Source organism: Cavia porcellus, unplaced genomic scaffold (assembly GCF_034190915.1).
Source record: "Cavia porcellus strain 051 isolate PalLab524CR breed Dunkin Hartley unplaced genomic scaffold, mCavPor4.1 scaffold_28, whole genome shotgun sequence".
Taxonomy (NCBI): domain Eukaryota; kingdom Metazoa; phylum Chordata; class Mammalia; order Rodentia; family Caviidae; genus Cavia; species Cavia porcellus.
The window spans coordinates 49,946,350-50,018,438 of NW_026947511.1; the positions used below are offsets into that span (position 1 = coordinate 49,946,350).

Here is a 72,089-nt window from a genome sequence, read left to right on the forward strand (position 1 = left end):
AGCAATTTTTAATTTTAGTTTTTAAATTTTAATTTAGTTTTATTTTTTATTTCTCTTCACTCTGTTGGTAACTTTTTTTTCACTTTAAAGAGGATAAAACTGAAAAAAAAAACAATCAAAAGAAACCAGTATTAAAGACATAGGACTTCAAACATTATGAAATCAACAATAGTTACCATAATGCTTTTTGGTGTCTTCAAATTATTTGCAGATAACTTCGGATAAAGTAAAAATCAAACAGAAGAAAATATAATAGAAACAACAACAACAACAAAAAACAATGAATGCAATAAAGGATTTCAAATCTAGCATATAGTAAATCCAAAATTGGTACCATAATCTATCTTGCTATTTTTGAAATAGCTGTCCCTGCCATCAGATTTGACATTATCAAACAAAACAAAAGAAAATAAAACTATACCCAACAAAACAGTGGAAACGATGTAGGACTTCCAAAACAAGACCATAGGGAATCAATAATGGCTGCAATCCTCAGAAGGGGATGTCCCAGATGTCACACTGTGTATGTAATGCTATCCTTTGAACCCATAATAGAGTACTGGCCCTAGACCTACAATGCTAGTGAAACATCAAAGCACCACAGGTACCCAGTTGCATTTCACTTCCATAGTTATTCTTACACCCTGTGTTTCTCCAGATAACTCTGTTGTTTATGTTGGGTGTGGCTGTGGTTGGTTTGTACATCTTGTCAGCTCTTGTGCTGGAAAGGGGTGACATCTGTCTGTTGCAGTCCAGTGGCAGCCCATACATGGAGCTGGTTCCCATACTTGGCTTGCTTGCTGGTGTGGTACCACATCTTTTTTATCCATTCTGTAGTTGATGAGCATTTGGGTTTTTTCCCATGATTAAACTATTACAAATTTTGCCGCTAATAAACATGGGTGAATGCACATCATGGTGCCATGACGTTTTCATTTTTTCTGGGAAAACACCCAGCAGGGGATTAAATGGGACTTTCGATCCTAGTTTTATTTGTGGGGGTGGTACTGGGGATCAAACTCATGACCTTGTGCTTGCCAGGCAGGCGCTTATGCTACTAAGCTGAGTCCCTCCAACCCTTGTTTTTTGAGGAATCTCCATACTGATATCCAAAGTGGCTGTACCAGTCACACTCCCACCAACAATGGAGAAGTGTTCCTTTCTCCTCATAGTCCTGCCAACATTTGATAACAGTTGATTTCTTGATGGCAGCCATTCTATCTGGAGTGAGATGGAATCTCAGTGTTATTTTAATTTCTATTTCTTGAATGACCAGTGGTGAATTTTTTCCATATATTTATTTTCCGTTTCCATTTCTTCATCTGAGAATTATGTAGCCATCTCATATATCCATTTTGGATTGGATCTTTGAATTTGGGGACCTGATACTTTCAGTTATTTATATGTTCTAGATAAAAGTCCTTTGTGGGGCAGCTAAGCCTTGAACTTCTAAGACTCTAAGAGGGAAAAAAAATAAAACTTTGTGTATAAGGTGTCTTATCTGTGGCATTCTGTTGTAGTGAAACAAAATGAGTAAAGCGACTTGAATTGCTAGGGAATTTCACACTAGATCATGGTGAATGAACCTTGTAATATGCTGTTGAATTTGGCTTGCTAATAGTTTCTTGGAGGATTTTCCATATACATCATGGATATTGGTTGACAATTAAATTTTCATGCAAAACCCATGTCTTATTTTTAAATATCAGCACATTGCTGTCTTCATAAAAGGAAATAAAAATGTTTCATTTTCTTCAATATTTTTGGAAGGTTTTGAAAAGTATTGACATTTGTTTTTTAAATGTTTGGGAGGGTTCACCAGTGAAGCTATTGGATCCTAGGCTTGATTGGATGAGATACTGTATCTTTCAGTGTTTTACTAGAGAAACAGCTGTAAAACAGGGTATACACATATATATGGATTTACAAATTTGGCTTACAGTGACTACCCAGAGTTTGATGAGGAAGACTCAGCAGGTCTGCGTATACATCAGAGAGCAAAAGACTTAGTCCAAGATCTGGAACTCATTGAAGTGTCCCATGCAAGTCTGTCAGGAACCTAACAGGTCTTCAGTGGAAGGCTAAAAACTCAATGCCAGAACTCTAAGGGTCAGCTGAAGTTGAAGCCAGGAGATAATTTCTAAGGGAAAGGCAAAATTGAGGTTCTCTGAAGAAACTGAAGCAGATTCATCCTCTTTCACCATCAAGATAAGGAGTCACCCAAGGGTACTTCTTCCACACCCCAGGTTGTGGAAATGCTGATTCAGTTTAGGAAAGCTTAACTTCTCAAGTTGACACAAACTATCAACCATCACAAGGGTTACAAATTCTTTTGTAATTTTTTAAAATGTTTATTTTAAAGAATAAAATCAAGCAAAATAAAACCAAACAAAGCCAAACAGAACAAACCAGTGTGAGTAACATAGGACTTCAAAAAAAAAAAAAAACATGAAGTCAACAATGAAAATGGTAAAGGAACTCAAAACAAGATAATAGGGAATTAGCAAATACTGCCCTCTTCAGAAGGACATCCCCTATAGATGCTTAATTGCCTAATGTCATCCTCTGAATAGATGATCAGATGATAGGCTTTAGACCTGAAAAGTCAGTGAAACACTAAACACTACAACCGTTAAATTGTACTTTAGTGGAGGAGTTATGAAGATGGCTTGGAAAGCAGCAGAATACAGAGGCTCCCTGAGACAGACAACTCAGGTGCCAAGATGAAACATCATGGAGAGGTCAAGACAGAGGGAGATGGATCCTCTTGACCCAAGAAGAAACTAAAGGGAAAAGAGGTGGTCAAATTCACAGTCCTGGGGCTACTATTGGAGCTGCTGTAACTTGCTGGGGCCACCTGAACTTCTGCAACTATGACTCGCTGGAGCCATGGTCACCACTGAAGTGGGAGGTTTGCAAGCCCAATGGAGAATGGAGCTGCCAAGGGAACTACATTGACCTGTGTTGAGTGCTAGAAACAAGACTCTTCCATGGAAAAAGGGCAACTACTGGATGACGTAGAAATTGGGCATGACAGGCAGAAACAAAGAATATCAGTGACTTCAGTCGGTTGTTCCCTTCCCAGACTAGATTGGTGGGATCTGCTTGGGCTGGGTCATGCCCTTGTTTAGGACACAAGAATTCATTCCAAACCAATTCTGTATGTGGGGCACATGCTAATGCAGTAAAGGCTTCTGAAGGTTTACTGACCTGGAGAGAAGGGACGAGTATACACCCTGTTTGCACCACAATAACCAACAGCTAACTGGAGAGGGAGAAATCCTTTAGCCAGTGTGCTTTAGAAGAACCATAACCAACAAACAAACAGATGGGACCACCTCAATACACCTATATGGAAGAAACCAAAAACATGACAAGAGAAAGAAATAAGAAAAAGCCCCCAGCTCCCAGCCCTGAGAACATTGATCCAACAGAGTTAAATACAAAAGAGGTTCAGGGCAGCAAACATACAATATCAGACCCAGCATCATGGGACATTAAGAGATATCTTTGACATCTCATAGATGAATTCAAAAGTAAAATGTTTAATCAAGTAAACCAAGATATAAATAGATTAATAATAGAAATGCTAAGCACCTATAAAGAAGATAAGGACAGAGAATGGAGGAACACAAATAAAGGAGAGAAACATTTGATGAAGAATATAAAGAAAACCTAGAATATATAAAGCAGATTCCAAGAGATGACCGGGAAATTAAAGACCCAATCAAAAGCTGGCAAAACTGCTTCAAAGAAACTAATTATACATTATCAAAACTTGAAGACAGATTTGCAATGTGTGATGATGAGAAGTACGATGTCTTAAAAATAATAAGGAAGCAGGAAATAACAATACAAAGGTTAGAAGACAAGAAGAGGATCTATAACATAAGAATAAAGAATGTGAATGAAGAAGTAGGAGTAAAAGCAAAGGAAATACAAAGGCTATTCACAGAAATAATTAAGGAAAACAACCCAAGCATAGGAAAAGGAAATGATATTCAGATGTAGGAGGCATAAAAAAATTCCAGCCACCTAAAACCAAAACAGAGCTACACCCAGACATATAATAATCAAGATCCCAGAAATTGAACACAAGAACAGAATATTAAAAGCTGTCAGAGAAAAGAAACCCATCAGAATCATGACAGACTTCTCAATACAAACCATCAAATTAAGAAGAGTTTGGAGTGAAGTACTCCAAGCCCTGAAGGAAAGAATCCTCCAGCTCAGATTGATGTACTCTCTAAAACTGTCTCTAAAAATTAATGGAGAAATAAGATGCTTCCAAGACAAAGAGGAACTTGGGGTATTCGCATCCACCAATCCAACCCTACTGAGAATATCAGAGGACTTTCTAGAGAGAGAAAAATAGTACCAAGATTTCAGAAACAGTGACTGAGAGGCCCCAATGAATGGGCAGAGAGTGGAATGAAACAGAAAAGCATATAACTAATGGCAGAAAAAGAGCATAGCAGAAATGAGGCAGAAAAGGTTAGCTATAGTCTCTAATATAGATGGCCTTGATACACTAAAAAAAAAAACACAGACACAGGCAGAGTAGGTCAGCAGGTAGGGTCCACCTTTCTCATCTTGTTCAGATCAGTTCTATACTATGTTGTTTCATGTGAATTCTCTGTATGTGAAGATATGGTCAACTATTTGGAAGAAAAGAGACAATATGATAGATAGTGAAGGTCTCTGATTATCTTGCTTTGAAATTTATGTCTCTTACATTGTTTACTTATGTTTTGTTTTGTTCTGTGCTATTCTGTTCCATTTTACCCTCTTTTAAATAAAATTTAAAAATAAAAATAAGTTGTACTTTACCTCAATAACTATCATTGCAGCCTGTGTTTCTCCAAATCAATTGGTCACTTGTAGCAGAGGAGAGAGGAGATTTGGCTCTTTCTCTTTCCCAGCCCACATTCTGGAATGGTCTAGCATATTCATCCATGTTAGGCTCCATGTGATCTAATTCTTTATATCAGGCCTTACAACCTAACCAGGATAGCTGCTCCATAATTGAGGTATAGCTGCTCCATAATTCAGTCACCTTCCAGAAACCCTGGCTATAAAATCATGATGGGGATCATTCTCATTTTAAATCAGAATACTTCAATTCTGGCCTTAAAAATTCATGATCATGTCTTTGAAAAGGGTGATTTGATTTAAACTATAAAGTATAGAGAATTATAAACTATAAGATAGACAAAACTATTACTAGTGATAGACAGCAGGTGTATAGTCAGCCCTCTTAAGTAATGTTGAGATTGACCCAGAATGACATGAGCAAATATTTTGAGTTGATTTAGGCATGCATCGTGACTGGAATAGTGTTCCTTCAAGATTACTGCACCCAATGTTTTGAGCTGTACAGTTAAAAGTAATCCCATTCTTTGGACATACAGATATACCTTCATGAATATGAGCCTTAAAGAAAAATAAGATGTGTTGATTCCAAGTACTCACCCAGGTGAATCCTGGCCTCAGATAGAGTATATGCTGTAATGCTTAGGAAAAGTATTAATGGATATGATTAAATCAATAAAAAAGAAAAACTACAAATAGCCTGATAATATTAAGGGCCAGTGAATATGTGCAGATATTGAAATGTATTTGTAGTTGGAATGTACAATGGTATAGCTCTTCTGGAAGAGTAGGGCAGTTTCTATTAATATTGAGTCTACACTTACAATACGATCAAGTGTCTTAGTTCCTTTCGTATGCTGAGATCCAGTACCCAAGAAAAGGTAGGGCTACGGGTACAGCTTAGTGGCACAAGCACCTGCCTGGCAAGCACAAGGTGCTGACTTTGATTCCCAGTGAAAAGGAGAAAGAGCGAGAGAGAGAGAGAGAGAGAGAGAGAGAGAGAGAGAGAGAGAAGAAAAGGTTTATTTTACTTCACAGTTTGCACATATTTGTTGGCTCCAAGGCAGCCCAGATAGCTGTTGGGGCATGGGAAAGAAGAAAGTCTGTGACAGAAGCAGGGAGGAACAAGTGGAGGAGACACATCCTTTCAGGTAGGATGCATAATGAATCACCTCTTCCCACCAGGCTTCACTTCCCAACATCAATCCCAGCTGCAAACTCCTCAGGGAAGAATCTAGTGATAAGTGGCATATACTGATGATCCAGCAATTGCCCAATATCCAGCCCTATGGGTGTATCAATTGGTGGAGTGATATCTAGTTATAAATCATAACACAAAGTTTTTATATACCATAGAAAAGTGAAAACTGATGTTCATAGAAAATTGTTTACCTGAATACTGGTAGCAGTTCTATTTAGAACCACTCCAAACTGAAACAGCAACAGTGTTCATCATGAAGGAATAAACAAATAATTGTAAATCTGTTTTGTGGAACTCTGCTCAGGGAACAACTAAATTCTTCTATCTGCATTAACATGGATTAGGATGTGCAGCCTTACACAGAAGGAGAGCAACCATTTTTAAAATATTACATATTATGTGAAAACTAATAGGACATCCTGCAAAATGCAAAAGTGCAGAATAATAAAGTTGGTCAGTTTTATCCATGATAGGTGTGTGGGAGAATCTGATCACAAAGGAACAGCATGAGAAATTCTATTTGTGTAATGGAAACATCATGTATCTTGTGCACAGTGGATATATAAATCAAAATACTCATTAAAGCTCATACTGATGTTAAGTGAACCAAAGTTATTACATATATTAAGAAAATGCCCTCCAAAACAAGTGGTGATGAAAACTCGGGGCAGAATAACTATGTCAGAGAATAAAGAAGGGCATGATGATATAAAAGTATATTACAGGTGTAATTCCCATGCAAGAATCTGAGGCATGATATTCACACATTTGTTTTCTCCTGAATGTGATACTATTTTGGAAAACTTGGAGCACTTTGATAATTTTTTTTTTATTTGAAACGCTGTAATTTTATTTTATGTGTGTCATTACATAATGAGAACAGACAACCCAAAGTACACAATATGAATTAATCCATTTTATTCCTAGTTCTGTAAAATATTTGGGACACTGGTCCTGGATAGGCAATGCACATTTCACTGAGTAACTCTATAATGAGGATCAGATTACAATGAGTGTGTGGATTTACATGCACACACATATATTTGTATTAATCAGAGCAGAAGAAACAATTTCCTTACACTGCAACATAATCTTTTATAACAATTTATGAGGGGTGGAAGAAACCCCTTCCTTTGTCTGGAGGACTGAATATCTCTGCAAGCAGGGAGGGATCGCAGGTTCCTGAGGCACCTCGGCCTGTGGTGAGTGCTCAGCCCACTCTGCCCAAATCTCAGACTGTTCCGGACCCCCCAGGCTTCTGGGTGCAGTGAAGTGGAGCAGCGGGTTAGAGGCCACTACATCCGCCTCCCCATCCCGGCTACACTTGGAGGTCTGCTGAGCTCCCGACGGGTGGGCGGGCCTACACTATCCCCCGAGCCCAGACGCACCTAGCCATCAGTGTGCAGAGGAGGAGCTGGGAGGATCTGGAGTGCCTGCAGAAGCCCCTTCCTTTGTCTGGAGGACTGTGGACATCTCTGCAAGCAGGGAGGGATCACAGGCTCCTGAGGCACCGCGGCCTGTGGTGAGTACCCTAACCCGGCTGCGATTGAAGAGCTGTGGAGCTTCCAAGGGGCAGGTGGGCGCACAGTGTCCCTGAGGCCCAGCTTGTCTGGAACTGCGGAGTTCTGAACAAGCAGAGAAGGGCCATTGGTTCTGCAGGTCCAATGGCTTGGGGTAGCATGGTGCCAGAGTCTCAGTAGCGGCAAACATAGAAGGGGATTTTCAACAGATCCTGAGGAAGCTTTCAAATAACACTTGAAACACAGAAATATAGGAAAATGACAAAATGAAAGACCAAATTACAACCTCAAACCTCCAGCCCATCTCAGGAAACCCTAGGAGGAATGTATTTAGAAGAAAATATATCCCATCCACTCATATATCAGACACAATAGCTACTAAAGTTGACAAGCAACTCCAGGAAGCTTTAAAGAAATTCAAACTCGAAATAATTTCCCAGATAAAAGAAGAAATGATAAAAGAAATGAAAGAGATTCTAAATATATCTAAAGAAAACACAGATAAAAAATTGGAGGAACTAAACAAAAAGATAGAATTCCTCGAAGAGCAAGATAAGAAGCAAACAGAATACATAATGCAGATGCACAGAGATATACAGGAAAAAAAAACTCCACTGAAAGTTGTAAAAAACCGCCTTAATGAAAGTGAAGATAGAATTTCAGACCTTGAAGACAGGATTGCAGCTAGTGAACAGGAAAGGAAAGATCTTTTAAAAATAACAAGGAATCAGGAAACAACAATTCAACAACTGCAAGACGATGCAAAGAAGAATAACATAAGAATGATAGGGATTAAGGAAAAAAAAGGAGACAACATAAAGGATATCAAGAGGATATTTAGAGAAGTAATAGCTGAAAATTTCCCAAGCATGAGATCAGAAACTGACATCAGGATCAGTGAAGCATATAGAACTCCAAATAGTCATAACCAAAATAAAACTACACCCACACATATAATAATCACCATCCCAGAAATCCAACACAAGAATAGATTATTAAAAGCTGTCAGAGAGAAAAGACAGATCACTTATAAAGGAAAACCTATCAGAATCACAGCAGACTTCTCATCACAAACAATAAAGTCAAGAAGAGCATGGAGTGAAGTATTCCAGATCCTAAAGCAAAATGATTTCCAACCTAGACTGATATATCCTGCAAAACTATCATTCAGAATAGATGGTGAAATACGATACTTCCATGACAAAGAACAGCTGAAGAACTTCATGAACACCAAACCAACCCTGCAAAAAATATTGAAAGACAGTTTAGATACACAAAGGAAAAAACCACTAAGCAAAGCAAATAATTAAACAGAACAGAAAGATAAAGATGCAACAGCAGAGAGATAAGATTCCTACAATTAACCAGCATTTAACAGTAATAACCATTAATGTAAATGGTCTCAATGCACTAATCAGAAGAAACAGAGTAGCAGAATGGATCAAGAAACAAAATCCAACCATATGCTGTTTAGAGGAAACCCATCTAACCCAGAAGGATACTCACAGACTGAAAGTCAAAGGATGGAAAACAATTCTTCACGCAGCAGGAATCTAAAAATAAAGGGAGGAGTAGCCATTCTGTTTGCAGACAACGTGAACTTTAAACCAACAATGACCATAAAGGACAAAGAAGGTCACTACATACTCGTAAGGGGAAAACTCCAAGAGGAAGAGATAACTATCTTAAATATATACACACCAAACTCCAGAGCGCCCAGTTATATAAAACAATTATTAACAGAAATGAAAACTCAAATTATCAGTAACACAATTGTAACAGAAGACCTTAATACGCCATTGACACCAAGGGACAGATCAACCAGACAGAAAATGAGCAAAGAAATAACAGAACTGAATCACACCTGTGAACAAATGGGTTTGATAGACATATACAGAATGTTCCACACAACAACATCAGAATACACATTCTTCTCAGCAGTACATGGATCATTTTCTAAAATATACCATATATTAGCTCACAGAACATATTTAAACAAGTGCAAAAGAGCTGAAATCATCCCTTGCATGTTATTGGATCATAGGGCTCTGAAATTAGAAATTAATGATAAAAGATACTGCAAAAATCCCACAAACACATGGAAACTGAATAACACACTCTTGAGTAATCAGTGGGTCACAGAAGAAATTAAAGAAGAAATTAAACAATACCTTAAAAAATGAAAATGCAGATACAACTTACCGGAATCTGTGGGATGCAATGAAAGCCGTCCTGAGAGGAAAATTTATTGCACTGAGTTCCCACATCAGGAAAACAGAACAAATACAAATAAATAACTTGATGCTACACCTCAAACAGCTAGAAAAAGAAGAGCAAGTCAAGCCCAAAGCCAAAATAAGAGAGGAAATTGTAAAAAATCAGAGCAGAAATCAATGCAATAGAGACTAAGAAAACAATCCAAAGAATCAACTAATCAAAGAGTTGGTTCTTTGAAAGAATAAATAAAATCGATAAGCCCCTAGCCAACCTTATTTTAAAAAGGGAAGAAAAAGCTCAAATTCATGCAATAAGAAATGAAAAAGGAGAAATCACTACAGACCCAATAGAAATACAGAAGATCATCAACACCTATTTCGAAAACCTCTACTCTCAAAAGTTTGATAACACAGAAGAAATAGACAGATTCTTAGAAGCATATGAAGTGCCAAAGCTAGATCAAGAGGATGGAAAACTGTTGAATAACCCAATCTCTGTTACTGAAATTGAAAATCTAATTAAGTCCTTACCCACCAAGAAGAGCCCAGGCCCAGATGGATTCACTGCGGAATTCTACAAGAAATACAAAGAAGACCTAATGCCAACACTCCTCAAACTATTCAATGAAATTGAAAGGGAAGCAACCCTTCCTAAGTCATTCCTGGAAGCAAATATTACTCGAGTACCAAAACCTGAGAAAGACCCAACTAAAAAAGAGAACTATAGACCGATCTCCCTAATGAACACAGATGCAAAAATCCTCAATAAAATATTGGCAAATAGGATGCAGCAAATCATCAAGAAGATTATACACCATGACCAAGTGGGATTCATCCCAGGAATGCAAGGATGGTTCAACATACGCAAATCAATAAATGTAATCCACCATATCAATAAAGCCAAAAGTAAGAATCACATGATCATTTCTATAGATGCAGAAAAAGCCTTCGATAAGCTCCAACATTTTTTCATGATAAAAACTTTACAGAAAATTGGAATATATGGTCTTTACCTCAATATAATAAAGGCCATTTATGACAAACCAACAGCCAGCATCATACTAAATGGCCAAAAATTGAAAGCCTTTACTTTAAAATTGGGCACAAGACAAGGATGTCCTTTATCACCACTCCTATTTAATATAGTACTGGAAGTACTAGCCAGAGCAATTAGGCAAGAAAGAGAAATAAAAGGAGTAAAGATAGGAAAAGAAGAAGTTAAGTTATCATCGTTTGCAGATGACATGATACTCTACATAGAAGACCCCCTAAACTCCATTGAAAGACTCTTAGATACAATAAATCAATTCAGTAATGTGGCTGGATACAAAATCAATACTCAGAAATCAATAGCATTCCTATACACAAACAACAAAATCACAGAGAGGGAAATAAAAGAAACTGGACTATTCACATTAGCAAGCAAAAAAATGAAATATTTCGGAATTACTCTTATGAAAGAAGTGAAAGACTTATACAGTGAAAACCATAATACACTGAAAAAGGAAATTGAAGATGATCTCAGAAAATGGAAAGACATCCCTTGCTCATGGATAGGAAGAACAAACATTGTGCAGATGGCCATTCTCCCAAAACTGTTATACAGATTCAATGCAATCCCAATAGAAATACCATCAACATACCTTATAGATCTAGAGAAATCACTCCTAAATTTCATCTGGAACCAGAAGAGACCTAGAATCGCAAAGGCAATTCTAAGCAGCAAATACAAAGCAGGAGGCATCACAATCCCTGACTTGAAATTATACTACAAAGCAACAGTAATAAGTTTCTGCAAAGTGAGTCTCACATCAATTTGCTGTTGTATTTATTTCTCTTTGGTGAGGACCCTGAAGGCACAGGGACAAGAAGAGGGATACACAATTCATGGCTGTGATGATACACTAATCATACGCACTAGTGAGGTTTTATAAACAAAAAAAATGGGTAAGATGTGTTGGAAACAGAAATTGCATGTGTACAGAAATTTAAATTGTCTACATTCTTAGTGGAAAGTGAAGTAGTGTTATTTTTCTGTCAGTCTCTTTCCTATCGTTTACCTTTCTTTTGCTCTTTGTGTATACATTGAGTTTCGCATGTAGGAGAAATCATGTGACATTTTAGTTGAATTATGTCAATTACCATTTCAGTCTCAGGATGCACCTATGATTTTATGGGAGACTCAAAATAGTGGATTTTTATATAGGAAAATTTTTAGTGAAATCTATATGCTCCAAAACTTCCATTCCCAGTGTAGACTCCTTCAAATGACAAAACAAGCCTCAAGCAGGTATTTGTAAAGCTATGTCCATGAAAACAGTATTTACAGTAGCCCAAAATGAGAAGAGTCCCTAAGTCCATAAATAAATCCTTTAAAACAGTTGCACATACTCAACCAGTAGAGTGTTAGTCACAAAGAAAAATAGAGTACTGACACATACTACAACGTGTCAAATGTGGAAATTTCTATACATGTGAAAGGAGGCAGCCACAAAATGTCACATACCCTGTAGTGTTCTAGATGTGAGATAAGCAGAGTAGATGAATCCATATTGAAAAAGCAGAATAGTGACTGTTAAAGGCTTAGTTGAGTTTGGGGAGGGGAACTGACTGCTCATGGCGCCCTCAGTGCACCGCCTGCTGCTCTGTGAACTACAAGCAGCTGAGAGTGGCACTGCACTGAAGTGTACAGGAATTCACTGAATATGTGCTGTAGCAGTGCTATCTCAGCTCACCGTGGCTTTTACTTCAATTACAGCAACTAATCAGTACAAGCAAGCTTGAAGTGAAATAAGGCAGTGTCAACTCAGACAGCCAAGAACTGGCCTTGCTTAAATTCCATAATTTGTAGGCAGGTGATGGTGAAATATCTACTGACTGAATTCTAAAATATCTTCTATTTTGCTGAACAAGTAGGTACAGAAAAACTTGGCAGTTGAAAAAGCAAACAGAAAAATTTTGAAAACAGATTAAATGAAAGAAAAATGCAAACTAAGTAGTAGAAGTGTGCTAGAGGCAATGTTTTATTTATTCTAAACCTTAAAGATGAAAATACTCTTTACAACTTTGTTACAGCTAAAAATATGGCTCTATGGGTAATATCCTTGTGAGAACAGCTCACGATTAGAAACTCACCAATTTCGTTCTAGGTTCACTTGCAAAACACATGAAGAATATTGCTGAAATTAGAGAAGCAATTTAAAATGCAATCAAAAATGATCAAACAATAGATGTGGGGAAAAGTGAATTAACTTTTAGAGAAGAACAGAAAGATAGAATATTTAAAGGATCTTTTATTAGAATAGACAAAAATTACAAACTGATACTTCTATAAATTAGTAATGAAAAGTAGAAAGATAAAAAGTAGACATACATAAGTTTTGGAAGATTTTATTTTATACATAAAATGATATTAAGACTCACCAGTCTTTCTTCTGACTTAATCTGAGAAAATAAAAACAAACAAATATCACAGTCAAACACAAACAAAATGATTCTAAGTTCATTGATATTTTTGAATTCTCCTCTGTACCAGGCTTTATGAGAGTTCTTTAAAGGGCATCATGTTTACAATATACCATGCTTAGAAACTAAATTAGTAAGAACATGTGGAAGAGTGTCACTAGGTCATAGGAAGGACACATGCCTTGTTTAACGGTTTCTTGTTCCCTAGTTAAAAATTTATGCAAATGGAGTCTGACATCAACTTTAAATATTATTTATTTGTTTTAGCTGGGACCTTGAAGGAACAGTGACGACATTGATAAGTCTGTGGGAGCAGAGTGTGAACCAGACACATCCACTAATATTTCTGTTTCTTCCATTTTTGGTAGATGAAACTTGTCATCAGCTACTATTGTCAAACGATGATTTTATATATCAAAAGATTATTTCTCTATAGCATCTGTGTAACTCCCAGGCTGTTTGAAAAACAGCCTTTCATCTTCCATTATGAGCGTCTCAGTCAAAAGCTGAGTTGGGGATGCATTAATATTTAGACATAAGTTCCCTTCAAGAGAATTTACACCCTCAGTCTCTGGTTGTGGCTTGATAAACATTGAGCTTCACTGTAGGATCATAAGCTATACTGATAGACATTGTATTGATGCACATCTAAGTAGCAGCCAGTGAAAGATTTTAAGAGAAGGTCAATCATTACAAAGAAGTAGTAGTGAGCTGTGTTTTGTGTGCTATACAGTTTCTTGAGTAGTAAGGTTACTCACAAGTGAAGTCTTGTGAAAAAACTCATGTCAATGTCTGTGATAGGCCCCATCACTAAACTCCATGGCACAGACCAACTCGCCAAAGGCTTTTACACAGATGAGTGCAGAACCTGCCATGGGTTTCTATGGGAGAATTTATTTCCTCTTTCCTGTTGTGGTCCTCAAGTGTTTCTCTGCTATGTAATAATACCTCATTCATTTATTGTCTCCTCTTATTTTTCAGTTACCTTGTCTGCTTATGTCCACTCACTCTCATTCTCTTTCTTTGTTGTCATCTTCAAAACGAAATTCTCACATTATCAGATAAATTTAAAAGGAGTAAAAATTAAAATTCTGTTTTCTAGTTGTTTTAATTAATGTACTCCAATGATTTCTAAATATTTCAGTTCATTTTTTCATAGTTTATTTAAATATATACTAGTGGAGAGAATAGAAGTTGTGTATATTTTTTAATTTTGCAGAGAAATGTTTTTACTAGCTCAAAAGTACTTTGGGTAAAGGAACATTATTTCATTACCATGTTGAGATATACAAGTAGTTAAAGTCCTTTGAAAATGGCTTCATTTCTCAGTAAAATTCCTGGCTAGAAAAAAAAAACTCTCCATTGTATAAATGAGCCTCTAGTTCATATTTTTAGTATTTCCCTACATTGAAAGTATTTAGTCAATATGAAGCCATAGTAGATCAAATATCTTACTGAAGAAGCTTCGGAGTATAAGCACCTGCATATTGTACAATGTGATATTTCTTGATGCCCTTTGATTTTGGATGTTTAGAAATGAAAATGAGGCAAAAGCAGTAAAAGACAAATTGATAAATGAAATATAATAAAAATTAATAAGTATGTAAATGACAATGTACACTTTCTGCTTAATGGCAATAAAATAATTCATTTTAAAAACAAAAGAGGGACAGAAAATGGATGCTTCTGCTAAAAAGAAGCAAAAATGGAGACAGGCCCATGGAAATGTGACTGGTGTCTCTTGCAACCTTGAAGATGCAAATAGAAGCACTAATACAGCATCTCGCAGGCACTGAGGAGGTTCCGATGGACAAATACACACATGTAGAAGTCTTATAAGTACTGTAAACAAGTTCATATTTTGTTCTTCCTTACTGTGAATGTTAAACAGTGCTATTTTCCTTTTTTTCTAATTGTCTATCTTTCATTTTGAACTGTTTATACATAGTAAGATAATTATATGAGAGAAATCATATGATATATAAGCTTCTGAGTCAAATTTACTTCACTTGACAGTTTGTTCTTAAGGTGCATCTCTTTTTCTTCAAATGACTCAAAAATAGAGCCATTTCAACAGGATACATTTCAGCACATATTCAAAAAGCAACACAGTGACCCAGCAATTCTATCCCCAGTCATATGCTCATTCAAATGTGAAAGCAGATGCTCAAACATGCACTTGTGTCAGGCCCACTGAAGCAGTATCCCCAGCAATCACAAGCTGGCAAAACCTCAGTGTCGATCATGAGGTGGATGGTTGAAGAGTCTCACATACTCAAGCTGAGTGGTACTCAAGTTCAGACACCCCAGTTAAGGGTACTCTGTCTTTAAAAGATAGGAAGCTTTGGTATATGTTACTACCTAGTGAATCTTGGCAATTATTTAAACATGAAACAAGGAGCACTCAAATGTTCATGGACTGTAACTATGTTAGGAGGAAAACAGAGTGGATAAATTCATGGAGACAGGGTTCGAGCAGTGACCATCAAAGGTTGATTGCTGTGGTAACCAGAAGTGCCTTCTCAGGGGGCCTGGAGTTTAGGGACTCATGATGACTCTCTGAGAAGTAGGCAAAGATCAATGTTGCACAGCACTGTGAATATGCTACTGTTACTGAGTTGTACAATTAAGAATATGTATGTTAGTTTTGGATAAATTTTACCTCAATAAAGGTAACTAATTAATAGAAGCTATTTTCAAATGAAATAAATAGCTCTTACATGAAAGCAAGGACTGACCTTGTTTAAATTTCTTAATTTATATGTTTGTCAAGACAGAACACCAATCTAACTTTTGTTTAAAATACATTACTTTTTTTGAGCAATCAATTTGAAACAAATTTGGCAGTTGAAAAACAGACAGGAAATATTTTGAATTTATACAAAATTGAAGCAAAATTCAAGCTGTATAGTTTCATTAGAGGTAATGTCTGATTTATTCACTAAACAAGGAAGAGTAAGATACCCTTTGTGTCTTTGTCATTGCCTAACATTTGGTTCTATTTAGTGATATCTTCACTCAAAGTGGATCAAGAGTTGAAACTCACCATTTTCTGTTTTCTCTGCAAATGAGTGAGAGAAAATATTGATGAAATAAGTGAAGTAATTATAAATGCAATCAGATTGGATCAAATATTAATTGCCTTAGAAGCTAACTCAGCTAAATGATTGGGAAAAACAGAGAGTAATAAATGGTTAAAGAATTTTCAATGTAATAAGTAATAAAATCAGAGATATTGATACAAAGGAACCAAGAAGAATGAAGAAGTATGAAAGTATGCATAAATTATAATGAGAAGCTCATATTGGGTTCATAAAATGTGATTAAGCTTTATTTTATTATCACTACATTTTCCTGAAAAATAAAATCATACAAGAATCAAAATGAAAGAAAAGCAAAGCAAAAATAATCTGAATGCACTGATATTTTTTAGGGGCTCCTCTACTCCAAGATATGTGAAAATGCTCTTTAAGATGGGTCATATTTATAATTTATGGTGCTTAAAAAATTAATTATTAATCATAGTTGGAAGAGCAACATGAGATTACAGGAAGGACCCACTCATTGTTTTTGAAATTGCTTTCTCCAGTTAAAATTTTATGTAAAGTGAGCCTGATATCAATTTGCCATTTTAGATATTTGTTTTTAGGTAGATGCCATGGAGAATCTCTGACATTTTTGTTCTGTCTGTGGGACAGAGTGTGAGTGAGACAGATATGCTAATATTTCTGGTTCCTATGGGTGTATTAGAAGAATCATTTCATGATTAAATACTACTACAAATTATCATGTTATGCAATAAAATATTTTATTTTATCCATTTCCTTTGTGACTCAGAATTATTTAAAATTAGCGTTTCTTGTATTTGAACACCTTTTTCAATACATGAAGCTTAGTAGTGAATTCATATTTAGATTTAGGTTTCCTCAAAAATACAGCCAAAATGCTCAGTGTGTGTGAGTTGGGTGTGATAAAAATTAAGATTCCCTTTATAATGATAAGATTCTAAAGCTTTCCATTAGTAAGAGGCACATATGTGTAAAAGCCTATATAAAAATTTAAGAGCCACTCAATCATTATAAAGAAGTATTGCGAGCTGTTTTGTGTGCTGTGCAGCTTCCTAGAGTAGGAAGAGTGTGCCACTATGGAAATCCTGTGAGGAAGCTGTATATAACTTGCCGTCTTTGACCTCTTGCATTCAACAGCAACACGTGCTGTCTTGCTTGTCTTGCACATTGACTAATGCAGATCTTGCCAAAGATTTAAACGGGAGAATTTACTCCATCTTTGTGTCCTGGTCCTTGAAACCTTGCTCAATATGTGTTGATTTCTCATTCATTTACAACCAGTTCTAATTTTTAAACTACCATTTATGTTTATTTTTTCTCTTTTATTCACTTCATTACTTGTTTTCACTTCTTAACAGAACACATCAAGGAGAGATTTCAGGGAGGCTTTTCAAGCCCTAAAACAAAACAGCATTCAACACTGATTGATGTACGCTGCAAAACTATCAAAGTCAGCAGGGAAATATGATACCTCCATGACCAAGGACAGCTAAACAAAGTTATGACCATCACACCAGCTCTACAGAATGCCCTGAATGACATATTAGAAAGAGTTAACAAAGACCACTAACACATGGACTGCAACAGAAAGAGACACCAGGCAGGAAAAGCAGTTAAACAGTGGAGAAAGATAGGGAACAAACAAAAAGAATAAACAGGAAAAAGAAAGCCAATAAATGTCAGTTATAACATCATAAATGGTCTCAACTCACCAATCAAAAGAAATGGGCTGGCAGAATGGATCAAGAAGATCCAACAATATGATGCAATCAAGAAACATATATAACCACACAAAAATACATAGACTAAAAGTCAAAGGATGGAAAACTATTTTCCATGCCAAAAGACTAGAGAGAAAAGCAAGAGTAGCTATTTTATTTTCAGAAAACACAAACTTTGAGCCAAAACTGATCAAAAGAGACAAAGAAGGTTATTACATAAATGTTAAGGAAATACTCATAAGAGAAGAGATACCAATCGTAATTATACACAAAACACAGTTTCATAAAGCTGCATAAGACAAATATTAACTGAAATGAAAAACCAAATAAACATTAACACAGTTGTGGTGGGAGATCTGAATACCCCACTCTCACAAAAGATAGATCAACTAGAAAAAAATCAATAAAGAGATACGAGAATTAAACCAAGCTTGTGGAGAAATAGACTTGGTAGATGTCTATAAAGAGTTACACCACAAATCATCAGAACACACATTCTTCTCAGCTCCACATAGGTTGTCCTCCAAAATAGCCTTCATTTTAGGTTTCAAAATGTTTTAATAAATGTATAGTAATTGAAATCCTCCAACATATGTCTGAACACATACACAATGAAAATGGAAATCAACGACAAAGGAAATCACAAAAATTACATTAACAAATGCAAGTTAAATGATAACCTTCTGAACAACCATTGGGTCCCAGAGGAAGTTAAAGATGAAATTAAGCAGCATGTATAATTAAATGATTGTGCCGATACAACCCACCCTAACCCATGGGGCACCAGAGAAACAGTACTGGGAAAGTAAAGGATAGTGATGAGCTCACACAAGGAAACAGAACGAGCTCAAGTAAACTGAATGCTGAATCTGAAACTGCTAGAAAAAGAATAAATCAAACCCAAATGTCATTTGATCCAGAAAATTATAAAGATAAGAGCAGAAGTTAATGCACTAGAGACTAAGAAAACAACACAACAATTAATTTTGTTCTCCACCTTGTCCAATATGTGTATTTGTGCATTTGTCATTACTTGCAGTTAATGTATAATTTGGTCTCCTTTCCTGATCCAGTCTGTCAGTGTGAGCAACACTACCAATTTGATCCAATCTGGCAGTTTCCTGTCATATCTATTTTGAGTTTCTAATTGATATTGCTGATTTATTATCATCTTATTTTAAAAACCTACCATGTTTTGTTATTCTATTGTGATTGGTTCCATCCTGTTGTGTTTTCTTTGATTTTGTTATGTGTGATGTTATAGACAAATGTTTTGAGGAAAATAATGTATTGGGGCAGCCATTGTTCGATTTCCTGTTATTTGGTTTTGAAGTCCTATAATGCTTTCATTCTTTTGAATGTTTTTTACTATATTGTTATGTTTGATATTATTATATGTGAAAGTACATTCAACTATTTCAAAGAAAAGAGACATTATGTTAGCTACTGTTGATGTCTAGTTGTTTTGTTGTGAAGTGCTTTGTTGCTTGCATTTTTCTGATTTGCTTTATTTCATTGTTTTCTTTTGTTCTCTTTAAAGTAAAAATATATAAAAAATAACTTCAACATACGTGAAAATATGGACAGCTCTTTTGAAGAGCATGAGAGACACTAGGGCCCCCATTGCTGACTTCTTTATTGTCTGGTCTTGAAGACATAAAATGCCTTCATTATCCTGCTCCCATCAATTTTATACTGCTTCTTTGTTGAATTCACTGTATCTGAAGATATGGACAATTATTTGGAAAAAAACAAGAGACAGTACGATAGTTAGTGAAGATCTTTGGTTGTCTAGCTTTGAAATTTATGTCTCTTACACTGCTTTTTTATGATCTGTTTAATTTTACCATCTTTAAAATAAAATTTAAAAAATAAGCACAAACTTACTTTTCAATGAACCAACAGAAATTAGTTGTATAATTATCTTAAACATTTTTATATATGTATATATTCATTTATTTTTCATTTTGCATTCTTTCTCTTCTCCTTTTCCCATCCCAGTTTCTCTTTCCTTGAGATACTTGGGTTAACATCTTTACTCAGGTAAGAAAAACCACTCATTGTCTTTCTAACCTTGACTCTCTTCTTTTGTGATTAGTCTACTGTACAAAGCACATATATTTAATGTAATTGCTACACATTTAAAATGATAGATCTCACATCTTATAGTAATAAAGCAGTATACTCAGATGATTTAGTTTGAAGGAACACTGTCTTAAATAATTGAGAAAAATTCCAAGAAGTAAAGTAATTGTGATGTATCTTTACTTGCTCTGATGGTATTTCACTGTTTTTCTATGCAATAACAATTCTCTAACAGTGTATAACATTTTAAAGGACCTGCTAATCCTGTAGCTCCATTCAAATTACACTTTTACCTCAAGGATTTGTACCTGTGGTTTCACACCCAATCTCCTTCCTCCAAAAGGAGGAACTTTATATATCAGTAAAATATTTCTCCCAGTATCACACTATAAGTGATAAGGTAAAGTTCAATAGCAATGAACTCTTCTTAAATCTAACGAATTTTTTGTCAATCTCCTTAGTAAAGCTAGATGCAAAAGTCCTCAATAGGACTCTGGCAAGCAGCATAGAACAAGTCATCAAAAAGATTACACACCATGACAAAGTTGGATTCCTCTCAAAGATACAGGCATGTTTCACCACACACAAATCAATAAGTATAATTCACCATCTCAACAGAACCAAGTGCAAAAGCTAAGTGATAATTTCAATACAGGCAGTAAAAGTACTTGACAAAGTCCAACACTCATTCATGATGAAAAAATCCTATGGAAAGTCTTTATCTCAATATGATGAGAGCCATCTGTGATAAGCTAGCATCGAGCTCTTACTAAATGGACAGAAACTGAAGGCATCCACTCTGTAATCAGTAATAGTGCTGTAACCATAGTCCTGGAAATATTATCCAAAAGCAATTAGACAAGAGAAATTAGTTACCAAATAGCTAAAATAAGACACAGAGTCAATATTAAAAATCAGTAGCATTTTTGTATACAAATAATAAATTCACTGAGGAAAACAATACTTTTCATAAGAGTGTCAAGGAAAAACGAAGTATTTAGCAATCAATATAGTGAAGGAAGTGGAGGAGCTTCCCATTGAAAACTGCAGTACTCTGAAAAAGGAAGTCTAGTACAATGTTAGAAGATGAGAAGGAATTCCCTGTTCTAGAAAAAAAATATAGTAAAAATAGCCATACTTTCAAAACTGATATACAGAATTCATGCACTGTGTAAAGTGCAACTCACAGATATGGTGAAAAAAACCCAAAGTTCATATGGAACCAGAAGCTATCTAGAATAGCAAAATCAATTCTGGGCAACAGGGGCAAGGCAGAGGGCATCATAATCCCTGATGTGAAATTATACTAAAAAGTCACAGTGGTAAAAACTGCATAGTACTGTCTCCAAAACAGACTGAGGATCAGTGAAACAGAATAGATGATGTGGAATCAACTCCCAAGTGGACTGCAGCACTATTCATTATGGCTAAGTTTGGGGAAAAAAACCCTAAATTCCCATGACAGAAAAAGTGATACCTACTAAGTGGCATGTGCAACAGTTTGGTTTCAACACAAAGGCAATTATGCAATGTGCAACCATGTGGAAGATCTCTCTCATGGATTGCCAATGATCCCTTGGTGTCACCTCACTCAGATCAGAGCAAATAGAGACAGCACATTTACTCTCTAGAGGAAGTCAGCAGATTACAAGGAGTCCGGAGATAGAATCACATCTTATGTAGAGAAAAAGTGTATGCATTTCTCATGACTGTAAATTTAATACTATGCTTCTGATGGCCAGAATTAAATCTCTCCTTTTTATAATGGTCTCAGTTAGACTTTAGTGATCTTGGAAGCTTAGTTAAATGGATATTTTTCCAAATATAGAAACTTAGAAAATTTCTCATTCGCCACATTAATGATTTTAATATTTCCTTTGAATCAGAAGCATAATCACTATAGGCTGGAGTCTGCTGTTTCTAAACCTTCAGTTAGTGCACATTGAAATGCTTTTTCTATGAATATTAATAGCCCCATACAAATCAACAGCAATATGATTTTTAAAGAAACTTTTGTTTCATTATTATGTTTGTGTGTAGTAGGCATGAGTGTAGATTTTCAATCTTGCCAAATTACTTTGCACTACATTTAGAGCATAGATATCACATTTCTTAAGTGCCAGTTATTGTTTATATTTTTAATCAAGTGAGTTTCAGCTGGAACAGTGGCACATTCTAATCTCACCTGATTGGAAGCCTAAGGCAGAAGGATTCCAGGTTCATGGCCAGCCAGCACAATGTAGTGAGATCATAGTCTCAAAATTTCAAAAGGGTTGAAGCAAAAACTCATTATTAGACTGCTTATCTAGCATGCTCAAGGCACTTTTTACAACCTCCAGTACTGCATATAAATAATTAAACAAGGAAAGAAAGAAAGAAAGAAAGAAAGAAAGAAAGAAAGAAAGAGAGAAAGAAAGAGAGAGAGAAAGAAAGAAAGAAAGAGAGAGAGAAAGAGAGAAAGAAAGAAAGAGAGAGAAAGAAAGAAAGAAAGAAAGAAAGAAAGAAAGAAAGAAAGAAAGAAAGAAAGAAAAAGAAAAAGAAAAGGGAACTTTCTAATGACATATGGAAAGGCTGGAAGCATGATCAGCGTGATGGTCAAAATCGTGGAGTAGAGAAAAAAAATTCAAAATATGTGGGAAACATTTGGCAAAGACCAGCAAAGGCAGAATGCTGAGAAACACATGAAGAAAGACAGGCTCCAAAATTAGAGCTGGCTCATGGAGGCAGGATGAGGTGAAGAGCTAGCAATGTCAAATGGGGGAGCGATTAGTGAACTGAGAGCTCCTTGGGGGAACCTAACCAGAAGGTGAAAAGAAACCAAGAGTCACATGGCCGGGCCTGAGTATCACCCATCCAATTCCAACTTCATGCTCTGGGGCCTGGTATCTCTTTGTGACACAATACATTTCTGAAAGGCCTAGGGTCTTTTAGACCTAGGGTCTAAATTAACCTAGGGTCACACATACCTTTACATAGGCACAAGTACCAGCAGTAACTAAAATAAAACTCACATTTGTTGATCTGTGGAATTACCAATTTTGGGTGAGTCAGGTTAGGTCCAATGCACCTGCCCTAGGAATTCTAGCTATTCCAAGGGAATTCCAGGGGAATCCAATGCCTTTGTGTCCTCACTACAGAGAGGATGCTGTACCACCTGAGGCAGAGAGAAGCTTGTCTCACAAGCCAGGTTTTGCTTGTGAGATCTGTAGTCAAAGAGTAAGAGGAGGGTGGACCCTGAACCTCACAGGATCATAAAACAATAATTTGTTGCAAGGGTTCATGTGCTCATTTGAACACCTGTGCAAATAAACACTTGTGTGCACAGATCTCAACTGATAAAGACAGAACACGTTTCTGTGAGATTCTGTTCTTAATCCAAATGAAGCCCAGGAGACTGTCTGTGCTGAAGGAGGGAGAAGTTTTGTGTTTACTTGTAATTTAAACTGTGCTAAGGTGGCCGCACAGTAAGCAGCTGACTCTGGGTTCCTTCCTTTCTTCCCAAATTGCCCACTGTTTCAAGCCCCTGTTTCAAGATGCTTCTTCTGCAGATTTATTAACTTTCTATTGTCAAGTCCCTCATCTTACTTTACTTATTTATCATACTGAAGCTAGATTCTGCAAAAGTATACACTTTTTTGTCTTTTTGAGATGTAGTCTTGCTATGCAGTTCAAGCTGGCCTTGAGCTCCTTTGTAGCCCAGGCTGGTCTTGGTCTTGCAAGGATCCTCTTGCCTCAGCCCTCTGAGTGCTGAGATGACAGGGGTGGGCCACGACACCCCAGAAAAATATACTCTTGGTGCCTTTCTATACTTCATGTTCCTCATGAGGCTCTCCCCATTATTTATCATTTGATCCCATGAATGTTATATTCTTGTGTGAAATGCCACAATGGAACCCATTAATTTTTATAATTAATAAGCACTAATAAAATGAGAATAATTTCAGTCTGTTCATATCTATGTCTTTCAATTTGTTGAGATAAAATTTGCATGCATAAAATATACTACTTAAATTTTTAAAATATTAATATTAAACAACATCACAATCACCACCTTTTCCCACAAGTTTTCCCCATCCCAGTAGAAACCCCAAATGAGTTAAAAGTTTCTGTTATTCTCTTCATCCTCTGAAGAACATTATTCTATTTTCTGCCTTTAGTCATTTGCCTGTTCTTGACATTTATATGATGAAGTTAATATAAACATTATGTTGGTATCTAATTTCTTTTACTTACAATGCTTTTAGCACAGTTACATATTTTTCCATGTATCATTTTCCATCAGTCCTTTCTGTAGTGAAATAATTTGGCATTGCAATAATGTGCCAGATATTGTACATCTGTGTTATGGTTTGATAACTAGTGGTCAACTTAACACCAGCTGGATTACATCAGCATGCATTGAGAGAAGATGCTCCACCTGAGAAGGGTTGCCAGGATAAATAGGTGGAGAAGAAGAGAGGTGTAGAGAGGGATTGAGGTATTATGGAGGCATTGTTGATTCTCCTACGAGTTGCTGTCTGAGCTGTTGGTTCTCCTGGAGAAGCTTTGGTCTTCACATCGAGCATTGCTTCCTGGCTCCGGAGGGGAAGACATGTGCTGCCTGGTCTCCAGTGTGAACTCGTCACGCTGCTTCCTGGCACATACCTGACTGTGCTTGTCGTCGGAGGAGCTCAAGGCCTCCATGTCGCTGAGGACAGCTGTGGTTCCTTTCAGGACAGCCCCGCTCTTTGTTGTGAGTGTGACTTCTCAGCTCCAGTGTAGAACCCTCATCCCACTAGCACAGCTCCTTCATCCTGCTGGAATGGACTTTCTGGCTTCCACCACTGACCTTTGGGTCTTCCTGGCACGAATCCGTAAAAGAGACTGGTGTGAGTCCTTGTGGGCCCTGGACTTCCAGTTGGACGCATGGAGGTGTTGTCCTGAGCTCTGGGTTTTTATCTGGACTCATGTGGGACATTGCCATGGGGTTTAGGCTCTTGACTAAATAATCTATGTCGTTGGTGTTGCGGATAGATTTCCTGCATTCTCCTGTGTTAACTTCTGGTGACCATTATAAAAATATTATAAACTCCATGTCCTGACCTGAATTGTTCTCTGTGTACAACCCCTGACTACAACAATCTGTTTATCTGATAATGGACCCTTGGGTTCTTTATACATTTTGGCCATCATAAAAAATAGTGCTCTGAACATTTACACATTTTTGTGTGAACCTGTGCTGTTGTTTAAAATATTAGATACTGAACCAGGGTCTTCCAAATCCTACACAAGCATTCCTCCACTGATCTCTATCACCAAGATCATAACGTCTGAAATCTCTTGGATACATATATGACTTAAGTGGAATGTAGAATCATATGCAATTCTCTATTTAACTTTTTTGAGGAAATTCCAAATTATTTCACATGGTTTGTCACAATGCTCTTGTCCTCACCAGGCTTATCCCCCTTTTCTTGGGTCTAACCTTGCAGTTTTGATTTGCTTTTCTCTAGTGAGTAATGAATGTTGTTAAATGCATTTTCTATGCTTATTGCACATTTACATATCTTATTGGAAGGAATGTCTATTTGAGTTCCTATACTACTTTTAAAATTGCTTCCAACATGATAAAGCTAGCTTACAAAAGTGTATACAATTTGATAAATATAGATATATGCACATATATTCAAGTTGCCTCACCATACTTAAGGTAATGAACATATTCATCACCTCCAGAAGTTTTCTCATGCCCTCTCCATTTATGTGGGGACAGTTTAGAAGGACACTACACTCTTCCTAAACTTTTTAATGTGTGACAGCTTTTTAAAAACTATTGGGCACTATGTTATACAGCAGACCTCTGGAAGTCACTCATTATTGGACTATAGATTTATACCCATCATCAATATCCCTCTCTTCCTATCACTTGGTATTCACAGCTCTATTGTGTACTTCTATATCTGTGGCTATTTAAAATTTACAAATTACCCTAATACATGGAAAGTAAACAAATATCTATGGGTACCAGGGATCAAAATCACGACCCCACACTTGCCAGGGAGGTGCTTACACCACTGAACCAAATCCCTAGCCAACAAATGAGTTTTGAACAAGTAGTATATCAAGAAAGGAATCAGGAAGGTTACTACTTGTTTCAGTGTTAGCAGATCATAATTTTCTCCAGAAAAGTATGCCAATCACTGCAACTATTCCAGAAAAACAGAAAAGGCAGAGCCATACTAGCCAGGGTAAAATGAACCAATGAAAGTCACTGTCAGCCAGCTGTATTTCCCAAAAGAGTTTTTTTTAAAGCATCCTATACTGATATGCTTGTCATTTCTATGCTTATTTCAGCAAAATTCACTAAGCTCAGTTGTGAAAACAGCCCAGATGCTTATCATCCGTCGAGTAGAGACAGAATAGGTGATACATATGCACAATGGAATCTCATGCAAGCATAATGAAAAATGAAACAGTGTTATTTGCTAGAATATGAATGTGACTTGGGATCACAATGTCGAGTGAAATAAGCCAGATTCAATTAAATATTGTATATAATTCTCCTTGTGAGAGAGCCAAACCTTCAGATGGCTGTAGCCCAAAACAGCAGCTGTACTGCAACCTATGGGAACCATGATCCAGGCCAACCAGCTGAGCTGCTCCTAAATCTGTGACCTGTGAGACAATATATGTTTGGCCTCCCATGATACAAAAGAGAAAAGGAGAGAGAGAGAGACAGAGAGAGAGAGACAGACAGAGACAGAGAGACAGAGACAGAGAAGGAGATAAAAAGGGGTGGAGACAGAAACAGAAGTAAAAAGGCCTTTATTGAGGGGGCAGGAAGGATGCTGAAGAGTTGTAGGAACCCTCTGGAATCTTTAAGGGGAAAAACTGTGGGCTTTATTTGGAATTTTACAAGGGCTGAGCTAAAGGAGTGGGTGGAATAGAGTATTGACACTCAAAAGAGGAGTCTTTGCGCATGTGCGAAAGTGAGCATTTTGACTTGTGGGTTCCCTAGAAGGCAGGGAGGCACTATCCAGAATGAAATAGAGCCTTCTCATGGGAAAATCCTATCAATACACTTGTTATTTTAAGCCACTCAGTTTCAGAGTACTTAATCACTCAATAACGGTCAACAAATTCACTAGGACTGTGTCACAGAAAATTGGCTCTTTTCGGATTACAGTGCCACCTGTCACACAGCGTGGGTGGAGGATTGGGTCCAGATCACACAGGTACAAAAATATATGATTCTCACATTCCTCATATAAAATGTAATATTTGTACAACTTACATCCAGCCTTCTATATCTATAAAATCATATAAAAATTACTTATAAAGTCTAATGCAAGGCAAATGGTCTGTAAACAGTTGTTCGACTTACTGATTTAAAATCTTATTTAGGGAGTGAAACAATCTGTACTTGTTCAGCACAGGAAAAAGTTTTCAAAAAATAATAATGTTTTGCATACTGGTGGAACCCAGTGTGGGATCCATAGATATTAAGAGTTGACTATATTCACATTCTTCCATAGAATCTGATGCATGTACCTATATCAAATAGTAGAAAATACAGAATTGCCTGCTTTGGCCACCAAAATTAACCTTTACCCTTCTGACACCAGAATCTGCTGCTATTTCAACAGCACTGAACGCTAAGGCATTACCTGAGCTCAAAGTTTCATTGCTGAATCACAAATATTATCACGTTATAGATACTTCTTTCATGAGAACTTTAGCATCCACAAAAGATAAGTCCCTTATCCTACCTGCCTACTTAAGAACAAAAGTTAAAAGTAGAAAGAAATTCAAAAGTAGAAATGCAGCTACCTGAGTTCTTATGGGACTATTAGCTATTTCTGCCTTACATCTCCTTGTAGCTTTCTCTTGGTTACAAATACTTTCATGTGAGACTTAAGATAATTTTGGACATCATGTGTTTATCTTACGAATTTGAATTGTAGATTGGGAATCAAAAGGGCAGAACATGATTTTAAGTCTTTTTTTGCATAAGTGAAAAGAAAAATTTTCTTCATTTTCATTTAGGAGTTATGCTAATGGGAGAAAATTTTGTTCTATTTTATGTAACCCATTTGATGAGATGGAAGAAACTAGCTCAGAAAGAATGTCTTTACCAACGCTGTTTTGGAAGACTATTCACTGGAACCCTAGGGCAGAATTTTTATGTCTCTTGCTTTAATCAGTTTTTTAGGCATTGACAATAGAAAGCTTCTCATTTTCAAGTTTCTTACCTTTCACACTTTAGGGAGTGAAGCTTTGTATCGGGTTACTTCCCGTACCTTCTAGAAATAAAAGCATTAATTCTGACAGAGGAAGTCCCTATGCATCTGGACTGTTCTTTAGTGAAATTCATAGCCCTGCTTGTCTCCCTTGGGTGAAGTGAAAAGGAAGGAAAAGGAAGTTTATTCTGGAGAAGAACTTCAGACTTCTTGCCTATCTAAATCTTACAAAAAACATAGACTTACTCTCAAACCCTGCATATCCTACAGAAACCTTGGCATTTTTGCAATCAAACCTCATGTGTTTGTTGAGAAGTACATGTTTTGAATGATAAATTGGAATTATATCTGGCATACAAAATCCATTTGGCTCTTTAGATAGTTTGAAGTATCCGTTCTACTTTTTGATCACCTGCTCTCCATTCTCACTCCATTCTAGAGGAATCTGGAGGGCTCTGCAAAAAGTGCTACTGCTAGTCCTTATCACAGACTGATCAAGAGGAAATAAGCCACTGAAAGATCTCACAACTCAGAAAAGATGCTGTTATGGATTAAAAACTGGTTATCAACTTAATGCCAGCTGGATTACATCAGCATGGCACTGAGCAAGGATGCTTCACCTGAGGAAAATTGCCAGCATAAATAGGTGGAGAAGGTTAAGGTGTTAAGCCATTAAGGCGCTGTTGTGTTGAAGCATTGTGGGTTCTCCTATGAGTTGCTGTTTGAGCCTTTGGTTCTCCTGGAGAAGCTCTAGTCCTCACATCGAGCCTTGCTTCCTGACTCCAGAGGGGAAGACATGTGCCAATTGGTCTCCAGGACGAGCTCGTCATGCTGGATTCCTGGCATGTACCCGACTGTGCTTATCATCTTAGGAGCTTGGGGCCTCCATGTCATTGAAGATGGCTGTCGTACCTTTCAGGACAGTCCTGGTCTTTGTTGTGAGTGTGACTTCTTGGCTCCAGCGTAGAACCCTCATCCCACCAGCACAGATCCTTCACCCCACTGGCATTGACTTTCTGGTCTTCCACCACTGACTTTTGTGCCTTCCCAGCACGGATCCGTAAAAGAGACTGGTGTGAGTTCTTGTGGGCTCTAGACCTCCAGTTGGACTCATAGGCAGCACTGTCATGAGCTCTGAGTTTTTGTCTAGACTCATGTAGGACATTGCTGTGGGATTTAGACCCTTGACTAAGTATTCTATGTCTTTGGTGTTGTGGATAGATTTTGTGCATTTTCTTGTGTTAACTCCCAGTGATCATTATAAAAATAATATTGTAAACTCCATGTCCTGATTCTAACTGTTCTCTGGGCACAGCCCCCAACTACAACAGATGCTCTCTTCAATAGTGGCAGGGAAATTCAATTTCCATCTGCAGAAGAATCAAATTGGACCTCATTATTTACAAATTAACACTGATTGAAGACTTAAGCATGAAGCTTCAAACTAGGAAGGTACTAGGAGACAAAATTGGCCAAATGCTTCAGGACATGGACCTGGGGAAAAAGTTTTGGGTATAACCCAACAAAAAAGCAAAATTTAGGAAATGGGATTACATGAAACTAAGTCTTCTGCAATGCAAAGAAAATAATCAATAGACACCCTATACTATGAGAAAAAATTTTTACAAATATTGCATGTGCCAGATGGTTACCATATAGAATTTATTAGAAAATAGCATAAAAGAAAGCCTACTTAAAGTTAGGCTAAAGACATGAATAGATATTTTTCAAAAGAAGACTTATTTAGAAATGGTCAAAAGATATATGAAAAAGTTATTCTATATTATTAAACATCAGGAAAACAAAAATTAAAACCATACTGGAATATCTCTTCAGTACAGTAAGAATGGCTCTTTTCAAAAAGACTAAAGATAAGAACTTCAGAGATGCAGATAAAAAGGAAATATGACCCACTGTGGATCTGAGTTAATACAGTCTTTATAGACAATAGTGTGGGCAATCTTCATGAAATTACAGTGGAACTGTGTACTACTGAGTATGTACCAAAGGAGCGGGAAGTACCATGACATGCAGATATTTGCTTTCCCTTGGTTTAATATTAATAACAGCTAGGATGTCCAACCTAAAAGACACTAGATGCATGAAAAGATCATAAATGGATGAACTAATTTATGCAATGTGGTACATAGGCACAATGAAATAGACATTGTTTTTTTTTATTTTAAAGAGAAAACACAGAATAATCAAAAAGCAATCAAGCAAAGAGACAACAACCAAAAAAGCCTAACTCAACAACAACAGCAACAAATACCAAATAGTAGTTATAAAGGATTTCAAAACAAGATGATAGGAATTTAGCAACAGTTGTTATATTGCAGTATTCAGGCATTTAACACATGAACTCTTGTCATTTCTGATAACATAGGTGACCTGGAAGACATTTGATTTGTGAAATAAGTCAGGCAGAGAAAGACGAATACTACATGATCTCCTTCATGTGCAGAATGCAAAAAAGTCAGTCTCAAAGAGCGCACATGTAGAACAGTGTAGATAATTAGTTGCCAGTTGACTCATGTCTGCTGTACTTGTATCTGGAATGTTTTCCAAAGCTCGACATGTTAAAGACTTATTCTGCAGCTCATGGTGCTCCTGGGAGGTGCTGGAAACTTTAAGACAGGAGGCTGAGAGACAGATTACATTATTAGAGAAGCACTCTTCAAGGAGATATTAGGACCCTGGCACCTTCCTTTCTCTTTTTACTTCCTGGTTACAATAAAATGACCTTTTCTTCTGCCACACAATTCTGCCATGACACACTATATTAGTCCGGACTGCTTCAAAGCTCAGGGTATCTGAAGACACGATATGGACATGAACTCACCATCTAATGGTGCATGTGTGGAGCTGCTGATCTGCATTCACACATGAGGAGCCAAAAGCATGGAGTGCCAAGGAGAATGGGGGTTCCCTTGCCAAGAACACTGGCCTAAAAATGGAGCAGAGGGTCATCTTTGACAAGTGTGTAAATAAACGCATTGCAATGGTTGAGCAGTCTCTTCTCTCATTTCGAGAAAAGGCTCCACCTGACCCCAGCTTTCTGTCTCTGATTATTTTCTTCATCCTCTCATTGTTCCCCCCTCCCAGGAATTTAGAGAGCTCTGGTGGATGCATCGTAAGATGCCTGAACACGGGCTAGGGTAAGAAGAAGTAGGAGGTGAAGGAATGCTTTTCGCAGTCAGCATAGAAAATGACAAATATAAAGGTAGTAAATTCATCAGGTGTAAAACTTGGGGAGAGAGAGGGAGAGAGACAAAGAGAGGGGGGGGGAGAGAGAGAGAAAGAGGGAGAGGGGGGGGAGAGAGAGAGAGAGAGAGGGAGCCAGAAACAATTGCTGGAATTATTATGCTTTTACCTTTAGAGAAAGAATGGTCTACTCCATGATTTTCCTACTTTAAGTGAAACAAATATAACTGAAGCTAAACTGTTGTAACTTGCATCAGGAGAGAAATAAATCTACATGAAACTCAAGTAATAGTTACCAAACAAAATGTGGAAACATTATTAAAAAGACAAATGATTTCCTGTTCCACTTTAGTGATATTTTTATTTAAAATATCTGACAATATATTATTTTCTGCAACTCAGTTTACTCTCCTTAGCCATATACTACAGATAGATTGTCAAGGAGGACATAATTTATGATTGGAAATGTTTCTATTATATACAAATTCCATAATTTTTGTAAATATTTAGTTAGTATTGATTATTTTTCATTGTTAAATTATGAAAAAAATGAAATAGACACTATCACATAATTCTCTATGCAGTGATATAAAATCCTCCAATAAGGAATTCTTCATTTGGTAAGTTTACATCCTAGGGTGGCCGGAAGAACATGGCAGATAGGTAGCAGCAGCCTCAGAGGCTCTTGGAGAAACTGCACTTGAAATCTAGGAATGGTCCTGGGCAGGAAGTCCCAGGAAAGGGGGGATATTCTTTGCTGACCCAGGAATGAACTAAATTAAGAGAAACCATCTGGAAACACAATCCTGATGATACAGCAGGCACAGATAAGGTCTCAGCGGGAAGCCAGACCCTCACCACTGGAAACTGCAATTTGAATTACCTGCAGCCACTGTTGCATCCCAGTCAGCACAGCAGGGAGAGAGGTGTGAAAGCTCAGAGAGTGGGCATTGAAAGGAGTTGGAGGGGCTGGGGATTTAGCTCAGTGGCATAAGCACCTGCCTTGCAAGCAGGCAGTCGTGAGTTCGATCCCTGGTACCAAAAAAAAAAGGAAAAAGACAAAAAAGAAAAGAAAGGAGTTGGGAGCTGGTCTGGCCAGGTTCCCTGCATCAACCCATAGTGAGTGAGCAAATCCAGACCCGTCCATAGAGAAGGAGGCTTCAGCGGAGGACATACTCAGACAAGGCAGACTTCCCGGAATGAGAAGCTGCAGTGACTTCAGTCACATATCCCCCTCTCAATCAGGATTGGTGGGGAATGCCTGGCCTGTGAGATGCTGCTGGCTGAGACTCAATAGACTAGCCCAACTCAGGTCCCAGCACTTGGAGGTGCACCCTAGCGGTGAAGCCTTTGGTAGGTTGACCTGGAGGGGCGGGCCCAGCATAGGTTGCCCAGGTCTGTGTCTCCCTGGTGCTGCTATGGTGGGCGGGAACACCTAGCTGACACAATTCAAACAGACTGTGGCCAACAGGGAAGGAAGCTGGGCCTCCTATACATGCTTAAATGTAAGGAACAAAGAATATGGCAAGAGCGAGCAACAAGAAAGTGTCCTTGACCCCCAATCTTGAGAAACACGCAATAGCAGACACGGCACCAATAGACATAAAGCGCTATATCCAGAGCCTCATAGATGAGTTCAGGAATGAAGTTATCAATGACCTGAAGCAAGACATAAGCAGAATAGTTAGACAAACGCTAAGCACCACCCAAGAAAAAACAGATGGTGGAATGGAAGAACAGAAAAAAAGGGGAGAATTGTTTGATGGAGAAGATAGAGAAAACATAGAATAAGTAAAGCAAGTTCAAAGAGATTACCAGGAAACTAAAAACTCTATCAAAAACTGGCATAGCAGCTTGAAAGAAACTAAGGACAGATTATCTGAACTGGAGGGCAGATTTGTAATATGGGAGCATGAAATGAAAAACTTCTTAAAAATAACAAAAAACAAACAGCAACAATACAAAAACTAGAAGATGATAAGAGGATCTATAACTTTAGAATTAAGAACATAAGAGAAGAAGTGGGGACACAAACAAATGAACTACAAAAGCTATTCACAGAAATAATCCAAGTGAATTTCTAATTTGGCAAATGGTAAAGATACTCAGATATATGAGGCATACAGGATTCCAGCCACCTACAACCCAAACAGAGCTACACCCAGGCATATAATAATCAAAATTTCAGAAATCCAATATAAGAACAGAATATTAAAAGCCATCAGAGACAAGAAACAGATCACTTACAAAGGAACACCCATCAGAATTATAGCAGACTTCTCGGCACAAACCATCAAATCACGAAGAGCATGGGGGGAAATAATTCAAGCTTTGAAAGATAATAACCTCCTGCCAAGATTGATATATCCTGCACAACTGTCCCTAGAAATTGATGGATAAACAAAGTGCTTCCAGGATAAAGAGGAACTAGGGGAATTTGCAACCACTAATTCAACTCTACAGAGAATACTGCAGGATAGTCTAAAAAAGGAAAATACCAAGATTCTAGAAATAGTGGCAGAGAGGCCACAATGAATGGAGCAGAAAATGAAATAAAGAAGACAAACTGACAACAAACGACAGAAAAAGAGCTCAACAGAAATGAGGCAGAGAAGATCGGAAGGTAGGAACAGCAATTTTGGAGAAAACAAGACATCATAATAGCTAGTGCTGATTTAGTATCATCTTGTTTTGAAGTCCCATCAAACGTGAATTCTTCTGTCTCCATTGGTCTTAAAAGGTTGTTATCTTATTGGATTTTATTATATATGATAATATAAGCAAAAACTTTTATAGACAAGGAGTTTATATAGAAATCATTGTTCATTTTCTGTCAATTGGTTCTAAATACCCTGTAATTATGTCATTCTCTTGAATGGTTTAATGTGTCTTGATATGTTTGGTGCTAAAGTATAAGAAGTAATACTCAAAGATTTCAAGGAAAGAGACACTATGGTAACTATTTTTATGTCAGGATATCTTGTGGTGAAACACTATTTTGCTTAAACGGTTATGATTTGACCTGCACTGCCCTCTTTTATCTCAATCCTCCCTTTTTTAATTATTTACTTTTTTCTTTTATTTTTTAATTAAGGGAAAAATAAATTAAAAATAGCAGGATATATTATAGTAACCTACTTTGATTTCCTATTAACTTGATTTGAAATCCTGTATTGTCCTCACCATTTTGTTTTGACTGATTTTCCTCTATTCTGCTTTGCTTGATAGTACCAAGTTCGAAAGTATAGGCATAACTGTGAACAATAAGAGTCATTATGATGCCCATTCCGGTTGACTATTATCTTCTTTTAAAGTCCTGTAATGTCTCCAGTGCCTTGGTTTTATTCTTTACTGTTTAGTTCAATTTTATTATAACTGCCAATTCTTCTTAAAATAGCAAGAGGCAGTATGGTAACCATTGTTGATCACCTTATATTTTGTTTTTACATTATCTATTATGTCCATCCTTTTGATTTGACTGACTCTGTTCTGATATGTCGCATTTGTTTTTACTCTCTTCAAAAAGAGCAATTAAAATTGTGGGAGTAATAAAGCCCAAAATGTGTAATTGTCATTGTACAAAAGAAAAGAAAGTACTCTAAAGGTTATAGCTGCAAATATGTTTAGGTGTATAAGACAGATAACCATATTACTGAGTATTCTTTTTGGATCATTGAACAAAACTGTTTGCACTCTCACTGTTTGAAGGTCCACTTTATATGCCTCAATTTTGTAACTTGAACGACTATTTCTAAGAGGAGAATATGTAATCTATTAACTAGTGATTTCTTACTGTTTACTTTTTAAATTTTGTATTACTTGTACCCTTTCTCCGTTTTTTTCCTTTTTCTCCTTAAATAAAAAAAGAAGAAAAAAGTTTACATCCTATAATTTAACAAGCCTACTTTCAATATAATCATACCATTCCTTAGAAATTGTGTGCAGTCTGATAATGTTGTAATTTATAACATTTCTAATAGTGCTGTATGAAAATAATAATTTTTTTATTTTGAAGAGAATTAAACCAAATGTGACACAACCAAATAGTCAAAGCAAAAGGATGGACATAGTACATGGTGTAAAAACAAAATACAAGATGATCAACAATGGTTATCATAATGCCTCTTGCTATCTTCAAAAGAATTGCCCATATCAACAAGTATAATAAAATTGAACAAAACAGTACAAAACAAAGCCATGAAAATGAAATATTGGAGATATTATAGGATTTCAAAAGAAGATAATAGTCAAAACAGAATGGGTATCATAGTGAATTTTACTGTCTTCAAAGTAGTTACCTATGCTCTCAGACTTGATACTATCAAACAAAACAATAGAATAAAATCAGTCAAAACAGAACAGTGAGAGCAATACAGGGCTTCAGATCCAGCTAATAAGAAATAAAAATGGTTATGATAATATATCCTGTTATCTTTGGAATAGCTGTCCATGCTATCAAATCTAATACAAGTAGACAAACTAGAACAGAATAAAACCAAACTTAACAGAACAATGAAAGGAGTATGGGTTTCAAATCATGAAAAAAGTTTAACAATGGTCATTGCCTTCCCTTTTTAGACAATTCCTCCCCTTTCACATTCACAGGGTGCATTATACATTTTGTATTCCACTAGTTCCTTTAGTTTTTAGATTAGGGAGGCAACCCACTATTTACCTATTTGGTTCTGAAACTTTTACCCCTGAACATGATCTCAAGTTCTATGCATTTATCTAGAAGAGCCTCAAGGTTTTCTTTCTTTATAGCTGAGTAGTTTTCCATTGTATAAAAATATTATGGCTTTCTAGGCAATCTAGAGCTAATGGACCAACTACCCCCACTTTTATCTGGTTCCCTGTCACACAGAGGATTGTTTTCTCATCTTTGACTTTCAGTCTATAAACTCTACTTCAGGTTAATTATATTTCTTATATAGAGCATATTGATACACCCTATCTCCTGATCTACTCTGCCTGTGTTTCTTTTTATTGGTGAATTGAGGCTGTCTATATTAGTGATTATAGCCAACCTTCTCTGTCTCACATGTTATTTTTTCTGCCATTGGTTGTCTACTTTTTCCCTTTATTCCATTGTCTGACCCATTCAGTGAGCCCCCTCTGCCACTGTTCTGAAACCATGGTCTTTTTTCTCTCTCTAGAATGTTCTTCAGTATTTTTTGTAGGGTTGGCTTGGTGGTCGTGAACTCCCCCAGTTCCTCTTTTTCATGGAAGTATCTTGTTTATCCATTAATTTTGAGAGATAGTTTTTCAGGATACACCAGTCTGGGTTGAAGTTTATTTTCTTTCAGGACTTGGAATACTTCACTCCAAGCTCTTCATGATTTGATGGTTGTGTCAGGAAGGAAAAATCTAATTTTCTGTTTCCAGTCTATATCCCCTTAAGGATAAATACTATTCTCATTCCAACTTAGTAGCTTAAGTTTGCTTAGTCTCATGTACATGAACTCTTTTATGTCTGAGTTTTATGGCCCAAGGTTGTTTGTGAGATTTTTTTCAGTTGTGCATAATTGTGATTAACTTTTTAAAATTTTATTTAAAGAAAAGAAAGTTTAAAAATATAAAAAACAAGGAAAAAGTAGAATACAGAATTTTTAAAAATTAACATCATAAAATCACTAGTTGATACATTACATTTTGCCATCTTAATAGTTGTTAAAGTTATAAAATCAAAGCATAAAAAGTGACTAGACACTCTAAAATTGACAGTGCAATCTCTTCTCTTCAGTGATCTAATAGAAATTTAGTAACATGATTTTTTCTTTTTCTTTTCTTTTCTTTTCTTTTCTTTTCTTTTTTTTTTTTTTTTTTTTTGGTACCGAAGATTGAACTCATGACTGTGTGCTTTCAAGGCGCTTATGCCACTGAGCTCAATCCCCAGCCTGTGATTAACTTTTAGGGTATACTTTTTACAATCTAAACTAACCTACAGAAATGCTTTGTTATAAAAGTTCATAGTGGGCCGGACTATAGCTCAATGGCACAGCACCTACTTGGAAAGCATAAGACCCTCAGTTAAATTCCTGGTACTAAAAAAAAAGCCCATCGTATGTTCAGCATATTTTTCGAACTTGTATTCATTTATCGCTACACAATCAGTGAATACCCAATTGCAGAAAATATCCACCAATTTACATTTGTATTATTCTCCATAAACTGCTTACAAATTCTAAACTATCTTTGTGGTTACAATCCTTCACCTGCTCATTTTTTTACAGTATCATTCTGCTTCAGTTTCTAAAGCTTTATACTCTCTGGCAAGACATACAGAAAAATCCTCCCCATCACTTCTATTAACATCAGAAATTTTAAGACACATCTTACAAATTTCACGATTATTTTTGTTGAACAGATTTCTATATTCATATGTAGCTGTATTAACCCTTATTGTTTTTTAAACTGTGTTTTTTGTTCTCTAAACTGCACTTACATGGACAATATAATTGTTACCATCTTAAAGAAAATCATCAAATACTTGCTCTGTTTTATTTTTTTTTTTTGCTCCTTTATGCTAAATTGCTTTTCCCATTAGATTTTTCTAAGCATTCAGTCATCAGACATCAGACTGTGATGGGTAGAAACAATGGAATGGAAACTGGCCTAGGACCAGTCTATGAAGAGATCAGTCTCCAGGTCAGATATCAATCCTGGGTGAAGTTAAAGCCCCCGTGACTTGGATCCTGTTGAGCTGTTGGTGGAAGGAGAAAAGATCTGGGGCTCCTAATATGATCCTGTTTTCCAGACTCAAGGTTGCCATTTCCATGGTGATGATGAATAGGCCTTCTCTGAAAGAGTGATCTAGGTGAGTGATAAATACAGAGGAGCAATCACTGAAGAAAGTTTTGGTTGTGTTACGAGCGAGAATTGTCCAGAAGTATAAAGGAGGGAGGCCAGCAGACCAGGGGTCACCTTAGGAAGAGGTCTGAAGAACTGATGGCTCAATGCTAATGTCCACAGCAACTCATTGCCCAAAACGCATTTTACAGTAACATGTAAGTTAGTTTTTCCTCAAAATATTGTCACTGATGCCCAGGGCCCACACTGTCTCATCCTCACCCCCAAATCTCAGTTCCCCTTTGCTGACGTGAGCCCCACCTGACCCGGGGTGTAGAGGAAGCTTTCAGCGTCCTATGGGACATCTGGCTATATGAATGTTCACAGGTTGCAATGGTCTCATGTTCCCCAGGAAGAGTGGATTTCACATGAGTTTTCTTTACATCCTGGGTCATACTCACTGTAAAGAAAAAAGTCCATGCTGACAATGAATCCATGTTGAAAAGTGTTAATTTTATGCTATTAACATCTAAAGAAGCAAATGAACATTTTAGTAACACCAGAAATTTCATGTAGAACTTCTAGGGCACAGAAAATACCCCACCAACATACAAGAAAGCCTTCATTGGCAAGGCAGGAACTGCCAATAGAAAAAGCATTGCATTTTAAGAGATCTCAGTAAAAGTTCACACCAACAGAATCTCTGAAGATCTCAGCTCTCGGCTTCAGCAGCAGACAGTGATCCACTAACTTTTTCTTCTTCTCCCTTCACTGGGGTTTAGGGAATGATGGTTACAGAACCAAGTTATTGTCTTCCAATCCTGTTGCTCCTATTATTGCTGTAAGCTTAAAATTCGTTTATAACTAAGGGGGGACATGAATATAAACCAGAGATTCTCCACATTCAATGATTAACGAACGCTCTCTGATGCATTCTTGACCACTGAAAAGAGAGGCCAAGAAAAGCGCACAGTAAGTCGCACTGCCACGATTCCTTTGCACTGGGTCTATGTCCACAAGTTACCTTTTTTACAGCTCTTCATCCAGATCAAGCCTATGGTCACCATCAGAAGCAATCCCAAAACAGGCAGCATCTTCCATGAAAAATTCTTCTTGGACTCTGAAAGGAAAACAATAGAATTCCTGTAACCATGACACCGGAAGAGTATCCAGACTGTCCTTCAATCCGAGCAGCTCCTGGGATGGCAAGAAGGCGCCGCTCAAGCCCCTTGATCTAATGCTGTGTAGAGGCTGGGGAATGGCTGTAGGGCCCAGACTGACTTTGGTGTGTGCGTCTCTCAGCAGTGTGCACGCATGCACACACTCACACACTTACTGTCTCCTTGTTTTTCAATTAGACCACACATCCAGTGGAATAGCTGGAGTGGCAAAAGGGGAAATTGCTTAGGTACAGCCAAGAAGATGATGTTAGGAAAAATTAGTTTCTAATCTGAATTAACATCCACCAAGACAGAATAAAATTCTACTCTTGTTTTCACATAAGAAGTGAATGTGTAGGTCTTACAAATTAGAGTCAGCTATTAGAATTTAGTATATGCCCAGCAGTGAGAACATCTTTGGAGCTCTGGGTGGGAGTATGGATGAGAAATTCAGAGAAGCAGGATCCCTAGGAGTCCTGAAGATCACATTTGCAAGATAGAGTAGAATATTAGATCAGAGTGAAAAAAAATATTTATAAAGTTAAATAAAAACAAGTCTGAGTTGGTTTGATTTTTATCTCCTGTTATCCTGAGAGGACCATGTGGAATCACCAACCTGAGAGGGAAACAGCCACTGTCTTCTCCTCACCCAGCGGGAGGTTGCTGATGGAACAAGCCACGTTCATCACGGAGCTGTTTGTGACTAACAGGTGTGACTCCACGTCAAACAGGCCATTTTGGCCCTGATGTAGGACTGCAGGATCCGATGGCACTATTCTTCCTTCTGTGTCCTTCCACTGCACGTGGGGCTGTGGGAACCAGCCGTCAGAAGTGCACGTCAGTTGTTTCTCTCCAGCCTTATGCCTCTCCACGGTGACAAATGGGGTAGAACCCACGGCTGGGAAAACAGAACAAGGAATCAATGCTCGGGGCCCCTGCAAGTAATAATGAGCGTGGCTCCCAGAAGGCTTGGGGAAGACAGCAAAGCTTAGGAGACCACGGTACTGCACTTAGAGATGAGAGTGGATTTTTCTTTTTTGTTGCTGTTATTGTTTTTCGTATTTTCTTGTTCCTAAGCCACCCTGGGATAGAGCCAGAGGCACATTAAATTTTCAACTCCCAACTTCTTTTTTCTGTCCATGAGGACAGAATAACTTTTAACAGATCATGGGTCATGTGGATACAATAAAAAAGAGTAAAAGAATAATCTTAAAGACCAAAGTCTTAAAATAGCCATGTCTAGTAGCAGAAAAATGATGGAGTCCATTTGCATCTCAAGGTGTGCTCCTGTGTATATTCCTGAACTATACCTGCTAATTTGGATTCAAATTCCATGTAAGATATGCGTAAAGGTTCTAAGATTTTAACCTGTGTATGTTTTTAATCAGTGATGTTTGTACAATTTGGAAATTGATTCTAGAGAGTGATTTTACCTTTCCTCCTCTGTTCTTGCCATGGTTGTCAACCTTTAAGATTTTTTTTTACATTGTGCTTATAAGTTAGTCTTCAAATTATTATACTTTCTGGTAACTATATATGTTTTCCAGACTTTTAATAACACATCATGAAATAATAAGCGTGGTGAAAAATTATGGACTAAAAGTCTCAGATTTCCCTAAATATGGGTCACTTTGCGGAGATACTCAGAAGGAAAAAAGTTCTGAATACAAAGAATTAAATTTAGTTCATTTAAATTTGTGGACTTAAAGTATCTATGGTGGCTCCTGCTTACTGGAGGTTCAATATAATATTGACAATGAATGAAAATTAAGAAAACTTCAGAAGACAGAGAAATTTTTAAAGAACAAATGTGTTATGTGGTAGCTACTGTTGTTGGATTCCGAGCACCTACACAGAACCCTTACCTATCACCTTCAGCTCCATGCTGGCCTCTTGGTAGACACCATCACTTTCAAACAGGCACCGGTACCACCCATCATCTGAAGCTCTGGCATTGTGGATCTGCAAGGTCAGCTTCCCTTCCTGGATGGCATCACTCACCAGTGAAGTTCTCCCTCTGTATTCTGACATCTGTTCTCCAGCCATGAGGTCCCCATTCACATGCACATAAACTGCAGGGTACCAAAGGGATCGGACCCACCTCACCTCCATGCCCTGGGCATTAGTCTTGGGGGACAGATAACAGGTTAATTGTATGTCTTCTCCCACTCGGACAGGGATGGGCTGAGAAGGTCCAATCACTTGTAAGGAAGCTGTTAAATAAGCAGATAACACACAATGGACGAATTAGAATGGAGTAAATAACACCATCAACAAGGCTGTCCCTCATGGGGTCTTGAACCCCATGCATCCTATGGCAGGTCAGAGGCTCAGGGTCACCCTTTGAGTAGATGAGCATCTCATGGGCTCAGGATACTGGTTAATCTTTGTTCAAGGAAGAACCTTCTCATGAGTCATGGCACTGTGAAAATCATAGGTTGTTGTGGGGTTATGCAAATATTCTGAATAAAGTGCTTAGACGATCATGATGGGTGAGCAAAAGAATGTTAGGGAGTGTGATATGAAGGCAGGGAAGCCATTCCCACTCTCTGATTTGATCTTAACCAACATTAAAATAAATGTCAGATACATTCAGTAAGAAAAATTGAAGAAAGTATACTCAAAGTATTGCCAAGTCAGGTCTAGTAACCGTGTTTTAGTTTTTTAAGGTTCTATGTTTGTGGAGTTATAAGGAAACACTAAGTTTAATATTCACAGGTAATCCTGAGGTACATTTTAAGTTATAGAATTAGGAGGTTGGCCAAGTACAAAACCCAGAACAATAATATAGGCGCACAGGAGTCTGTTCCTTCCTGGGGCACATAGCCCCTCTCTCTCTCTGCCAGCAGGGTAAGCTCAGTCTTTCCCTCTTGTTTTCTGTGGCCCCAGCAGTTGTCAAAGTTAGGGACACCACATCATGTGTTTTGTGACTTAGTCTCTGATGGACATGTTGAGTTGGCTCAGAGAGCTCAAAAGAGTGACTCCGCCTAAAATCTTCCTGAAGGATAGAGACCTGTGTCAACCTGGCCATTACACTGGCCTGGCTTCCTGACCTGTAAGCAGCAAGCTCTGCCACGAAGGTTTCTGTCCAGTCAGGCAGGTTTGCTGACCAGGTGGAAAGGGTCCCACTGGAAGGGTCAAGGCTCACAGGCTGCTTCTCCTGAGGGTGTGGAGTAGTCTTTGACCTTCATGAGGGCCTTCCCTGTATATTTATGGTTCAGTGAGTTCAAAGGTATCATGCTAGATTCTGGCAGAGAAGGAGTGTGGTTTTCATCCTGATTCTTTTAAAATCTCATCCATGAGCTGAAAGGTGTGATTAAGCTCACCCTCCCTCTACATTCCCTAACAGGTGACTTGCTGGACAAAAGGATGTGGATGAAGCAGGAATTTATCCAGCTTCAAGTGTGTCTGAGCAGGGAACAGGAGAGTTGTCCTGGGCTGGGAGAAAACCACTGGAGACAAGACAGAGGGAAGGTGGTAAAGGAGAAACTGAAAGGGCCTCAAACACCAGCTGGTTATTTTTTAAACTGCTTATCTTAGCACCATAAATCAATATCTAACAAAATATTAACCATCTAATGAAAAAGTGGGGCAAATAAATAAAACTAAATAAAAACCACACAAAGCTTGGGAGTTATCACACCCATGGCAAGATCCCAGGCTTTCCCCTGAAATAGCTTCCCTCTTGATGATAAAGTTAGGAGCGCACTGGGGTGAGAAGCAGGGACAGAATCTCTAAGGACCAGCTTGTGTAGGTAGTGAGGTGACCTCTGGAGAGCATCATGGCACTGCCCTCACAGGAGGGATGTTTTGAAGGAGCCTCCAGGACTTTCACACGTCCTGAAGGCAGCTCGCTTTCCTCTCTCCACACAGGCTGCAGAAGATGGCCATACCCCTTCATAGGTGCCCAGCGGAGTCCCTGTGACTCTCAGAGTGGCAAGACACATGCTGGGGAGAGCTCTGTAGAAAGCTGTGAAGATCTGTGCTCCTCCAGGCCCCACTTTTACTAACTTCGCACAGCACTTGGGAAAACACTGCCTCAGTTTCTCGTCTGGGTCAGGAAGTCTTCAGTAGGTGCTCCCACTCTACCCTTCTGTGGCGCAGGAGAGGCGCCACCTGGCTGCAGGCTGGAGTATGCTACTTACTTACCCATCTCAGTCTGCAGCTTCTCTGGAGGAGAAACAGGAAAAACACATTAGGATATCAGGTCTAAAGGAAAGGAGGGAAACTACTGAGAAATAACAGCAAGTTCTACATTTTACTGAAATAAGTTTAATTAAATATACGAAACACAGAAAAGTATTCTTTCCTGTAATGATTCAACTAGTGATATGGCTTTTTTTCTTTCTTCCAGCCCAATAAAAATGCTATTAGTTCTATTACCTAATAATATTGATTTTGCTGATATTTAACAATTATTTTAAAATGGTGCATATTCTACGTATGAGTGTATGGGAAGTATAAAAATGTGAACATAAGCAATTATGACCTATAAGTCTAAACTCAGATACATAATATCTGTTTTGTTTTTGTGTGTGTGTGCTACTGAGGATTGAACTGACAACCTTGTGCTTGCCAGGCAAGCTCTTGTGCCACTAAGCTAAGTCCCTAGGCCCATAATATCTGTTTTTGAATATTAATAGATAACATTTATTTTAAGTTTTTAATTTACCCATTTACACAAATAGTAGCAACATATCCAAATATAGAAAGTGTCCCAAGTCTTAGTCAACTTATAAGTTACTGGAAGCCTATAGTTTTTATATGACTCAAAATGAGTATTTGTAGATACACAGATAATTTTTACACTGAATAGTACGTCATGAAGAATTTTCTGCCAGTCAAATTATTCAAAAATACTTTTCATCAGTGATACAATTTTTAGTAACACAAGAAACTTTCCACTATGGTATGGAATCAGATCTGTTTGGTTATTGTTTTTATTGTTCTTTAAAATGAGGCAATAAATAAGATGCTGCTCCATTATATAAGTGGTTCTCTTCATCTCTGAATATCCTTACATGATGGACTGCAGGAAGTCCCTGGCATCACAAATCACAGGGAAGCATTTCTGTTAGAAGATTACATTCGCAACGACAATCATCATAGAGAGGAGAACCAGAGGTAGAGCACAATTGAAGCTAGTCAGAATGTCCCTACTTCTAGCTACGGATGTGTAATGGTTTTATGGTCATGTCTAACACGTTGCCAAAGGTCAGATGTTTTAACCTATAGCAAATATGAGCCACTGCTTAGCTCCCCCAAGCTCTCCAGCAGGCCTGTCACCCAAGCCACCCACAGCACACTGACCTGGGAGGTTGAGGACTGCCCCCTTCCCGTCCTCGAGGACAGGGTTGTGGATGAAGCAGGACACGGTCTCGGTCACTACAGAGACATTTCCAACCACGAGCATGTCTTCCACGCGGAACAGGCCATCTTCACCTAGGACGTGGTGCTCTGAGACCTCCAGCAGCCTCTCTCCCCATCTGTCCTCCCAGCGGACATGGGGCTCTGGGAACCAGCCTTCTGCAGTACACAGGAGCTCCACTCCACCTGACTGGTTCCCCGTGATATGGATCTGAGGGGCAGAACCCAGACCTACAGAAGAGAGGCACATTCCTGAGGCCCAGAGCCACCGAGGCGCAGCCACAGAGACTGAGGTCCTAGGGGTCTTGCTCAGAGAGGGAGGGGAGGGAACTCAGGGGTCCGAGGAGTGGAAGTGTTCCAGAGTTTCCTTCCCAGTGGAATCGGTGTGCTGATGCACTGTGCTTGATCTATAGTATCTCTAAATTTTAGCAAATGAGCACATTTCCCTTCAGATCCAGAGTGGGAGTAAGAGAGAAGGGAGAGATAGTATTTTGTTTATTTGTCTAGTACTCTAAACAAAGACGTTACCCATGAACCTTCTCTGAACTTCCCCTTTGCCCCTAGTTGTGTCTGTATCAGGCCATTTGTTCGATGTTTTGAGTGATACCCAGACTTCAACCAAATACTTCATATAGGCTCAGAAGTCACCTCCGCGGGGACTTTTCTTCCCATTTCTTTTGTTGGTGGTTGTAGTGCTGGAGCTCCTTCAATAAACTGCTTGAGGAGTTCTTGTATTTGAATGGTCCATTCAGTAGGGAAAATGCTTTTGAAAGAGCCATTTTGAAATCCTAAGTTAGTGCAATTTAAAGCCATAATTTTTTCCTCTCTTCAACACTACAACTCCCATGCTAAATGTTGTCTCTATCGTTTATGGAGAGAAAGAGACCCATCCCTCTACCTGGAGCCATAAACAAGTCTGCCATAATTTTAAACAGCCCTAATAGGGAAGTGCATCAGTTCCTCTTCCCCCGTGTCTCAGAAACACATAGGTATTTTCATCTGTGTGGAATCATCTTGAATATGGAAACCATCATTACAAGAGTTTAAAAAACTTTCCGAAGGAAAGAAAACAGCAGCCTTAGCCAGAGACATCATCTCCTGAAACCTTGCTTCCCTCGTGAGGAACTGGCTTTGCCTGTTTTCTCCTTGGCATGCAGCAGTGATTGTTGCCAGAAATCATGTTTTGATTTACTTTGCAGACACTGTACCGTGAGGCAGACCCCTCCCTCCCTTTCCCCTTTTCCTCTTCAAACCTTCCTGCTTTGCTAAATAACTGACTCTGTAGAGTTTTGCCACACCAAGGGGAGGCTTCCCAAAGCACCCCGGAGTCCTAGAATCACTGAGCATGGCACATAACAATCTCTAAGAAAGCAAGATGCTCCTCACTGCTTCAGTCTCATCACTAGAGTCCCAGCAATGGGCATCACAGGAAGCAACGAAGTTTTGCATCTCAGGTTCTGCAGGTGGGTTCCACTAAGCCAGGTGCTGGGCAGCCAGCTGGACTCACTCAGCAGCCAACTTGCTCTCACACACCAGGTTTTTATGGCAAAAATTTGTGTTCTGGCAAAATTACTGATGTTACATGACATATCTCATGCCATGGCTTCCAGATAATCCATAATGATGGTCAAAATTATGCAAGTTAAATTTGGGGAAATACCTTATAAGGGAGCTTCCTCCAAAGATTTCAGAACCACCTATTTTGAAGTGACTCAGAAAAAGGGAGTGAACATTATAGTTGCCTTGATAATGGAAAGGCAATTCTGACCCCAAATTAATCTCCTCCTTTCTCTGAGACTCTTATTATGTCTTTGCCAAGGTAGTCACCTGCTACTTGGAGCAGCAAGCTTGTCTCTCCGAAGTAGTCCCGGTCCTGGAAACGGCACCAGTACTGCCCACTGTCAGACGGCTGGACGCTGCGTATCTTGAGAGTCACGCTGCCTTCTGCGACGCCGTCCTCTAGCATCTCTAACCGTCCTCTGCACTCCTGTACCTGCACCTCGACCATGTCAGTCCCACCCTGGGGTGCAGTCACAGCCGCACGGGGCTCTGAACGGTACCACAGCACCTCCATGTGTGCAGCGCTCCTCTTGGGGAGGAGCCGGCAGGTCAGCAGGGCATCCTCTCCAACCCTGGCCAGGATAGGACCCTCAGGGCCGAGCACTCTGAAGTCATCTGCAAGACAGGAGAGAGACAGAGAGACAGAGAGAGAGACAGACAGACAGACAGAGACACAGAGAGACAGAGAGAAACAGAAAGAGAGAGAGACCGAGAGACAGAGAGAGAGGAAGAGGGAGAGAGGGAGGGAAGGAGTGAGGAAGCAAGCAAAAGAGAGAGAGAGAGAGAGAGAGAGAGAGAGAGAGAGAGGAGTCAGAGACAGAGACAGAGGCCAAAAGTGTAGTGTGTTAGAATGAGGCACCTGGAGAAGGGAGAGCTTTACTTGAAAGTTTCAGAGAAATTGATCATGATATGCACACTTTTGTTGAGGAAAGAATCACTTTGTATTTTAAATAAAAGCAATGAAAAAGTCTGCACCCACATGCCAAAATGTCACTTAGCTTTGTCATTTGGACATGAACCTATTACTCTCAATGAAGTTTGGAGTTTGGAATCTTAATTTCATCTTTAAGATAGTAAAACCACCATCTCTGGGTTGTTTCTTTTCTCAAATAAACTAAAAAATTTATTTTACAGTTACAAACTTTGTGGTAGTGGTTAACATGTTAATCATTTTCCTAGAATTTGTGCAATACGTTCATTTGTTAGATTTTCAGCTCCTCAGGATCACTCTTGTCCTGGGTAAAGGACTAAGAATCTTTTCCCCTGGAGAGATTTAATCCCTCAATTATTGGGATTATGCATAGTGCAGTTTTCATATTTTTATTGAATTAAGGGCTGTGGTTTGTCCAGAGAGTTTGAGTGTGAAGTCATGTGTAACATCTGTCCTTATTTAAAACTGGAAATACTTCATAATTCCTCATGTTATCATGTTTAACAGCTTCATGTGTAGCATCTGTCATGTCCTGTGCTGTCTCATTCTAAATGCTTTAGGCCCAATCGGTGTGCAGAGGAGGAGCTGGGCAGATCTGAGGTGCCTTCATCGGCCTCTCTGTGTGTCTGGAGGACTGTGGATATCTCGGCCCAGACTGTTTGGGTCTCTCCAGGCTACCAGGTGCAGTGAAGGGGAGAGGTGGGTTTGAGGCCTCTACATCTGCCTCCCCATCCCAGTTGCACTTGGAGAACTGCTGAGCTCCCGACGGGTGGGCGGGCCCACACTATCCCAGGGGCCCAGCCTGTTTTGTTGGCACGCCTAGCCATCAGTGTACAGAGGAGGAGCTGGGAGGATCTGCGGTGCCTGCATCGGCCTCTCCATGTGTCTGGAGGACTGTGGATATCTCTGCAACCAGGGAGGGTCCACCGGTTCCTGAAGCACTGCGGCCTGTGGTGAGTACCCTAACCCGGATGCAATTGAAGAGCTGTGAAGCTTCCAAGGGGCAGGTGGGCGCACAGTGTCCCTGAGGCCCAGCTTGTCTGGAACTGCGGAGTTCTGAGCAGGCAGAGGAGGGCCACTGGTTCTACAGGCCCAATGGCTTGGGGTAGCATGGTGCCAGAGTCTCAGTAGCGGCAAACATAGAAGGGGATTTTCAACAGATCCTGAGGAAGCTTTCAAATAACACTTGAAACACAAAAACGTAGGAAAATGACAAAATGAAAGACCAAATTACAACCTCAAACCTCCAGCCCATGTCAAGAAACCCTAGGAGCAATGTATATAGAAGAAAATATATGCCATACACCTCAAATATCGGACACAATAGCTACTGAAATTGACAAGCAACTCCAGGAAGCTTTAAAGAAATTCAAACTCGAAATAATCTCCCAGAAAAAAGAAGAAATGATAAAAGAAATGAAAGAGATTCTGAATATATCTAAAGAAAACACAGATAAAAAATTGGAGGAACTAAACAAAAAGATAGAATCCCTAGACAAGCAATATAAGAAACAAAGAGAATACATAATGCAGATTCACAGAGATACACAGGAAATAAAAAACTCCACTGAAAGTTGTAAAAACCACCTTAATGAAAGTGAAGATAGAATTTCAGACCTTGAAGACAGGATTGCAGCTAGTGAACAGGAAAGGAAAGATCTTTTAAAAATAACAAGGAATAAGGAAACAACAATTCAACAACTGCAAGACAATGCAAAGAAAAATAACATAAGAATGATAGGGATTAATGAAAAAGAAGGAGACAACATAAAGGATGTCAAGAGGATATTTAGAGAAGTAATAGATGAAAATTTCCCAAGCATGAGATCAGAAACCGACATCAGGATCCGTGAAGCATATAGAACTCCAAATAGTCATAACAAAAAAAAAGAAAAAATACACCCAGACATATAATAACCACCATCCCAAAAATCCAACACAAGAATAGATTATTAAAAGGTGTCAGAGAGAAAAGACAGATCACTTATAAAGGAAAACCTATCAGAATCACAGCAGACTTCTCAGCACAAATGATAAAGTCAAGAAGAGCCTGGAGTGAAGTATTCCAGATCCTAAAGCAAAATGATTTCCAACCTAGACTGATATATCCTGCAAAACTATCATTCAAAATAGATGGTGAAATACGATACTTCCATGACAAAGAACAGCTGAAGAACTTCATGAACACCAAACCAACCCTGCAAAAAATATTGAAAGACAGTTTAGATACACAAAGGAAAAAACCACTAAGCAAAGCAAAAAATTAAACAGAACAGAAAGATAAAGATGCAACAGCAGAGAGATAACATTCCTACAATTAACCAGCATTTAACAGTAATAACCATTAATGTAAATGGTCTCAATGCACCAATCAAAAGAAACAGACTAGCAGAATGGATCAAGAAACAAAATCCAACCATATGCTGTTTACAGGAAACCCATCTAACCCAGAAGGATACTCAAAGAATGAAAGTCAAAGGATGGAAAACAATTCTTCATGCAGCAGGAATCCAAAAAAAGGCAGGAGTAGCCATTCTGTTTGCAGACAATGTGAACTTTAAACCAACAATGACCATAAAGGACAAAGAAGGTCACTACATACTTGTAAGGGGAAAACTCCAAGAGGAAGAGATAACTATCTTAAATATATATGCACCAAACTCCAGAGCACCCAGTTATATAAAACAATTATTAACAGAAATGAAAAAAATTATCAGTAACACAGTTGTAACAGGAGACCTCAATACGCCATTGACACCAAGGGACAGATCAACCAGACAGAAAATGAGCAAAGAAATAACAGAACTGAATCACACCTGTGAACAAATGGGTTTGATAGACATATACAGAATGTTCCACCCAACAACATCAGAATACACATTCTTCTCAGCAGTACATGGATCATTCTCTAAAATAGAACATATATTAGCTCACAGAACATATTTAAACAAATGCAAAAGAGTTGAAATCATCCCTTGCATGTTATCGGATCATAGCACTCTGAAATTAGAAATTAATGATAAAAGATATTGCAAAAATCCCGCAAACACATGGAAACTGAATAACACACTCTTGAGTAATCAGTGGGCCACAGAAGAAATTAAAGAAGAAATTAAACAATACCTAAAAGAAAATGAAAATGCAGATACAACTTACCGGAATCTGTGGGATGCAATGAAAGCTGTCCTGAGAGGAAAATTTATTGCACTGAGTTCCCACATCAGGAAAACAGAATGAATACAAATAAATAACTTGATGCTACACCTCAAACAGCTAGAAAAAGAAGAGAAAGTCAAGCCCAAAGCCAAAAGAAGAGAGGAAATTATAAAAATCAGAGCAGAAATCAATGCAATAGAGACTAAGAAAACAATCCAAAGAATCAACGAATCAAAGAGTGGGTTCTTTGAAAGAATAAATAAAATCAATAAGCCCCTAGCCAACCTTATTTAAAAAAGGGAAGAAAAAACTCAAATTCATGCAATAAGAAATGAAAAAGGAGAAATCACTACAGACCCAATAGAAATACAGAAGATCATCAACACCTATTTCCGAAACCTCTGCTCTCAAAAGTTTGATAACACAGAAGAAATAGACAGATTCTTAGAAGCATATGAAGTACCAAAGCTAGATCAAGAGGATGTAAAACTGTTGAATAACCCAATCTCTGTTACTGAAATTGAAAATGTAATTAAGTCCTTACCCACCAAGAAGAGCCCAGGCCCAGATGGATTCACTGCAGAATTCTACAAGAAATACAAAGAAGACCTAATGCCGACACTCCTCAAACTATTCAATGAAATTGAAAGGGAAGCAATCCTTCCTAAGTCATTCCTGGAAGCAAATATTACTCTAGTACCAAAACCTGAGAAAGACCCAACTAAAAAAGAGAACTATAGACTGATCTCCCTAATAAACACAGATGCAAAAATCCTCAATAAAATATTGGCAAACAGGATCCAGCAAATCATCAAGAAGATTATACACCATGACCAAGTGGGATTCATCCCAGGAATGCAAGGATGGTTCAACATACGCAAATCAATAAATGTAATCCACCATATCAATAAAGCCAAAAATAAGAATCACATGATCATTTCTATAGATGCAGAAAAAGCCTTCGATAAGCTCCAACATTTATTCATGATAAAAACTCTACAGAAAATTGGAATAGATGGTCTTTAACTCAATATAATAAAGACCATTTATGACAAACCAACAGCCAGATTCATACTAAATGGCCAAAAATTGAAAGCCTTTACTTTAAAATCGGGCACAAGACAAGGATGTCCTTTATCACCACTCCTATTTAATATAGTACTGGAAGTACTAGCCAGAGCAATTAGGCAAGAAAGAGAAATAAAAGGGGTAAAGATAGGAAAAGAAGAAGTTAAATTATCATTGTTTGCAGATGACATGATACTCTACATAAAAGACCCCCTAAACTCCATTGAAAGACTCTTAGATACAATAAATCAATTCAGTAATGTGGCTGGATACAAAATCAATACTCAGAAATCAATAGCATTCCTATACACGAACAACAAAATCACAGAGAGGGAAATAAGAGAAACTGGACTATTCACATTAGCAACCAAAAAAGTGAAATATTTAGGAATTACTCTTATGAAAGAAGTGAAAGACTTATACAGTGAAAATTATAATACACTGAAAAAGGAAATTGAAGATGATCTCAGAAAATGGAAAGACATCCCTTGCTCATGGATAGGAAGAACAAACATTGTGCAGATGGCCATTCTCCCAAAACTGTTGTACAGATTCAATGCAATCCCAATAGAAATACCATCAACATACCTTATAGATCTAGAGAAATCACTCCTAAATTTCATCTGGAACCAGAAGAGACCTAGAATTGCAAAGGCAATTCTAAGCAGCAAAGACAAAGCAGGAGGCATCACAATCCCTGACTTGAAGTTATACTACAAAGCAACAGTAGTAAAATCAACATGATATTGGAATCAAAACAGAACCAAAGATCAATGGAATAGATTAGAAGATACAACCACAACTACAAACAAACTCAACCACCTTATCTTTGATAAAGGAGCCAAGCAGGTTCACTGGAAGCACGACAGTCTCTTTAATAAATGGTGCTGGAAAAACTGGCTCTCCATTTGCCGAAAACTAAAGCTAGACCCATGTCTATCACCATGTACTAAATTAAAATCTAAATGGGTCAAAGATCTGAATATTAAAACAGAAACACTAAATCTATTGGAAGACAAATTGGGTGGAAACCTTGGAGACAGGAGTAGGTAAAGAATTCATGAACAGGACTCAAACCGCACAGGAAATACTTCCCAGAATCAATAACTGGGACCACTTCTTATTAAAAAGTTTCTGCATGTCAAAAGAAATCTCCAGCATAATGAAAAGAAAACCCACAAACCGGAAAAAGATTTTAGTGAACTCTCTCTCAGACAAGGGACTCTTGTCTAAAACATATAAAGAATTAAAAAAACTCAGACCTCCAAAATTCAAAGATCCAATCCACAAATGGGCATCTGAGATGAATACGCAATTCTCAGATGAAGAAATGCAAATGGCAAATAAATACATGAAAAAATGCTCATCATCATTGGTCATTACAGAAATGCAAATTAAAACCACACTGAGATACCATCTCACTCCTGAAAGAATGGCCAGGATCAAGAAAACCAACAACAAATGCTGGAGAGGCTGTGGGGAAAAAGGAACTCTCCTGCACTGTTGGTGGGAGTGTAGACTGGTACAGCCTTTGTGGAGATCTGTCTGGAGATTTCTCAAAAAGTTGGGATTGGAAATCCCATTTATTCCAGCTATTCCACTTCTAGGCATATTCCCAGAAGAACTGAAAGCATCATACCACAGTGATATATGTGCACCTATGTTTACAGCAGCACAATTTGTAATCGCCAGATCTTGGAAACAACCCAAGTGTCCATCAACTGAGGAATGGATAAAAAAGTTGTGGTATTTCTATACAATGGAGTATTATTCAGCTATAAAGAAGGATCACTTTGAGCTATTTATCAATAAATGGGCGCAGCTTGAGACCATACTCATAAGTGAAATAAATCAATCTCGCATGTGTGAATACCGAATAGTTTCCCTAATGTAAGTAATGATTCAAATATATAAAAATATGTGGTAATCATGATTCCCCATTAGGTGGCCTTGAAGCCTTATAAAGTTTTCACTCATTAATTAGAAAGGCTTTATTCTGGGCTTCTTGATATGGAAATATTTGAAGCTAGAGTATATGAAGTTTTATCCAAATATTTCAAGGAAAAAGACAGACACTATGGTAACTACTATTAAGTCGGGTTGTTTGGTGGTGAAGCACTAGGTTGCTGGAACAGTCATGCTTTGACCTCTATTGTTATATTGTTATGTCCTGTTTTATCTCAATCTCCCCCTTATTCTTTAAAAAAATTATTTAGTTATTTCTTATGTTTGTTTTAATTAAGGGAAAAAATTAAAAAATTAGGATATATAATAGTAACTTTTTGGTTTCCTATTAACTCGTTTTGAAGTCCTGTAATACTCCCAATATCTTGTTTCGACTGATTAGACTCTGTTTCATTCTGTATGATAGTATCAAGTTTGAGGGTATAGGCAACTACTTTGAAGGCAATAAGATTCACTAAGATGCCCATTCTGGTTTGACAATTGTCTCCTTTGGAAGTCCTGTAATGTTTACAATGCCTCAGTTTTATTGGTCTTGTTCTCTACTGTTTTGTCCAACTTTATAATACCTAATGAGATAGACAATTCTTTTTAAGGAAAAAAGGGACAACGTTGATAACCATTGTTAATAACCTTGTACTCTGTTCTACATCATGTGCTATGTCTATCCTTGGTTTTGATTGACAGCTTTGTTTTGCCATATTTGACTGTATTCTCTCCCCCCCAAAAAAAGTAATAAGAACTAAGGAGTAATAAAATCCAAAATGTGTAAATTTTGTTGTAAAAAAGAGAGGGGGAAAAAAAAGAGCTCTAACGGATATAACAGCAAGTGTGTTTAGGGGTGTTAAATAGCTGACTATATTAATGTTTTTGGATCACTGAACACAGCTGTTTGCAGTCTCCCTGTTTGAATGTCCACTTTGTATTCTTTGATACTGTGATTTGAGCAACTATTTTCAAGATGATAATAACAGGTGATTTCTTACTGTTATGTTGTTGTTGTTGTTGTTTTGTAGTTCTGTATTACGTGTACCCTTACACCGCTTTGTTTTGTTTTGTGTTTTTCTCTTTTTCCTCTTAAATAAAATTTAAAAATAAATAAATAAATAAATGCTTTAGGCCCATTTTTGTTTCCTCTTTGCACATTTCAGTCCTCTGGAGACATTTTGCTTAGTTGCTGCTCAATATAAATCTGCTCAATAAATATAATTGCTGCTCAATAAATATCTATAAAACCTGAACAAAAGCCCGCTCCATTCCTCAGTGGCTAAGCCTGAACGCACAGTCAGTCACAAGGTCTGGCAGACTTCTTCGGAAGTTTAGGGACCTGCAGAGAGGTGGCCGGAGCCTCAGTGCATCTCAGTTCCTGCAGTGTTGGATCTGGAACCTGTGGGACCCTCTCCCACTTGCTTCCTGATGCCCTGCCCAGTGCTTTTCTCTAGTTTTCCAGGCTGCACTTTCCTTGGAGCTCTACTATTCCCCTCCCATAATGAATTTTTGTGATCCTCTCCCAAGACACAACGTATTGTCTGATTAAACTCAGCTACTAAGGTTTCCAGTTCCACTTCTTGGAAGCATGCCTCTAGTTACTCATTGCCATGGTAGGAAGTAGCTGCTGTTCTCCTGTGTGCAGTCTAGAGACTGCATGACAACCTCCACGTCCTCCCTCCACTGAGCCCAGTGATCCTATGTAATGTCACTGCCTCTTAAATCCTGTGTCACTGACGAGGCACAGTTACTGTTACTACTGTCATCACAAGAAGAAGAAATGAAAGAGCTAGAGGCTTTAATAATGACCCAGCAGTGACAGAGCTGTGAGTGGGAATCCCTTTTGGACCACGGGCACTTGGGCCACAGGACCTACACTCTTAAATACGGCGCTAGCCCCTCTGAGGTGAGATTGGTGCACCACTGGGTTCACTAGGACATTTCAATATGCGGTGAAATGAAGATCCTACCTTGTTGCTTCACAGTCAGCAGGATCAAGAAGCAGGAGGCAATCATGCCAGAGAGACTGTACCCTGGAAATTCCACCATCCTCCCTGGGGCACACACAAAGAATAAAATGTAGTTGCCTGAGTGAGGCTATGCTGTGGTTTCCAGAGCTGTTAGGTCATAGTAAGAAATCAACGTCGATCTCTTCACTGAAGAGACGATGGCTCTATCTGTGCACCGGCCTGTTCCTCTTGGCCCATTTCCCCACCTTCCCATGGCCACCACTCACCAATCACTCAGTTTACTCATGTGCCTTTCCCGAGGGGGTGCTGGGCCTTCTCCTCACTTGGTCTCAGGAATCTCCCTCATCCACGCGGCAGGTGTTCCAAAGGAGATCAAAGTCCTGACATGGGCTTGCCTAGACAAACAGCAGCAAGGGCGGAGGTGGCCTTGGTTTCCTGGAGCACCCGGTGAAGGGGGCTGGAGGCAGAGCAGATCCCCGGGCTCTCTCAGGAGACTCCAACCAGGTAGGCAGCGCACGCACCTCCTGACAGCTACAGGACTCTCAAAAGTGAAGCGTAGAGGACAAATGAACTTTGACTGGGTTCTGTCCTTGGGAGTTGCTTAGACCTGCAGATACTACTGTGTCATTGGCACCCTCACTCTCCCTGGAGAGCTACAGTGCATGCCAGGTCCCTGCTCCATACCCTGCCTGTGCCAGTAAGACCCTCATGCAGACCTCCTATGCACCCTGGTGGTGCCTCAGGCTGTGTCTTCATGCTGATTTCCACCTGCTTCATGTCAAACATTCCACGCCGAGGGTCAGGATTCCTCCAGAAATTGGTGCCCACGGGGCTGCCGAGCTGGTAGCAAGATTGAAGATCCAATACCCCACCTCCTAGTCTACTGAGGAGGAAGTGAGAGTTCCAGACAGGAAGTGCCTCTCCCAGGTCAGGAGCTCAGGTCAAGGTTCCTGGGGATACTTTTGTGGCTCTATTTACTTTGGTTTTTATCTCCTCTAGTTGGATCTAAATGGTTTGATTATTCTCAGATAGAGAAGTTTGATTGGCTTCTCAACATAATTTCTGAGCACGAACAGTGAGATGACAAAGGTTCTGGGCCCCTTTGTGTGTGCTCTTGCTTCAGTCAGGTTCTCCTTTGCATTCACCCACTGGAAGTCCATTTTACTTGAATCTGAGGGTCTGTAGATACGTACTCAAGGTTCAAGAATTCTCCAGAATATTGTGCAACTCAATTTGAGATTTTCAGTTCAATTTAATAGCATAAGTACATAAAGCATCACAGTAAGTTTTTATTTGCCCAAAGGTTTCTTTCCTTCTGCTGTTTCAAACAGCCCCTCCTTGGCCCCCTAATGTGAGGTACTTGTTCTCCCTGTAAGGATTTCTTCCTCTCTCCTTCTGTCTAGAAAGGACACTCCTCATGATGGAGGATGAGGGGTTTGCAGAGGAGAGAAAAATAGTTCTACATTAACAAGAGCATGGGGACCTGTAACCTTTTCTCCCTCAGGTAGAAGTCAGGTTCTGCTCCCTCCTTGGCCCCTGGCTCTCTGGAGGCAGTGGTGCCCTCAGACTCCTCTTCAGCAGTGAGGAGAGAGTAAGGAGACAGGAGGAGGTGGTCCTGGAAGACGCAAATATTGAAGTGAAAGTTTGCTGCCTGAAATGCTGGCAGGGAGTATTGTGGCAAGAGGAGGGTAGCCTTTCAGACTCAGTAGTCATCATATGTGGACAACAGGGAGCATGATGTGACCAGGACACGCCTTGGGGTTGGTGCAGGACACATGAGGAGGGTCTCCCACGCCACCCTGCAGGGTTTGCTTCCATAGGACTTCGAACCAGCGAGCAGGAGCTGGGCACCTTTTAAGTGAGCACTGCGAATGTCTCCAAATTTACCTGGAAAGTGCAAAATTAATTCTGCTGCTCTAAGACTTCATGGTTTTTGACATAAAAATTAAAATAAGTAATATAAAAATAGATTAATTTTCTCTTTTTTTGTCTTTTTTTTTCTTTTTATCGGTACCAGGGATCGAACTCATGACTGCCTGCTTGCAAGGCAGGCGCTTATGCCGCTGAGCTAAATCCCCAGCCCCAAAAATAGATTAATTTTCACATAAGAATCTGTGGTGTGGAAACACTGCCCTTTTCACACTTTTTTTTTTTTTTTGCCACACAGTGCAAGGATTCTTCCAGACTCTCCTTTGTCCACCTTTGAATTTATTTCTATGGTCCATCATGTGGGCAAGAAGCTTCATGTAAACTAGCGTGTGTGTTTCCCCCCACAAACCATTTGTGCACCTTATCAAAGGCCCGCCATGTTTTTTGGGGGGATACTGGTAATCAAACTCAGGACCTCGAGTTTATCAGGCAGGTGCTTGCACCTGCTGGGCTATATCCCTGGCCTCTATGTTTGCCAATTTTGAAATGAGACCTTGTCCTAAACTATGCTACTGCTATGGGTGAATGTTCAGTGTCGACACCCTGTTGGATACAGACGACAGAAAGAAGACACACCTCTTTGCCATGCTGATTAAAATCGACCTCCTGGAGCCGCAAGGTGGACAAACTCTCCTAGCTGGAGCTGGGGAAAAAGGACGCTCCTGGGCAGACCAAGAGGAAACCTGGAGGGATGGAGGACCTGCGTGACCACCTCGACCACCGGAGGGCAGCAGAGTCACCACACCCTTGAGCCCAGGGGCCAGGATCCCCTCAGTAATGAGTTTTTTTCATAAGCCACTACAGCAGTGACCCACACTCACGACTCCTTCAGTCACTGAGTGATAAAAATATAGGGTGCCTGATTATTGGTTCAAAGTTTTCCATGAATTTGGGAAAAGTTTTCTAGGATAAATCAGTTGATTCTTTAGTCTCAGTCCACTGTGTAAATACTGGGGTAAAGGCCCCCTCCCAGGAGCCTTTAAAAGGCAGAATGAGAATGTAGACAGGATAAAAAATATTTGGTTGCTGGGTGTGCTGCTCTGAGAGTGGACAAGCTTAGAAAGAAAGGATTGTTTCTCTCTCTGCAGGGGAGAAGGGTGACACATCCTGCCCGGCCCCACCTCGGCCTTTGGGCTGCCAGGAGGATGCTCACAGGTGGAGGTGGCCTTTTCTTCTGAGCCTTTACCATCACGGAGCGGGCATCTCCTTCACCTCCCTCCTCTCCCATCAACATTTATGCCCCAGAACCCCACAGACTGATTCTGTCATTGTTCAAAAGATCTCTGGCCCTGACAGACTGTTTAAAGCCATATTCCTGAGAGACCATTAGGGACCAGGAGGGCACTGGGAGAGGAGAGGAGAGAGGGGAGAAGAGCGGGGAAGGGGGTTAGGGGGCTGAAAACAATTAAGGTACCATACATGTACATGCGCACCTGAAGATGTTGAAACACAACCCATTGTTCCGTGTAACTGATGCACAGTTGAAAAAGTAAAATTAAAAATGAAAATGCATCTTGGGGGCTTATTTCTCTTGCAGTGGTTTCTGGAACAGGATAGGAGTTAGCCTGCTTTCAGGGAGAGGATGGTTCTGTCTCTCCAGGGTTAACATTTGAGCCTGAAATCCCAGGTCAGCTTGGCCTTTACAGGGTCGGTCAGTGATGGGTAGAGGAGAGCCTAGAGGAGCTGTACGCACAGCCAGGCAGGAAACCTGGGGAGCTGGAGCAGGGCAGTAACTGTGACCCAGAGAGATTGCGCCCAGCCTGAAGGTCAGCCTGAGCACCAGCTCCAGCCCCTACAGATAGAAAGAAGTCGCTCACCCAGACTAGGTTGGAGGTGCCTCAGCGGGTTCTCCAAAATGGGGGATACTGGAATAAACCGTGCAGAAGAGTCCGAATTCTCCTGGCGCCTCTCAACTCACTCCTTCCCGGGTGTGGCCCTGGGCCCAGTGTGTGGCCCTGGCATGGAACCAGCTCCTGCTCTTGAGAAGTGCAGGAATTGGGGCTCTGAGGATGTGCTTTCAAATCAAAGGGAAGCACAGATTGCCATCTGGCCAAAGCCAGGGAGAAAACGAGCCAGGAAGAGAGATCCATGGAGCCAGGAGTCAGCAAAGGAGAGCAAGACCGTGATTCCCGAAGTCCTTGTCATTAAAGCAGAGCAACTGTAATCTCAACAAGTCTCATGCTGACGCTCTTGGAAGAGAGTTGTCACCAGAAGTCCACAAAAAGAAAAACAGTAAGAGATAGACTTCTCAGTGGTGAGGCTTGAAGCAAATGCTTGTGGGAAGGCCAGGACAATGCCTGGCTCAGGGAGCCCCCAGCCTGATGCTGAACCCAAAAAGTACAGGACACAGCAGCTCCTCTGAAATGTTCAACTTTTACAATTTACGAATTTTAAATTTTACTCTTACGGAACAGTTACAAAAGTATATGATCAGTAAGTACTGTCCAGTTTTTGAAAGTAATAATATTGTAAAACTGATTTTACCCCAGTTTTTACCCATGAAGCAGTGAAACACAGGTCGATCCACCAGAAAAGCCGTGCTGTCACCACACGGGCCGGGCCGGAGCAGGGGGGCGGGGGTGTCAGGCCCCCAGAAGCCAGGGGACCTGCACTCATGGTGAGAGCGATTCTTCCCATCCCTGCAGCATTCGAACTCACATCTGGCCATCTACACCGAGGGACACACTGTCCTGGGCAGGGACCTTCCTGGAGCTCACCTGGCTGTGACTCACCAGCTAATCAGCCAAACCATCCCCTGCACCCTCAGCCCCTCCAGGATCCGCCCCATCCCCTACCGGCCGGCCCTGTGCTGTCCCCTGAGCCCATCATTTCAGCCTGCGGTGTCACAGGGAAGAATCGTCCCTCGCGCCATCCCAGGTCAGGAAAACGCTCTGTAAGAGGACCAAGTACAAGAAACGTGGGTTTCAACAGTGATGCAGAGAGATTTAGGCCTGCCTCACACGTGAAATAAGAAGGCCTTCTGAAGGTGGAACAAATGGATTAAAAATAAAATTGCAGCAACTTGGGGCCCCTACATTTGACCCCGGTTGTTTCTCTGTGCCCTCCTCTCCTGCGGTCCTGGACCTCACCCCTGGGGAGCCGGCTCCTCCCAACGGGCCGGCTGCAATTCCGTGTCTGGCCACCAGAGGGCAAATTTGTCCATGAGTGCGCTTGGCTTTCTGAAAATCAGACTCTAGAATTAGGGAACGGTCCAGTGTGTCCCAAATCTTAACTTCCAATCTCTTCCTTTCTGAAATTGTTCTTATATTTTTTGCATAAAACTCAGTTAAGAGACAGCAGAAGAAAGGAGTAGAAAAACGGCTGCTGACACCCAAAATGCTGCAACCTCCTAGGGGAATTTCCCTGTGGAAACCACCCCAACTGGGAGAAAATGACAGAGTGGGGTGGGGAGGTGGGGGAGGGAGAGAGGCTGGGGGGGTGCGGGAGGGGAGGTGAGAAGGAGGGGAAACAGCCCAACTTTTTAGTTTAAATTCATTACTGTCATGTTTCCTTCCAAGTATTCCTAAGGAAACACGCTTGAAAAAATTAAAAATCCTGCTTTCAAAGTCATCTGCGGTTTTAGGAGCAGAAACCACGGCCTTTGGAAGTATGTTCTAGTGACTATGAGGAAGTCAAAAAACTTCGTGAAGGGAAAGTGAATGCAGTGTAACACCAGGGATGGCTGGTTCATCTCTCATTTGGGGATACGGGGGTAGGAGGTGGGAACGTTATCGGGCACAGGACACTTTCAAACTTAGGGGAGAGTGTACTGGAGACACTTAGAGAACAAAGAATAAAGGATTAAGAGAGAGGAAGAAAGCTGTGCCATAAAGAATAGTTTCACCACTTAATATAAACTGGAGTAAGGAAATAATTTGTAACTGATCGTGATCGTATATAAACCATTTAAACGATTGTGATTTAATATAAAATTATAATTTTTGTCTTCCATCTTCAAAAATCAAGCTGACTTTATATTTCAAATTAATATCATTTAACGCAAAATACCTCAAGAATCTGAGAAAAGGCAATGGAGTTAGAGGCATCACAATGCCTTTAGTTTAAAGCATACTACAGAGGCATGGTAAGCAAGCATATTCATTCAAAAGTCTGTATAGACAAATGGAACAGACCAGTCTCTGAAGTAAACCTACGCATCTACAGCCATTTGACTTTTACCAAAGTTGTCAAAAGCGTGTGTGAGAGAAAGGACAGGGTTCTCCGCAAATGATGCTGGTGGAACCAGATCTGCAGCTCCGAGCAAAACCTGACTTTGTCTCTCACCCTGCCAAAAGGGATCAGTTCAAAGTGGGTCCGAGACCTAAAGACAAGATTAAAACTTCTGAAAGTACTAGAAGAAAGCACAGCAGAATAACTTTAAGCCGTTGGAAAAGATTTTCACAAAAGTGCATCTGAATTCTGTGAAATCATTCAGCCAGGATGTGCCCACACTTAGACCTCAGGCCATAGAAGATGATGTTTAAGGGTCCTCATCTGTGCTCTGTCTTATATGAAGGGCGCATAAAACCATTCCTTAGTCCTCAGAGTGGCCAAAAGAGCATTCCCAGGTAAAGATATGCACTTTTTTGGAAAATGGGAACAATTTTGCATTAGAATGTTCTGTATCCCAGTTTGTATTACCCGTGCTGGTTTTGGAGTGCGGAGATGACCTTAAGGGAGCTCTACCACTGAGCTACATCACTAGTCCCTTTTTATTTAATGTCTTTCATTCTGAGGCAGGTTTTCTCTGAGTAATCTAGGCTGCACTTAAACTGATCCTCCCGCCTCAGCCTCCTTAAGTGCTGGATTACAGGTTTGTGCCACTGTGCCTGGCTGACCATCCGTGTCTTTGTGACATCGGGTTTCAAGTGCGGGTAGACAGAGAACACCTCAGATTCTCACCCTATCAGTGTTCCAGGTTAAGGATGAACCCGGTCATTAGGAGGCCTCGGCTTATGCAGGGAACGCATGACCTGCGCACTGGCAGAGCTGCTGGTGTCTGCAGTTGCCTTCTGTGGATTAGATGCCTCTACCTCTTAGGACAAGGAGAAGTAACACAGAATGAGAAGAGCAGCTTTGGGGACTCTGGGAGGAAAGGCCTGGGGATATTCCCTAGGATCTCTGGTGGAAATCCTTGACAGGAGAGCACCATGAAGGCCCTGAATCCAGCGGGGAGCAGGGGGCAGGGGAAGGGAAGCTGAAACAGGGGGCTGGGAGAACCTCAGAACTTGAATCACACAAACATAAGAAGTACCCAGCTCCCAGAATCCTACCCTGGTTCCTGGAAGGAGAATTTCCTCACATTGTGGGAGAATCAGGATGAGGTGTTGGAGAGACAGTTTAGAGATACAGCTGATAAGTGGATAAACAGACAATTATATGCATTTCCATTTTTATAAAATTCCCATTTACTTCTAAGGCCCTAATTGTATCTTGGCAAAAAGAAGCAAGAATATTTGTATCTCCTTGGTTTTCCTTGCTCCCAGTTTCTGAGCATGCATTTTCCCAGGAGACTCAATGTTACAATATTAGGGACACAGAGCTAGGATGAAGTTATCTTGTAAGGTGGACAGGAGGGTTCCAGAGATGCGAGCGTTAGCAGGAGAAGGCACGAGTGATGTCCATGGCAGATGGTCCATGCCCAGAGGGTGCAAAGGAAGCTGCCCTGAGTGGGGGCATCCCACAGGCTCCTGACTTCCTGAAGTTAAAGGTCTGCACTGCCTCATGCTCTCCAAGACTTCCTCATGGTTTTAAGGTGTGGTTCCAATCCCTTACAGTAGATTCAATTCTTGTAGAACGTTTGTAGGGACTCCCATTTCCCCACTGAACTCGGACTGGTGCGGTTGTTGCAACATCAAGGAGATGTCAGGTATTTTCAGAAATCTCCTCAAACGCACAGGAAGCTAGAGTTTGGGAGAGCAGGAACCTATGAGACCTGCAAACTTATCATACACAGCAGGGGAACTGAAAGTTTTTTCTAAGTTTTCCCAAATTTAGCAATCTGGACACAAACTTACAAAGTACTGAGATGTCTGGGCAGAACCAGTTGCTGCCTTGGGACTCTGCAATGAATAGGTTGCTGAGAAACTCTTTGGGTTAAAGGTGCTGCCAGAACAGGTAAAATGTCTTTGAATTTACCATGGGTTCACCCAGATCTTTCATAATGTGGCATTATGGTGGCCAGTAAAGGGCAAGTGGAAAAATTATCGTGCTTTGTTTTTTCTCTGAAAAAGAAATCATAAGCAAAATAGGAAGCTGTTGAACTATCATGAGTTTCACTCCTGTTTCCGGGACATTTATAACTAAATAACCTCAGGGAAGAACTGTACTGTGGGTCTCCTCTTAGTGATGTACGACTTAATATTGGAGATGGTGAAAGCCCTTGAGTGTGATCAGATAATCAACAATGTAGAGCCTGCTTGCTCTCATAATATGTTGGTTCGCTTCCTGAAGGAGTAAGACCTCCACACCACAGAGTGACAAATCTAGCCTGAGCAGCGGTGCTGTGACCTGTGTTAAAGGGCAGACTCACCAAAGAATGCATTCTCTCAGTGCCAGGGAGCGCTACATCAGCAGTATTGGAATTTCAGTCCTTTATATTTCTAGCTTAACATTTCCCTTTCTAGTGCACTGTATTTAAGAAACAGGCTGCGGTTCCTCCTAACTTCCAGTGTTCTGGAATTTCAAAATACTTCCTTTGGATCATGAATTTAACAGTGCTATGACAGGATAAGAGGTTTGAGCATGTTTCCCCAGTCAGATTCTTACCCACAGTCTTTCTGGTCTCTAGCAGAAGTTAGGAGTGCACTCCCTTCTGGGCCCACTGTTTTGGCAATCACTACCCATGCTACAAGGAGCAGCCTCCCATCCTTTCCAGGTTTAGGAATGTTGAGACCAGAGCTTTTCTTCCAAGAGTTTTTGAATGCAGCATAACATTATGGACCCTAAAACCACAAGCTGTTGACCACCCTGTGAGTTGGGAGAAGAGAGGAGATGCAGTCCTCAACAGCTTCTTAAGGAAAGCTCTCATTCAGTGCTGCCAGGTCCAGTTGTTCTCTGTGGTTTTACAGATAACTTTTTCTATAAATGATCTGTCCTCCATCAAAAAGAATTCCCTCTGTCACAGCCCAAACTCAGGGTCTGCATTTAATCTCACTTTAGAGTGTTTTCATTGAATTCCATCTATTCTCCTTAATATGCTTCAAGTATGTCTCTTCCCAGAACTTAGATAGAGATGGGAGACTGAGGATTGATTCATATTCTCAAAAATCTACATCTTTTGTTCTGTTTAAGAATTATGCTTCTTTATATAATGAACCGTGTTATTTCCTGTTCTGAACATCTTATGAGAACTCTTGCCTTAGCAGAGTTGTCATCTCATAGTCTTTTCTGATTGTCTAATGCTCAACTTGATTTGAATTTTAAGCTTTTCTTTTACTCCTGTGTATTCTGACTGAGCTGTGAGCTATCCTGACTCCCATCAGAGTACCCAAGAAGATGGTTGTTAGTGGGGTCCTGGTGTTAGAATTTCTCTTCATAGCTGTCCTGATGAGACCTCAGGAATCATGGGCTATCAAAGGTAAGTGCTAAGGGGAATCAAAGCTAGAGATGGAGTACGGTGAAGTTTTGGGAAAGTGAAGTTTGAGAATTTGTAGGCATTCTTTGGTGTGGAAGCGTGACAGGAATTACGTGGGTCTAAACCTCAGAGTGTAAACCTGCAGCTAGCTGAGGTGGGGCAGAGCAGTGTAAGCTTGTAATTCCAGCCCTGGGGAGGCAGAGGGAGAAGGAGGATGTTGGCAGTTTGAATTCTACCTGAACTACCTAGCCAGACTGTCTCAAAAAAAAAAAAAATGAAAGCAAGAAAAATAAAATTACAACTTGTTGGCATTCTCCCCTCACCACACAAATTGAGATAAATCAAATTTATTTTAGAGAAACAAACTGAGTTAGCAATTGATTACTATTATTGTTTCATATGAGCCAAACTTGCAAGACTGGGAATATTTTCTGACAAGCATTAGCAAGTGATTTTCCTGGGCTTTCATTTTCCTACCTGATATTTTTCAAATGTAAAATTTGTAGCGATTTTGTTAGGATTAAGTGAGAAAAAATATGAGACTTTATTTGCACTGCAGACATTGTACTGAAGATCACTAAGAAGAAAAGTCTCCAACAAGCAGCAGTGCCCAAGGGAGGGAGGGAGACGGACACGATGATGGTAATGCTGTTTACTTTACTGCATCTCAGGATAGTGATGACTCTCTCTCTCCCCACTCCGTGCCAGCAAAGATTTCACATGACTTACGGTCACTGTTGCTTAGAAATATTTCCAAGAGAGTAGAAAAATGAATTCTCAGGAAGTGTGATACCATTCCCTGCACTGCGGAGGAAACACCTGTGTGGTTGTACACATCTCCTATGGAAGGTGCTGTGCTCAGCCCGAGTGACTGCCCAGGGCTGTAGGTAGGAGGGAAACAAAGTAATAGCTCAGCTTCCAGATCCGCAGGCCCAGTGTGGGGCCCAGAAAGAGCCCCATGCGGTGGTGCTAAACTAAAAAAGTAAAGGTTCTTCCCCTGGGATGGGAAGTGACAGCCAGAGCATCTATGTTTGTGCATGAATCCAGAATGAATTTCTAAGTTTACTGATAGGTGATCAAACGTTAAAATTCTCCACCTTTTCCCTGAAAACTAAGTACATAAATCCTCCTTCTCATCTACACACACACCCTGGGGCTGCGTATCCTCCCACTGTGGATTTTCTCTTTAAAGCTGGTTATTCCCTTGATACTAAACTCAGCTGCAGTCAGAACCATAATGGCAGGCTTAGTATAAGAAATATTAAAGGAAGCATCAAGCTGCCAAGGATGATCCACGGACACGGGTGTTGAGCATGGAAAGTCTACATTTCCTGAGTTCCTCAAGCCCCAGTGATATTTGTCTTATCCTTAAATACAAGTCAGTTTCTCACCTTAAAATGTGAACAGTGCTTTTAGGAAGCCTGACACTAGTACACTAAGAAGTCACTATTCATCTAAAACTAAGCCCTCAGCAGAATCAAAACCCAGCAGAACTATAATTACAAAATCACACACAGTAATCTACTCAAAATCACTAGATAAGTAAATTAGTAAGAATTGAAAGGGGTTTTGTTTGTTGGTTTTGTCTCATTTCAGAGTGCTGGGGATGAACCCAGGATGTTATTTATGCTAGGAAGGTGCTCAACCTCTGATCTAAATCCCTCACCCAAGTGTTCCAGATTGTGTGCGATTCCAGAGTCCAAACTGTTCAAGGCATAATTCCCTTGTTGGGAGAAAGATGCTCTGGGGCTCCTGCTTGAGTGGATTTAATGCCTGGGTAAAAGAGAGTAGAGGAACATTTCTCTCTTAAGGGTTGTCGCTGAGTTTCTAAAAAGAAAAATATCTCTCTGGTAACATGGAGCCAGTTTATTAACTGTCACAAGACTGAACTTCCCACCTGTCACCTTCTCAGCCTACCCTTTCCAACTCTGTCTCCCTTCCCCCTCTGAGCTTGGTCCAGTCCAAATGCTCCCCTCACCTTGTCACTCATCCCTGCTCCCCACCTCTTCTATTCGGCTCCTCCTTGCTCCCTCACATCCTGGCTATGTACACGCAGCATGGTCTTCAGTTCCCTCACCTGATTCCTGCTCTCACTCCCTTTTCTGCCTTTTTTTTTTTTAGAGGAACATAAGATCATCCAGGCGAAATTGTATCTGTACCCTGATGAAGCAGGAGAATTTATGTTTGACTTTGACGGTGACGAGATTTTTCCACATGGACTTAAAGAATCAGCAGACGGTCTGGAGGCTTAAGGAATTTAGACAGTATGCCAGCTTTGAGGCTCCGGGCGCACTCGCCAACATCGTGGTGGACAAAGCCAATCTGGAAATCGTAATGAAGTGCTCCAACCACATTGCAGGCACCAATGGTACCTCTCTCTGTGAATCCCGAGGTGTTGAAACCCATATCTTTAAAATACATTCTTCAGCAATTGTCTTATTACCACTTCCCATCTCAGAGCCCCGACCCTGCCACAAGCAGACCGTAGATTCTCACGTCACAGCCTACAGACTTCATGCATTTGGCTTTTCTTGATGTGCTCAAATCCTATCTCTTTCACCCATGATCACTCACAAAGTCACCACCCTGAGCCCATGATGGGGGAGCCAGGAATGGGCTCTTTGGGTAGCTCATCCCTCGGTATGGGCTCTACAGTGTCAGAGTTAGGCACCCGCCACTGGGGCATAGACTTCTCAGGGCACAGTTTTAACTACTTTGTTTTGTTTTGATCTTTAGCTTTAGGATCAGTAGACAGTTCTGTACCCAAATTAGTGCGAGAGGGAGAAAGGCAAGCTGAATAGGTGAAGGCTAAGTTCTTTCACGTGTCTCCTAGTGCCTCCTGAGGTCACCGTGCTGTCCCACGGCCCTGTGGAACTTGGAGAACCCAACATCCTCATCTGTTTCATGGGTAAGTTCTCCCCTCCGGTGATCAGTGTCACATGGCTCAAAAACGGAGAGCCTGTCACCAAGGGAGTGTCATCCACAGTGTTCCTACCCAGGGAAGACAACCTGTTCCGCAAGTTCCACTACCTGCCTTTCGTGCCATCCACGGAAGATGTCTATGACTGCCAGGTGGAGCACTTGGGTTGAGATCAACCTGTTCTCAAGCACTGGGGTACAGAGAATCCTCAAGTGCTCTTTAGTTTAGTTTCCTCCTCTGGTGTTTCTATCTAGAGTCTTAAGACTCAGAAGTGGTCTAAAACTTCTGCTTCACTTAACACAGCTGTGTTCTCCCATTTCTCCACTCCGATCTCAATCTGCATTTCCCTCGGTGCATCATTCCTCCCTCTTTTTCTTTAATTTATTAGGAATTATTTGATTGACTATATTTGATCCTAACTGCTACTCTCTACTACATTCATTACTATCTATCTGTTTTATTTCTCCCCAGAGTTTGAAGAGCGAAGCCCCATCCCAGAGACAACAGAGAACATGGTGTGTGCAGTAGGCCTGACTGTGGGGTTGGTGGGCATCGTCATTGGATCCTTCTTGATCATCAAGTGCATGAGCAAAGGCAATGCTACAGGACACTCAGGGCCTCTCTGAGTCATGTGAAGGTGGGTTGGACACGGTCAGAGAAAGAGCCAGAGACAGTTATACAAGGTAGGGGAGCAGACAAAGGAAAGGACATCTGACACCAGGTAGACATGCAGAGAAAACATGCCTGTTAGCTTGAACAAGTGAAACATGGGCATCATCTTGTATCCCTAAGGATCTGCCATCCTTTGCATGCACAAACTCAAAGATGGCAGTTTAATAAGTCTTAGAAATGATCTTATGGCACTTAAATCCATTGTCTCATTGAAATTCTGCATCTCATTGAGTTAGGAATGTAGGTGTGTAAGGTTTGCACGCTTTGAAGTTTATATTTCCTGTGGGATCCTATCAGTTCAGAAGCACTTCTGAAATGTAGGTAACCATGGGGTTATGGTAAATTCATTACAGGCAAACGAATTCTCCTAGGGGCCAGTGCTCATTTTTTATCCTCCAGTCTGAAAAGTGCTTTCAAAAGATCTAAACCTAGACAAAGAACAGTTAGTGCCTCCTACTTCTTTTCAGAGTAGGTGTAGGTTTACAACTCATATTGGAAATGTTGTCTTTAAGAGAGGTCAGATGAATATTAAAAAGCCTTTTCCATAGTAAAATCATTAAAAGGGGAAGATATCTGAAAAAAAGAACTCAAAATATCCATGTTATATTCTTCGTGATTATGCATGTTCCTCACACATGATGGCCTTTCCTAAAGAGATGATCAACGAAGAAACCTCTGCCTTGATAACTTCCCAAAGCTGGAAGGGCTCCAAATTGCTCACCTCCATGAAAATTACTCTTCAGGGTTTTCCAGCCCTGAGATGTCCAGAGTGGGGCTGCCCACCCCCAACCTCTCGGTGCTCCAGCATCCGCTGGGCTTCCTGTCTGTTGCTGCTTCTTGTGTTTGTGACTCCTCCACTTCTCACTGTTTTATCATCACCATGAAATTTCTCTGGAATAAGCCCCATACAGTTCTTTCTGCCACATAACTTTCTAATTATTGCACAGGGATAGTTGTTGTTTATCACCTGGGGTTACTCCTGTGAAACTGTGAACTTTATATGTACAATAAAGTATTTGTGTGGATTCTGGTAGAGATCTCAGTGGTCTGATCTAGTTCCTTTGGGGGTTATGGGTGTCTGGGAAACATGCAGTCAGGTACTCAAATGTCGAAATGTGTTTTAAACGGTGGCATTAATCAGAAACCCTGACTCATTAGGACTTGTTTTCATTTGAGGCATCTGCAGAGAGTCCTGTTGCTGGAAATCCTCATCTGGGTAACACTAGAGCAGGACTGGGTTTGATTTTGTCTTTGAGACACTTTGGCTGAGCAGCAGATTCCAAATCCGCTTTTGTTGTTGAGCCTTTGAATCAATGACATGGTTGAAGCTTTGGTAGAGGGAACCCCAAATCTCAGTGTTTGGCCTCTGAGAATGAATGAGAGAGGGACAGGACCAGATAGGAGCAGAGTGGGGAGCAGAATGCAAAGAAGATCCACATAGTTTTCAGGATTTACATTCATAATGACATCACTTATTCCAGACTTAACCTGGGATGCAATTCAGCATTGAAGATTGCCATTATCAGGGTATTGGGGTTAGGTTTAGTGACAGGGTTAGGGTTAGGGTTAGGGGTAGGGAACCATATTATATTCAGATATGTGCCTTGAATTGAAGAACCAAGTAAAAGCAGGGAGGCAGAATATAGCATTAAGATGAAGAAAAGAATATTTAAAATACAGTGAGTTACTATTTGTCTATGAAACTATTCCAATGTTGGAATGATTGACAGAATCTACACAAATCTGAAAAGAGACAGAGGAGAAGCACTCAAGTCTCCCACCTCCCACCTCCAATCTCCCACCTCCACCACCCCCACCCTGGAAGACTGGAGGGAGTGTGGCTTGTCCACTGAGCACTGCCTCTTTGCTCCTCAAATGGACTAGGACAGTGTGCTTCAGTGTCCTCTCTGGTTATCTAGCAGCCACTCTCCTTCCCTCCATTCCAACATGAGTGCCCCTCCACCCCTCATCCTTTGAAATAGGAAAGGAGATACCTAGTGTGGCTAAGACTAAGGAGGGAGGGGTCTGGACGCACTGTTCACATCCCCCCGCAAGCTAACCTTCCAGAAATTCCCAGGTTCCAGCCCTGCCCCTTCCTTCATCAGGTTGTATCCATGACAGTTGAAGCCATCCTGGGCCCTTGCACCAATCAGGGATCTGTTGGATGGACCAATCACAGGCCTTCTGCTCTTTCTAAGGAGCCCCCCACACTTCTCAGGTTAGTCTAAAACTCTGCTGTGCTGAGTGCCATGTGCTGCCCGTAGCACCTGCTGAAGTAAAGGCTTGGCTAGTTGGTCCTGTATACCTGTTCATGACTTATTTCTTGAGTCATGTTGACCACCTCAAAAGAAAGATCAATGAACACTAAATATTGGCAGATTTAGGAGCTCCATGGACCAGCAGCTAGTGAAGATCAGCAGCAGAGGCCCCCATCTGTTGAAGGTGACCTTTGGTGTCTGGTACAAGTTGGCAACAGATGGTGACAGTTGGCAGTGGCGGTGACCAGCAGCTGGCTGTATCAGTTGTAGACATACAGCTTATCTGGTGTCATCTGGTGGCATCAGGGCTGCTGACAGGGCTGGACTGTTCATGGTCATGATTTATATCTGAAGGGAGCCAAAAAGCCCTAGGTTGACTGGCAATGTAAGAATGAATTTGTTCACATCGGTATGAAACTGACAACTGCTGTTGCAGTGAGCTCATCTTGTTTCTGTCATTGACTAGCTGTGTATTCACTCGCATCTTTTAATATGCCTGAGTTTTCATAAAAATACTGATGTAAATTTTTACTACAATCAGTCATTATGAAAATTAAAGGAAAACAAAAGCACAATAATTAGAAACTGGCCGGTGATAATATGGCAAAAGCTGTACATCACATTGTTTTCCTCAAAACTTTTACACCCCTGCGATAAAAATATAAGAGAAACCAAACAAAAACCCACAAGCCAAGAATTAGTACACATAAAAAGTTTTTCTACTTAAGGAAGAACAAATAGAATCTGAAGCTTGTTGAAGTTAGGAGAGGCAGAGCTGTATGATTTTATTGTGAAATAAACAGAAATTGCAATAGACAATACACTAAAGCTCAGACAAGTGTGGAGTTAAAAATTCGTATCCTCCCATATAAGTAAACAACTTTTTAACACACTGTATTTTCTGCAGTGTTGTTAAATTTACTTTATAAAAATGGCAGAGAAAGTAGAGTTTCTGCATTCATTTTTCCCACACTGTCCACTGAGTTTCTTCTATTATAACATCTTTGAAAGTGTTGTACATTGCTTTGATTGATAAACCAACATTTATACTTATTAGTTAAAGTTAAGGATTCTGGTAAAGATGGTGGATAGGAAAGAGAAGATTTCAGAGGCACCCTGAGATAGTCAACTTATATGGTGAAATAACACAGTTTGGGGAGACCTGGACAGAGGGAGATGGATCCTCTCGATGCAGGAAGACACTCAGGTGAG

The 72,089-nt window shown here is 39.8% G+C and overlaps 2 protein-coding genes across 4 annotated transcripts; one reads left to right on the forward strand and one right to left on the reverse strand.

Moving 5' to 3' along the window:
* Window positions 1–37,645: 37,645 nt before the first annotated feature.
* Window positions 37,646–56,388, reverse strand: Btnl2 (butyrophilin like 2). 3 transcript variants are annotated; one of them, XM_003473942.2, is made up of 9 exons: window positions 55,789–56,388; window positions 55,523–55,606; window positions 46,715–47,062; window positions 44,831–45,118; window positions 43,670–43,690; window positions 41,386–41,733; window positions 40,137–40,418; window positions 39,385–39,480; window positions 37,646–38,820 (listed from the first exon to the last, which is right to left on the reverse strand). In XM_003473942.2, the coding sequence occupies exons 2-9, from the start codon at window positions 55,599–55,601 to the stop codon at window positions 38,639–38,641; spliced, it is 1,644 nt and encodes a 547-aa protein (XP_003473990.2). In that variant the 5' UTR covers window positions 55,602–55,606; window positions 55,789–56,388; the 3' UTR covers window positions 37,646–38,638. The 3 variants fall into 3 exon arrangements, with proteins under 3 accessions (XP_003473990.2, XP_063095179.1, XP_063095180.1); XM_063239109.1 differs by lacking the exons at window positions 37,646–38,820; window positions 55,789–56,388 and adding an exon at window positions 38,855–39,206 and having other exon boundaries at window positions 55,523–55,782; XM_063239110.1 differs by lacking the exons at window positions 37,646–38,820; window positions 55,789–56,388 and adding an exon at window positions 38,855–39,303 and having other exon boundaries at window positions 55,523–55,782.
* Window positions 56,389–64,898: 8,510 nt separating this feature from the next.
* Window positions 64,899–68,573, forward strand: LOC100735949 (HLA class II histocompatibility antigen, DR alpha chain). The gene is given in 5 exon segments (XM_003473941.2): window positions 64,899–65,030; window positions 67,149–67,234; window positions 67,236–67,395; window positions 67,861–68,142; window positions 68,419–68,573. Coding segments are annotated over 5 exon segments (765 nt in total). The 5' UTR covers window positions 64,899–64,948.
* Window positions 68,574–72,089: the final 3,516 nt, after the last annotated feature.

Coding starts and splice junctions, on each gene's coding strand:
- Btnl2 (XM_003473942.2), bottom strand. CDS start 55,601: ATGGTGGAATTTCCAGGGTACAGTCTCTCTGGCATGATTGCCTCCTGC. Junction 47,063..55,522: donor GCTGACTGTGAAGCAACAAG/GTAGGATCTTCA, acceptor CCTGTCTTGCAG/ATGACTTCAGAGTGCTCGGC. Junction 38,821..39,384: donor GATGAAGAGCTGTAAAAAAG/GTAACTTGTGGA, acceptor TTTTCTTTACAG/TGAGTATGACCCAGGATGTA.